Source organism: Dendropsophus ebraccatus, chromosome 9 (assembly GCF_027789765.1).
Source record: "Dendropsophus ebraccatus isolate aDenEbr1 chromosome 9, aDenEbr1.pat, whole genome shotgun sequence".
NCBI lineage: Eukaryota > Metazoa > Chordata > Amphibia > Anura > Hylidae > Dendropsophus > Dendropsophus ebraccatus.
In genome coordinates, this window is record NC_091462.1 from 48,507,042 (window position 1) to 48,579,130 (window position 72,089).

Genomic DNA, 72,089 nt, shown 5'->3' on the forward strand with positions numbered 1-72,089 from the left:
ATTACCCTTGGCTGACCTGGATGTAAGCCATGACCCTTCTTTTCGTGGATTCTGTTTGTCAAGTCTCCCATGGACTAGTAGATCTTTAATGTTCTGAGTGCGTCTAAATGTCACTGTGGGGCGCTCAGCAATGTGTCCTCTTAGGTGTTCGTCCTGTTCTACAATGTGCCAGTTTTTGTAAATAGCGTTCTTAATGGTTCTCTCCAGGGGTGAATAATCAAATGTGAATACCACTCTTTTTTTATCTGCCTTGTGTTTTTTATTTACATGTATATTACGCTGTTTTGTTGTTGTGAGCAATTGGAGTCTGTTCACACTTGACGCCCTCTGGAGGCTCTCGCTAATTAGTTGTTGGGGATATCCTCTTTTTCTCAGTCGGTGGCTCAATTCCTCTGCCTGTTTAGGCAAGAAAGGAGGGGAAGAAAGTTTCCTGGAGTTTGTGGGATACATGAATGATAATAATTTCAACATGTTTTATACATCTGTGTATGGGGGACTGGAGCTGGACTTCTTAGATGTACACCTGGACATTAGCAGCGGCACACTTACCACATCATGCTATAGAAAAAAGACGGCTGTCAATTCACTGCTTAATCACTCTAGCTACCATCCACACCACACTAAGAGAGCGTTACCGTACAGTCAATTTATCAGATTGAGACGCATAAATAACAATGAAATTTTATTCACTAAACAGGCAGAGGAATTGAGCCACCGACTGAGAAAAAGAGGATATCCCCAACAACTAATTAGCGAGAGCCTCCAGAGGGCGTCAAGTGTGAACAGACTCCAATTGCTCACAACAACAAAACAGCGTAATATACATGTAAATAAAAAACACAAGGCAGATAAAAAAAGAGTGGTATTCACATTTGATTATTCACCCCTGGAGAGAACCATTAAGAACGCTATTTACAAAAACTGGCACATTGTAGAACAGGACGAACACCTAAGAGGACACATTGCTGAGCGCCCCACAGTGACATTTAGACGCACTCAGAACATTAAAGATCTACTAGTCCATAGGAGACTTGACAAACAGAATCCACAAAAAGAAGGGTCATGGCTTACATCCAGGTCAGCCAAGGGTAATTTTAAGTGTGGCCATTGCCACTACTGTAGATCATTAAATAATGGTAGATACATTAAATTAGGTGGCCATGAACATGTGGTTAATGACTTTATGACATGCAAAAGCCAGTATGTGGTATATGCTTTGATTTGTAACTGTGGCAAATATTATATAGGGAAGACCATCCGTCCCATGTGGAGGAGATTCTCAGAGCATGTCAGATCAGTGCAGACAGGGAAAGGTAGCCCCCGCATGATCAGACATATTCAGCAGGAACATGATGGGGATTCCTCACAGTTACATTTTGCTGGGTTATGTATTGTCCCTCCCCCAAAAGGTGGGGGTGATAGAAAGCGGTTGCTCCTTCAAAAAGAAACTGAACTTATTATTAAATATGATGCGCTTGGCGCCCTGGGTCTTAATACTCGTAGTGATGTGAATATTGCATGAATCCCTATATCCGAATATGCTAGCCAGTGTAATTTGTACTTTATTTTAATGGATGTTTGTTTGTTTGTCACTCACATTGTTTGATAAAGTTGCACACATAAAAGGAAGTGACGTACCAGTCACATGAGGGTTCGTCAAAGCGGCACTAAGCCGCGAAACTGCGGTCACCCACCTTGTCTCCCCCGCTCCCCCTGCGCACAGCAATAAAAGCCGGATGGTCTGAATACACTGCTGGTGAGTGCCTCCTTTTATCCTTTATTCATTGTTCATAATGCCCCTAAAGCAGATGCCTGAACCTTTAAAGTGGCTGGCTTAAGGCCCTTCTCTAGGCCCTTTTGAAGGAAGTCCAAGATTTGAGCAATATTAGGCTTATGAAGGTCTACTTTATCTGCCCCCAAAAAAAGAAAAAAAGGTCCTCCAAATTCTGAAGTAGATCTTAGAGGTTGCAGGCTTCCTACTCTTCTGTAAGGTTGAAATTACAGCGTCAGAGAGGCCATGACTTCTAAGGATTAGAATTTCAAAAGCCAGGCCGTCAGGTGCAGCTGCTTTGCTTCTTGATGAAAGATCGGACCCTGAGAAAGTAAATCCGGTTGTTCCAGTAGAACCCAGGGATCCGTCACAGACATGGATCTGAGACCTGAGAACCAAGCTCTGCGTGGCCAAAATGGGGCTATAAGAATCACTCGTGCTGAGTCCTGACGTATCTTCCTTAGTACTCAAGGGATCAAGGCCAGCGGAGGAAAAGCGTACATTAGACTCCAAGACCAAGTCTGACTTAGGGCATCTACGCCTAGGGGCCGGTCCGCTGGGGACAAGGAAAGAAACTGTCTCACCTGTCTGTTTGCTCTGGTTTGCGAACAGATCTATGACCGGCCTCCCCCAAAAGGTGAGTTATCATTTGAAAGATTGAGAGATTCAGGCGCCATTCCCCTTGTAGTAGCCGATATCTGCTGAGGTAGTCTGCTCTTGTATACAGTATTCCCTTGAGATGGACAGCTGATAGACTCAAAAGATTTTTCTCTGCAAAGGAAAAAATAAGATAAGACATGTCCAATAACAGGGGGCTCCTGATGGTACCCTGCCTATTGATAATGGAAACCGCTGTTAAATTATCTGAGAAGATTTTATTACAATTTTTATGTGAGACTTTGCCCTACACAGGGCAAAATAAATAGCTGCTAATTCTTTGAAGTTAGAAGATCTATTGCTGTATTCCTCATCCCAGGTACCCTGAAAATTAAGATGTCTGATGTGAGCGCCCCAGCCCGAAGGGCTGGCATCTGTGGTTATTATCTCAGGTGAGGAAAAAGTCCAGCTAAGACCTTTAGAGAGATTATTCCTGGAAAACCACAAGGCAAAACTCTCCAATGTAACCTGGGATAAGGTAACTTTTTTGTCCAAACCTGTCGGAGAAACATCCCATGCCTCAAGGGGCTGAGCCTGTAAGGGCCTTGAATGAATTTGGGCCCAAGGAACCGCTGGAATGGCTGCTGTAAATAGACCAAGAAGCGACATACCCCTCCTTATGGATGTTACTGGATTCTGAAGAAGATAGTTTGTTAAGTCTTGTAGCTTCTCTATCTTCTCCAAGGGCAGGAATGATTTTTGAGTCACCGAGGGCAGTGAAATTCCCAGGAACAGCTTTTCCCTTTCTGGAGTTAATGATGATTTTTTGTAATTTACTATCCAGCCGAGATTTTCTAGAATGGACAGGGTTCTCTTTAACATTGTTTGAAGTTTTTCTTCTGATTCTGCTATTAACAGAAAGTCGTCCAAGTATGGAATGAAACCGCCTTCCTGCTCCCTTACATGAGCTGCCATTTCCACCACTATCTTGGTGAAGATCCGTGGGGCACTGGAGATGCCGAAGGGCAGAGCTTCAAACTGTAGGTGAATCAGGGAGTTGTTGATCCAGATTGCTATTCTGAGATATTTTTGAAAATCCTTGTGGATTGGAACGTGTAAGTATGCGTCCTTTAGGTCTACTGACGCCATAAAACAATCTGGAAAGAGCAAGTTTATTGTTCTTTTGATGGTTTCCATCTTGAATCTTTGGTAGCGAAGATGTTGATTCAGAGGTTTAAGATTTATTATGACTCTGTAACTTTCGTCTGTTTTTTTTTACCAAAAACTATGTGGAATAGGACCCTTGACCTTTTTCTGATTCCGGAACTGGAACCAGGACTTCCTTCTCCAGTAATGTTAGAACTTCCAATTTTAGGAACTCTAGTTCCCTTGAGTCCTGATGGCCCTTTGTTATAACAAAACGAGTGGGAGGAAGGGATGCAAAATCTAAGCGTACTCCATCTTGAATAGACTGAAGTACCCATCTGCTTCCGCAGATCTTTTCCCATTCCTGTGCGAAGTGTTTTAAACTTCTCCCATCAAAACACAAGAAAATGAGTGCCTATAGGGATTCCACTAGGTGGACTATAAACCACACACCCAAAGGAGGGCCAAAAGCCCAAAGAAACACACCTACATGGTCCCTAAGTCTAAAATGTAACTTTTAATTAGCTTCTATTAAAATATTGACAATTGTATGTACCTGCACGTTAAAACCACACACACAACTGTCCCTAGTAAATGATAGATACGTCCCTAGTAGGGATAAAGTGAATCAGATAGCTGCAGACTATTGACTGTTCACTACTAGTTGTATATATATGTAAACACTGGGATCAGTTGAGGTAGTATTAAAACAAAAACCGCATAGCCCCTCAACTAGTTTCACCCAGTCATGGGCGTCATCAGGAGGAGGGCTTATGACAATGCGGCGCCGGAATTTGCCCGTATTTATAGGTCATGATTGACACCCTTAGGGGTCAGCCAAACGACCTACCAATCATATTTATGGAAAGGTCATCATCATCAATGTTTGATATAAACCGCCAATCCCCTACACCCACGTCAGACGCCAACATCGGTGACCGGAGGCAATGGGCGTAACAAAGTAAATCCACCATTGACGTCTCTTACCTTCATATTACCCCTCCTCTTGCTCCGCTCCAATCATAAGGAGGGGGATTCTCCGTACAACGTCACCTACGACAGTAGGACTTCCGGGTCATGTGCCGCTGTTAATGATACTAATGACTGTGACGTCATCCAGACTCCGATCACATGATCGGGCCAAATCCCCTTGTCGACAGTGTGCCATTGATGTGCTGAATTCTTATCTTACATCCTGTGCATGCGCACTTGTCTACATATCTCCCAACTCATACAATTATATTCATAACTATGGTATCACAAAGTGATTTAACCATAGTCCCTCAGTATAAAATGATCACATCGTATTACATAGAGGTAAGTATATTTAGTAACGTAGCAATTACACATATTTCTTAGAAAAAACTGATCTCTCTTAGAAAAAAACAGATTATTTAAATCAATCAAGAATGATATAATGATAAAAAGGATGAGGTCGTAGTTGGTAGGTAAGAGTCCATTGTGTTCATATCATATAAAACTATATACATATCATTTAGCACTAGTACTTAGGTGGAGGGAGAGAACCAAAATATTAAAGAAAACTATTAGAAACAAATTCAAGGCTGAAAAGCAGATCAGAATATAAAAATTACAAAAAAAACATAAAGGAAAAACCTTCATTAAGCCCCTGAGGGCTCATACTGGAGAGGCGGTGTATCCACCTAGCCTCTTCTCTTAGCAATAATTTGTCCAAGCATCCCTTACGTGGTCCCAGTTTTGGATGGGAGATCCCTATAAAGTGTAGGGCTTCACATTTCCCAGCATGATGGGTACGTATATGTCTCGAGATTGGTGTATCTTCTGCATTTCTAATCGTGCTTAGATGTTTAGAAATTCTCCTCCGAAACTCCTTTATCGTCTTACCCACATAAACTTTTGGGCATTCACATATTGCAATATAAATAATGCCCTTCGTTCTGCAATTGATGAATTGTCTTATGTCATATGTCTTGGAATCCACTGGATTTTGAAATTCCTTGGTTGTGGTCACAAAACTACAGAATTGGCACCTTCCACATGGATGGGACCCTACCAGGTTCGATTTCAACCAGGTTTCCTTCTTTTCCCCCTCATAATGGCTATGGACCAGAAGGTCTCGGAGGTTAGGACCTCTCCTGTATGTCACACTAGGTCTTGGGCCCACCACCTCCTTCAGATCTCCATCACCCAATAGGATCTTCCAATGTCTTCGCAAAATAGCCATTATTGAGGATGCGTTAGCATCATATGTCCCTATACATCTAATTTTCTTTGACTCCAACTGTGATGTATTAGTTGCAGTATCTTCCAAAAGGGTGGTTCTATTCTCACATAGAGCCCTTTGAAAGGCTCTCTTAATGGGCTTACGAGGGTAACCCCTCTCCTTGAACCTCTGAGATAAATTAGTACATTCTCTCAAAAAAGAAGACTGTTCAGAGCAATTCCTCCTGGCTCTGAGAAATTGGCCAATGGGAATCCCCCTCCTCAAGGGCTCAGGATGCCAACTTGACCAGTGTAATAAATTGTTTGTAGATGTGGTTTTGCGGTATATGTCCATCTGTATATTCAGAGTCTCATCGATGGAAATTGTTAGATCTAAAAAATGTATTTCTCGATCTTGAAATTCATGAGTGAAATACATTCCAATATTGTTGTTGTTGAGAATATCAACAAAATTCTCAAAAGTGGCCTTATCCCCGTCCCAAAAAATCAAAACGTCATCTATAAATCTCCCCCAGAAAAGAATGTGACTGGTGAAAAAAAGTAAGTCCTCACAAAAAACGTGCTCAGCCTCCCACCACCCTAAAAATAAATTAGCATAAGTGGGTGCACAAGTGCTCCCCATTGCTGTCCCTTTTATTTGGTGATAAAATTTGTGGTCAAATAAGAAATAATTGTGAGTGAGGACATATTCCAATATTGACAAAGTGAATTGGTTGTGATCTCGTAAGTGGCAACTCCTTGAGTCCAAAAAATAAGAAACCGCCTGTAAACCTAGGTCGTGTCTAATGTTCGTGTATAAGGACTCAACGTCCAAACTCGCAAGATGTGTAGTAGGTGTCACCGTGATATCTGAAATTTTTCGAACCGTGTCTTTAGTATCCTTAAGAAAAGAAGGTAGTGAGAAAACAAAAGAATTGAAAATTTTATCCACATAGGTGCTAGTCCCCTGTGTCAGGCAATCATTGCCTGACACAATGGGGCGGCCCTTAAGGGGGGAAAGTGATTTATGCACTTTGGGAAGTGCATAAAAGGTCGCAACAGTAGGGGTGGGGTTCCAGATGTATTGGTATTCACTCTTACTAATCAATTTCCGAGTTTTAGCGTCTTCTAAGAGAATTTTAAACTCACTGAGGAAGGAATTAGTTGGATCATTGTATAGGATATAATAGGTGGTTCTATCATCAAGAAGTGATTTCACCATTTGGACATATTGTATCTTGTCCAAAAGGACGATGTTCCCGCCTTTATCTGAAGGCTTAACTACCAGTTCCGTATTTCTACGTAGTTCTTCTAACGCTGTCTGTTCTAAATGTGTCAAATTAGACTGAATTTTGTCCCTTCTAGTCCTCAAGGAGTTAATGTCTGCAGATACAAGAGATACAAAGGTATCAATGTGAGAATATTGTGTTATACTTGGTGTAAACGTAGATTTCGGACCAAGTCCAGTTTCGGGAATGGGTGTTCGTTCATTCTCAACTAAGAGCTCTTCCAGTGTCCTTATAGCCTGGTCTTCCCTCTGACTGTCAACACTCACGTTTCTCTCTCTATTCAGATGCCATTTATGGAGGGCTAGCTTTCTACCGAAAAGGTTGATGTCTTTAATCCAATTAACCCCTTAGTGACCGCCGATACGGCTTTCTACGGCGGTCACTAATGGGCCTTATTCTGCTGCCATCAGCTTTTTACGGCGATGGCAGAGAATAAGGCTGCGGGGCCGGGACGGCCCCCACCCCATCCCCCCGGCTACCGGAGGTAGCTGAGGGGTTGGGGCAGTGTGTGGGGTCCGTCCCGGCCCCCCCCCTTACCGACGATCGCCGCTATTAACGTTATAGCGGCGGCCGTCGGTAAAGAGGATTACCGGTGCTGCCGCCGCCTTTCATCTCCCCCCGCCGTGAATCTACGGCGGGGGGAGATGAAATAAGTGTATATCAGACCCCAGATCAGACCCCCCTAGTGCCCCAATAACTAACCCCCCTCCCCCGGCGGCCATCATTTCCAAGATGGCCGCCGCCATCGCTGTGAACCGACTAACGTCGGTTCACAGCGATGAAAAAGTTAAAATGAATGAAAGCCCCATGCTCTCCGCCACCGGAGGTAGCGGAGAGCATGGGGCAGTCATCGGGGACCCCCTGTTGGGTCCCGGTACAAGCGATCAGCGGTATATACTATATACCGCTGATCGCTTGTACCATGTGCTCCCGGCACTTTTTATCCCCTGTCACCATGAATGATTGGTGACAGGGGATAAAAAGTGATGTCCCCCCACCCCCCAAGTCGCCCCCCACCCCCCCTGTCACCCCCGTCCCCCAGTCACCCCCCCCTTCCCCATATACGTTACCTGATCCTGGAGCTCCTTCCTCCTCGACGTCCTGGCTGGTAATGAAGTGCGCATGCGCTTCACAACCAGCCAACTCTGAAAATTTAAAGTGACAGAGACCAATTTGGTCTCTGTCACTGAACTATGATTACTGTGATAGAAAATATCACAGTAATCATAGTAATACAGTGAAAATGAATATGTAAAGTACAAAAAGTGACAAACATACAAAAAAATAAAACACACACTTTTTATTATAGTAATAATTGCAGTTTACTCCCAAATTACCCCTAACCCCTCCCCAGATCACCCATAACCACCGCACGTTGCCCGTAACCACCGCACGTTGCCCGTAACCACCGCACGTTGCCCGTAACCACCGCACGTTGCCCGTAACCACCGCATGTTGTCCGTAACCACCGCACGTTGCCCGTAACCACCGCACGTTGCCCGTAACCACCGCACGTTGCCCGTAACCACCGCAAATTGCCAGTGACCCCCTCCAGATTGCCCGTAACCACCCCAAATTACATGTACCCACCCCAGATTACCTATAAGCACTTCAGTTTATCAGTAACAATCCCAGATTGTCTGTAACCCTTCCAGGTTGCACATAACCCCCCCAGGTTCCCCGTAATCATGCCAGATTACATGTAACCCCCCCAGATTGCACGTAACCACTGCGCGTTGCCTCTGACCACGCCACGATGCCGCTGCCCACGCCACGATGCCTCTGACCACGCCACGATGCCTCTGACCACGCCACGATGCCTCTGACCACCGCACGTCGCCTCTGACCACCACACGTCGCCTCTGACCACCACACGTCGCCTCTGACCACCCCAAATTGCCAATGACACCCTCCAGATTGCGGTGCCCATGTCAGATTACAGGTACCCACCCCAGATTGCCTATAAGAACTTCAGTTTATCCGTAACCACCCCACATTGCCCGTAACCACCCCACGTTGCCCGTAACCACCCCAGATTGTCAGTAAGCACTGCAGGTTGCGCGTAACCACCCCACGTTGCCCGTATCCACCTCAGATTGTCTGTAAGCACTGCAGGTTGCCCGTAACCAGCCCACGTTGCCTGTAACCACCCCAGATTGTCTGTAAGCATTGCAGGTTGCCCGTAACCACCCCACGTTGCCCGTATCCACCCCAGATTGTCTGTAAGCACTGCAGGTTGCCCGTAACCACCCCACGTTTCACGTAACCATCCCAGATTGTCTGTAAGCACAGCAGGTTGCCTGTAACCAGCCCACGTTGCCTGTAACCAGCCCACGTTGCCTGTAACCAGCCCACGTTGCCTGTAACCAGCCCACGTTGCCGTAACCACAGCAGGTTGCCCGTGACCACCACACGTTGCCCATAACCACCCCGTGTTGCCTGTAACCACCCCACGTTGCCTGTAACCACAGCAGGTTGCCCGTGACCACCCCAGATTACCTGTAACCACCTCAGGTTGCCTATAACCACCCCTGGTTGCCCGTAACCACCCCACATTACCTGTAATCTCATTTTTTTAATTTTATTTTAGTAACTGCGCTATTCTAATAACCATTACTAGCTGCGGTTTTGCTCCTGTAAATTGGCGCTCCTTCCCTTCTGAGCCCTGCTGTGTGCCCATACAGTGGTTTATGCCCACATATGAGGTACCGTTTTACTCAGGAGAACCTGCGTTACAGATTTTGGGGTACGTTTTCTCTCCTGTTCCTCGTCAAATTGAGAAATTTCAAACTAAACCAACATATTATTGGAAAAATTCGAGTTTTTCATTTTTACTGGCCAATTTTGAATACTTTCCTCTAATACCTGTGGGGTAAAAATGGTCACCACACCCCAAGATGAATTCTTTGAGGGGTGCTCTTTCCAAAATGTGGTGACTTTTGGGGGGGTTCTCTTCTGCGGACACTACAGGGGCTCAGCAAACGCACCTGGCGCTCAGAAACTTCTTCAGAAAAATCTGCACTGAAAATGCTAATTGGCGCTCCTTCCCTTCTGAGCCCGGCTGTGTGCCCATGCAGTGGTTTACGCCCACATATGGGGTACTGTTCTACTCAGGAGAACCTGCTTTACATATATTGGGGTGACATTTCTCTCCTGTTCCTCGTGAAATTGAGAAATTTCAAACTAAAGGAACATATTATTGGAAAAATTCGAGTTTTTCATTTTTACTGTCTACTTTTGAATACTTTCCTCAAATACCTGTGGGGTCAAAATGCTCACCACACCCCAAAATAAATTCTATGAGGGGTGCACTTTCCAAAATGGAGTGATTTATTGGGAGATTTTACTCTGCGGACACTACAGGGGCTCTGCAAACGCACCTGGCACTCGGAAACTTCTTCAGCAAAATCTGCATTGAAAAAGCTAATTGGCGCTCCTTCCCTTTTGAGCCCTCCTGTGTGCCCATACAGTGGTTTACGCCCACATATGGAGTACCATTGTACTCAGGAGAACCTGTGTTACAAATTTTGTGGTACTTTTTTCCTCTTGTTCCTCGTGAAATTGAGAAATTTCAAACTAAAAGAACATAATATTGGAAAAATTTGAGTTTTTCATTTTTACTGTCTACTTTTGAATACTTTCCTCTAATACCTGTGGGGTCAAAGTGGTCACCACACACCAAGATGAATACTTTGAGGGGTGCACTTTCCAAAATGGAGTGACTTATGGCGAGATTTTACTCCGCTGGCACTACAGGGGCACTGCAAACGCACCTGGCGCTCGGAAACTTCTTCAGCAAAATCTGCATTGAAAAAGCTAATTGGCGCTCCTTCCCTTCTGAGCCCTCCTGTGTGCCCATGCAGTGGTTTATGCCCACATATGGGGTACCATTGTACTCAGGAGAACCTGCGTTACAAATTTTGGGGTACTTTTTTCCTCTTGTTCCTCGTGAAATTGAGAAATTTCAAACTAAACAAATATATTATTGGAAGAATTCGAGTTTTTCATTTTTACTGTCTTCTTTTGAATACTTTCCTGTAATACCTGTGGGGTCAAAATGGTCACCACACACCAAGATGAATTCTTTGAGGGGTGTACTTTCCAAAATGGGGTGACTTATGGGGGGTTTTCTCTCTGCTGACACTACAGGGGCTCTGCAAACGCACCTGGCGCTCAGAAACTTCTTCAGCAAAATTTGCATTGGAAAAGCTAATTGGCGCTCCCTTCCTTCTGAGCCCTGCTGTGTGCCCATACAGTGGTTTACGCCCACATATGGGGTACCGTTGTACTCAAGAGAACCTGCATTACAAATTTTGGGGTGCTTTTTGTCTCATATTCCTTTTGAAAATGAGAAACTTTAATCTAAACGTATATATTATTGGAAAATTTAAATTTTCAATTTTTTTACTGCCTAATTGTGAATACTTTCCTCCAGCCCCTGAAGGGTTAAAATGCTCATTATACCCCTAGATTAATTCTTTAAGGTGTGTAGTTTCCAAAATGGGGTCACTTATGGGGGTTTTCAGGATACCAGACTTCTAAATCCATTTAAAAAAAGAACTGGTCCCTAAAAAAATCAGTTTCACGAAAATGTGATAATTTGCTGATAAATTTCTAAGCCCCATAACACCCTAAAAAAGTAAAATATGTTTACCAAATTATGCCAGAATAAAGAAGACATATTGGTAATGTGACTTAGTAACTAATTTATGTGCTACGACTTTCTTTTTTTAGAAGCAGAGAATTTCAAAGTTCATAAAATGCAAATTTTTTTAAATTTTTCATGATATTTTGATGTTTTTCACAAAAAAACACACAAAGTAGTGACCAAATTTTGCCACTAACATAAAGTGCCATATGTCACGAAAAAACAATCTCAGAATCGCTAGCATACGTTAAAGCATCACTGAGCTATAAGAGCATAAAGTGAGACAGGTCAGATTTTAAAAATTAGCCTGGTCATTAAGGCCCAAACTAGCTGCAGCACGAAGGGGTTAAAATTGTCACTCTTCGGTACTGGCGTGAATGATAGACCTCTCTTAGGTAAGGATTCCTGTTTAGCTGTTAATGTGAATGAAGAGAGATTGAAAATACGGAGAGTATCATTCCTCTCACTAGAGGAGATAAGTGTGTCATTCTCAGCTAGCCCTGTCGCCCCAACTGCATGTGGGCAGCTGGGCCTAAAAAAGGGGTCCCAGGGAGAGGAAACATCACTGGTGGCGGAGCTTGTGACAAGGAGGGAATCTGTGGCAGTCTGGTAGTGGGAACCTGAGTATTGTGTAAACCTGATTGCATGCCTGTATTTGTTGATGCCGTATGTACATTGGTGGTTAGATCTGATACAGAAGGTAAGGAGGAGGAATATAAAGTAGTAGACACTCCCTCTCTGGTTGGATTTTGTCGTGTCCATGTGTTTTGTGGCCCTGAATTACTCGCTGGTGCAGATGTTTGTGCAGGGACTCGTCTCTTATTTCTATTTTGTGGGAATTGTTTCCTTTTTTGCTTTCTCTTTCCTCTCAATCTATTTGGCCCACTATACTCTGAACCCGACTCTTCTTGTCCTGAGGTGTCAGAATTGAAATGGTAGCGTGCAGCTACAGGGGTGGTATTCCTTTTGTATGTATAAACTTGATTAGTTGCAAAATCTTGCCAATCACGGACAAATTTCTTATGTTTTTTCTCTTTAATTTCACCTTTATATATATCTAGAAGTTTCTGTAGCTGTTGCTCCAAATTGGAGAATTCAGGGTAAGTGGAAAAGTTGCGTATTTCTACTAGTTCTCTCTCCAGTTGTTCACTAATCTTTTTATAGTGTATTTTTTCGTATTCAAGGAGGTATCTGATTAAGCGTATAGAGTTTTCAGTGAGCAACTTCTCCCAGCCTTCAAGGATGGCTGTGTCTTCCTTATGAGAGTTAGGAAAAATAAAGATATGTAAACCTCGATATACAATATTTTTTTGTAGATAGCTCTCAAAACTGGCTATCTCCCACCACGCTCTTATCTGGGATTTGAATGTCTTGGTAATATTGCGAAAGGTAATATTTTCTTGTGTTTTGATGTTTAGTTGGGGCATAACCCCTGTTTGTTCTGGTAGTGCCGTATACTAGAATGGCAGGATTCCTGTCAAAAAACTTTAATGTGGAAAGCTATTTAGCTGAAGCCACACAAGTATTCACTACTGAGAATTTACCACTTCAACAGTACGATGTCCAAGCAGCTTTTCGCAATATTACCAAGACATTCAAATCCCAGATAAGAGCATGGTGGGAGATAGCCAGTTTTGAGAGCTATCTACAAAAAAATATTGTATATCGAGGTTTACGTACCTTTATTTTTCCTAACTCTCATAAGGAAGACACAGCCTTCCTTGAAGGCTGGGAGAAGTTGCTCACTGAAAACTCTATACGCTTAATCAGATACCTCCTTGAATACGAAAAAATACACTATAAAAAGATTAGTGAACAACTGGAGAGAGAACTAGTAGAAATACGCAACTTTTCCACTTACCCTGAATTCTCCAATTTGGAGCAACAGCTACAGAAACTTCTAGATATATATAAAGGTGAAATTAAGGAGAAAAAACATAAGAAATTTGTCCGTGATTGGCAAGATTTTGCAACTAATCAAGTTTATACATACAAAAGGAATACCACCCCTGTAGCTGCACGCTACCATTTCAATTCTGACACCTCAGGACAAGAACAGTCGGGTTCAGAGTATAGTGGGCCAAATAGATTGAGAGGAAAGAGAAAGCAAAAAAGGAAACAATTCCCACAAAATAGGAATAAGAGACGAGTCCCTGCACAAACATCTGCACCAGCGAGTAATTCAGGGCCACAAAACACATGGACACGACAAAATCCAACCAGAGAGGGAGTGTCTACAACTTTATATTCCTCCTCCTTACCTTCTGTATCAGATCTAACCACCAATGTACATACGGCATCAACAAATACAGGCATACAATCAGGTTTACACAATACTCAGGTTCCCACTACCAGACTGCCACAGATTCCCTCCTTGTCACAAGCTCCGCCACCAGTGATGTTTCCTCTCCCTGGGACCCCTTTTTTAGGCCCAGCTGCCCACATGCAGTTGGGGCGACAGGGCTAGCTGAGAATGACACACTTATCTCCTCTAGTTAGAGGAATGATACTCTCCGTATTTTCAATCTCTCTTCATTCACATTAACAGCTGAACAGAAATCCTTACTTAAGAGAGGTCTATCATTCACGCCAGTACCGAAGAGTGACAATTTTAATTGGATTAAAGACATCAACCTTTTCGGTAGAAAGCTAGCCCTCCATAAATGGCATCTGAATAGAGAGAGAAATGTGAGTGTTGACAGTCAGAGGGAAGACCAGGCTATAAGGACACTGGAAGAGCTCTTAGTTGAGAATGAACGAACACCCATTCCCGAAACTGGACTTGGTCCGAAATCTACGTTTACACCAAGTATAACACAATATTCTCACATTGATACCTTTGTATCTCTTGTATCTGCAGACATTAACTCCTTGAGGACTAGAAGGGACAAAATTCAGTCTAATTTGACACATTTAGAACAGGCAGCATTAGAAGAACTACGTAGAAATACGGAACTGGTAGTTAAGCCTTCAGATAAAGGCGGGAACATCGTCCTTTTGGACAAGATACAATATGTCCAAATGGTGAAATCACTTCTTGATGATAGAACCACCTATCATATCCTAGACAATGATCCAACTAATTCCTTCCTCAGTGAGTTTAAAATTCTCTTAGAAGACGCTAAAACTCGGAAATTGATTAGTAAGAGTGAATACCAATACATCTGGAACCCCACCCCTACTGTTGCGACCTTTTATGCACTTCCCAAAGTGCATAAATCACTTTCAACCCTGAAGGGCCGCCCCATTGTGTCAGGCAATGATTGCCTGACACAGGGGACTAGCACCTATGTGGATAAAATTTTGAATTCTTTTGTTTTCTCACTACCTTCTTTTCTTAAGGATACTAAAGACACGGTTCGAAAAATTTCAGATATCACGGTGACACCTACTACACATCTTGCGAGTTTGGGCGTTGAGTCCTTATACACGAACATTAGACACGACCTAGGTTTACAGGCGGTTTCTTATTTTTTGGACTCAAGGAGTTGCCACTTACGAGATCACAACCAATTCACTTTGTCAATATTGGAATATGTCCTCACTCACAATTATTTCTTATTTGACCACAAATTTTATCACCAAATAAAAGGGACAGCAATGGGGAGCACTTGTGCACCCACTTATGCTAATTTATTTTTAGGGTGGTGGGAGGCTGAGCACGTTTTTTGTGAGGACTTACTTTTTTTCACCAGTCACATTCTTTTCTGGGGGAGATTTATAGATGACGTTTTGATTTTTTGGGACGGGGATAAGGCCACTTTTGAGAATTTTGTTGATATTCTCAACAACAACAATATTGGAATGTATTTCACTCATGAATTTCAAGATCGAGAAATACATTTTTTAGATCTAACAATTTCCATCGATGAGACTCTGAATATACAGACGGACATATACCGCAAAACCACATCTACAAACAATTTATTACACTGGTCAAGTTGGCATCCTGAGCCCTTGAGGAGGGGGATTCCCATTGGCCAATTTCTCAGAGCCAGGAGGAATTGCTCTGAACAGTCTTCTTTTTTGAGAGAATGTACTAATTTATCTCAGAGGTTCAAGGAGAGGGGTTACCCTCGTAAGCCCATTAAGAGAGCCTTTCAAAGGGCTCTATGTGAGAATAGAACCACCCTTTTGGAAGATACTGCAACTAATACATCACAGTTGGAGTCAAAGAAAATTAGATGTATAGGGACATATGATGCTAACGCATCCTCAATAATGGCTATTTTGCAAAGACATTGGAAGATCCTATTGGGTGATGGAGATCTGAAGGAGGTGGTGGGCCCAAGACCTAGTGTGACATACAGGAGAGGTCCTAACCTCCGAGACCTTCTGGTCCATAGCCATTATGAGGGGGAAAAGAAGGAAACCTGGTTGAAATCGAACCTGGTAGGGTCCTATCCATGTGGAAGGTGCCAATTCTGTAGTTTTGTGACCACAACCAAGGAATTTCAAAATCCAGTGGATTCCAAGACATATGACATAAGACAATTCATCAATTGCAGAACGAAGGGCATTATTTACATTGCAATATGTGAATGCCCAAAAATTTATGTGGGTAAGACGATACAGGAGTTTCGGAGGAGAATTTCTAAACATCTAAGCACGATTAGAAATGCAGAAGATACACCAATCTCGAGACATATACGTACCCATCATGCTGGGAAATGTGAAGCCCTACACTTTATAGGGATCTCCCATCCAAAACTGGGACCACGTAAGGGATGCTTGGACAAATTATTGCTAAGAGAAGAGGCTAGGTGGATACACCGCCTCTCCAGTATGAGCCCTCAGGGGCTTAATGAAGGTTTTTCCTTTATGGCTTTTTTGTAATTTTTATATTCTGATCTGCTTTTCAGCCTTGAATTTGTTTCTAATAGTTTTCTTTAATATTTTGGTTCTCTCGCTCCACCTAAGTACTAGTGCTAAATGATATGTATATAGTTTTATATGATATGAACACAATGGACTCTTACCTACCAACTACGACCTCATCCTTTTTATCATTATATCATTCTTGATTGATTTAACCCCTTAAGGACCGGGCCTGAAATGGCCTTAAGGACTGGAGCAAATTTTATGAATTTGACCAGTGTCACTTTATTCATTAATAACTTCGGGATGCTTTTACCTATCCGGCTGATTCTGAGATTGTTTTCTCGTGACATATTGTACTTCGCATTTCTTGTAAATTGGAGTCGATACTTATAACGAATCTTTATGAAAAAAAACAAAATAGCGTGAAAAATTGTGAAAAAATGCATTTTTCCAACTTTAAAACTTTTCTGCTTATACAGAAAATGGTTATACCACATAAATTATATATTAAATAGCATTAGCAACATGTCTACTTTATGTTGGCGGCATTTATTAAACTATATTTCTTTTTTTAGATAATAGAAAGCTTAAAACATTATCAGCAAATTTCCAAATTTTCAGTAAAATTTCAAAATCAGATATTTTTAGGGAACTGTTCAGGTTTAAAGTGTATTTGAGGGGACTGTGTGTTAGAAAGCCCCACGAAGCACCCCATTTCAGAAACTGCACCCCCTAAACTCTGCAAAAGCACATCCAGAAAGTTTTTTAACCCTTTAGGGGAGTCACAGAAATAAAAGCTAATTGTGTAAGAAATTTGAAAATTTTAATTTTCTGTGCAGAGATTTTATTGTAATCCAATATTTTTCATAATTATAAACTTATTACCAGAGAAATGCACCCCAATATTGATTGCCCCGTTTCTGCAGTTTATAGAAATACCCCATATGTGGCCCTATTGCGCTATTTGTCGCAACCACAAGCCTCAGATATAAAGGAGCGCCTAGTGCATTTCAATGGCTCCGTTATATTTGGTCATTTTTGACTGTACCACTTCAGGTTGGCAGAGGCTCTGGGGTGCCAAAACCTAAAAAACACCCCTAAAGGGACACCATTTAGAAAACTACACCCCTCAAGGAATGTAACAAGGGGTGCGGTGAGCATCTGGACCCCACAGGTGCTTCACAGATTTTCAGAACAATGTGGTGTAAAAAAGACTTAAGTATTTTTTACACTAAAACGTTGTTCTAGCCTTCAATTTTTCATTTTCACAAAGGGATAAAAGGAAAAAAAAAAAACACAAAACATGTAGCGCAGTTTCTCCCGAGTACAGAAATACCCCACATGTGGACATAAAGTGCCAAGCGGGCGCAGGACGAGCCTCCAAAGGGAAGGAGCGCCAATTGGCTTTTGGAAGCTGGATTTCACTGGAATCGATTTCAAGGGCCATGTCGCATTTACAGAGCCCTCGTGCTGCCAAGACACTGGAAACCCCCCACAAGTGACCCCATTCTGGAAACTACACCCCTCAAGGAATCTAACAAGGGGTGCAGTGAGCATATGGACCCCACTGGTGACGGGAACAAATGTGGAAAAATGTGACGTGAAAGTGAAAATTTTCATTTTTTCACTTTCACGGCACAAATGTATCCTCATTGCATATCATCATTGCACCCCTTGTTAGATTCCTTGAGGGGTGTAGTTTCCAGAATGGGGTCACTTGTGGGGGGTTTCCAGTGTTTTGGCAGCAAGAGGGCTCTGTAAATGCGACATGGCGTTCATCATCCATTCTAGCCAAATCCAACCTCTAAAATCCAAATGGCGCTCCTTCCCTTCGGAGGCTTGCCCTGCGCCCACATGGCGCTTTATGTCCACATGTGGGGTATTTACGGAATCGGAGGAAATTGCTCTACACATTTTATGGTTTTTTTTCTCTTTTAACCCCTTGTGAAAATGATAAATTCAAGGTTAGACCGACATTATAGTGTAAAAAATGTAATATTTCATTTTCACGTCACATTGTTCCACATTTGTGCCCGTCACCAGTGGGGTCCATATGCTCACTACACCCCTTGTTACATTCCTTGAGGGGTGTAGTTTCCATAATGGGGTCACTTGTGGGGGTTGTTAACTGACTTGGCAACACAGGGGCCTTTTGAATGCAACATGGCCCCTCGAAATCCATTCCATCCTTCAAAAACCAAATGGCGCTCCTTCCCTTTGGAGGCTTACCCTGCACCCGCATGGCGCTTTATGTCCACATGTGGGGTATTTCCGTACTCAGGGGAAATTGCTCTACACATTGTGTTTTTTTTTATCTTTTAGCCCCTTGTGAAAATGAAAAAATCAAGACAAGATCAATGATTTAGAGTAAAAATTAAAAAAAAAATTACACTAAATGTTGGTCTAGCCTTGATTTTTTTCCATTTCCACAAGGGGTTAAAAAAGAAAATAAAAGCAAAACGTGTAGGGTAAATACCCCTACACGAAAATACCCCACGTGTGGACATAATGTGCCATATGGGCACAGGGCAAGCCACCAAAGGGACAGAGCGCCATTTAGAGGCTGGAATGGAGGATGGAGGCCATGTCGCAATTACAAAGCTCCTGTGCTGCCAGAACAGTAGAAACCCCCCACAAGTGACCCCATTCTAGAAACTACACCCCATAAGGAATCTAATAAATGGTGCAGTGAGCATATGGACCCCACTGGTGATGGGCACATGTGTAGAACATGTGCCGTGAAAATAAAAAATACAATTTTTTTCATTTTCACGTCCCAAATGTGGCCGTCACTAGGGGGCCATATACCCGCTGCCCCACTTGTTAGATTCCTTATGGGGTGTAGTTTCCAGAATGGGGTCACTTGTGGGGGGTTTCTACTGTCCTGGCCGCACAGAGGCTTTGTAATTGCATCGTGGCATCCTCTAATTGGAATGGCGGCCATACCTATTTAGCTGGGGAAAAGGGACAATTCTAATTTATTTGGGGGTATTAGGCCAATTATTGGTTTATAAGGTTGAAAACGACAGGTGTCCATCAAATTCAACCTCTGTTGATCCAGAGGAAGGCAAAAAACCCTTGTGAGGCAGACGACAGTAGCCTCATCACTGGGAAAAATTCCTTCCCGACTCCATAATGGCGATCAGAATAATCCCTGGATCAACGTGACCCCTGAAATAGGAATAAGGGACAGAATTTAGAAAATGTAGAAATCCGATGACGTGTGGTGCGCCTTGAAGCGATCCAGTATGCAGAGGTTGGGGTGATCAGGACAGGTGTCACACTGGAAAATGGTGTCCTTCCTCATCCCCCTGTTACGCCACACTCTGCACTTCTTCTCGGGTCTCCCGTTCTCCAGTGTGGGGGACGTCACCTGGAAAATGTTGCCCTGGTGCGATACGGGGTCCTTCATATCCAGAAGCGCTGGGTCCGCTCCATGGCTGCTAAATATTAGGGCTCTATTACTGCTTCTGATATTTTCGGATCGTGCCGCAAGCTACAGTAGCTCGGGCAGCGAGGGACCGGAAGAGGGGGTGCTGGTATAAAAGTTATCCCCGTACAGGTGGTGACCTTTATCCAGCAGTGGGAAGATCAGTTCCCGGACGATTTTCCCACTAACTCCGAGGATGGCGGGGGGCATCTGGGGGCTGGATTTGGGTGTCCCTTCCTTCATACACTCTAAGGGTACATGCACACTGCGGAATGGCGAAGGATAACCCTTCGTGCATTCCGCAGCTGGCACCCACCGGCGGACTGATGGAGGCGCGCCTCTCCGTCCGTGTCATAGACTCCATTCTATGCACGGGCGGATTCCGCTCTCCGTCCAACGTGTTCATTCTTTGGACGGACGATGGAATCCGCCCGTGCATAACATGGAGCCTATGACACGGGTGGAGACACGCGCCCGCATCAGTCCGCCGGCGGGTGCCAGCTGCGGAATGCACAAAGGGTTATCCTTCGCCATTGCGCAGTGTGCACGTACCCTGGATCTGTAAGTGTACCCTGAGGTACTCTCACAGAGTTTGTAGAATTTCACGCCATACCGTGATCTCTTATTGGGACGTGTCTGGGGGGCAGTGTACGCTACGCTACCCCCAGACACGTCACAGGATGATGAGGATGAATGGAGGAATGAAGGATCCCCCACATACATCCTCACTGGCCACTTTTATATAGGGATTGGTATATGGGGTATGTAGTGGTGTAGTGTAAAACTTTATTCAATGTAGTGTAGTGTGGTGTAATGTAGTGTTTTTTACGTGTTTTTTTACAGTAAGTATAAAAAAAAACCTACGCCAAAAATGGTGTTGCTGAGAAATGCTGCACTTATGTGCGGCCCTTATCAGCAGACCGTGGCAGTAGGATATAGAAAAAAACACTCTCTGCCAAAAAGTAGGAGTTGCTGATTAGCAGCGCACTTTCGTGCGATGCTGATCAACACTCAGCGGCGATAGGGTGCGGAAAATAGAAGAAAAAAAATTGGAAAAAAAAAAAAAACTTTTACTACATTCTGAACATCCCTATAGTGGCTGATACGTGTATTACACTTATCAGCCGATAGGGGGCAGCAGAGCGCAAGATCCGAAAAAAGACGACGCTGGAGCCGGAAAAATACTTAAAAAGACGACGCTGGAGCCGAAACAAGCCGATCGGGACGTCACGGAAGAAGCCGAAGACCAGACAAGAAGAAGAGGACGCCGGGAACCCGGAAGACGCCGATCAGGACCCTGGGACACGTGAGTAATGTACAAATACCTGCTCCGGATTCCTCAGCTACCTAGCTGAGGGGTCCGGAGCAGGTATTACTTGGGACTGTGATCGCCGTGAACGGCCGGCCGGTACCGGCCGGCCGTTCACGGCGATCGGGACGGTGGTACTGTGACCACCATTATTTTTTACAGTAATGGCGGTCGGTGCAGTCCTCGGACAGCACCGACCGCCATTTTCTTCTGGGTCATCGGGCCACCGATGGCCCGGAAAGGTTCCGATCGCCGCTATGGGCTGATCAGCCAATAGCGGCGATCGTCGGCATGGGGGGGTTAACAACCCTCCATGCCGACAGGGAGAGATGGCCTGCTATGTATTATAGCAGGCTATCTCCCCCGATCGGGACCCGTCCGTCCGCGGCGCCCTCTTAAAGGACCCGCGTACCGGTACGTCATGGGTCCTTAAGTGACAGTGATCCATGACGTACCGGTACGACATGGGTCCTTAAGAAGTTAAATAATCTGTTTTTTTCAAAGAGAGATCAGTTTTTTCTAAGAAATATGTGTAATTGCTACGTTACTAAATATACTTACCTCTATGTAATACGATGTGATCATTTTATACTGAGGGACTATGGTTAAATCACTTTGTGATACCATAGTTATGAATAGAATTGTATGAGTTGGGAGATATGTAGACAAGTGCGCATGCACGGGATGTAAGATAAGAATTCAGCACATCAATGGCACACTGTCAACAAGGGGATTTGGCCCGATCATGTGATCGGAGTCTGGATGACATCACAGTCATGTGACGATCGCGTCAGAGACACGTGACGTAGTGTCATTAACAGCGGCACATGACCCGGAAGTCCTACTGTCGTAGGTGACGACGTACGGAGAATCCCCCTCCTTATGATTGGAGCGGAGCAAGAGGAGGGGTAATATGAAGGTAAGAGACGTCAATGGTGGATTTACTTTGTTACGCCCATTGCCTCCGGTCACCGATGTTGGCGTCTGACGTGGGTGTAGGGGATTGGCGGTTTATATCAAACATTGATGATGATGACCTTTCCATAAATATGATTGGTAGGTCGTTTGGCTGACCCCTAAGGGTCATAAGCCCTCCTCCTGATGACGCCCATGACTGGGTGAAACTAGTTGAGGGGCTATGCGGTTTTTGTTTTAATACTACCTCAACTGATCCCAGTGTTTACATATATATACAACTAGTAGTGAACAGTCAATAGTCTGCAGCTATCTGATTCACTTTATCCCTACTAGGGACATATCTATCATTTACTAGGGACAGTTGTGTGTGTGGTTTTAACGTGCAGGTACATACAATTGTCAATATTTTAATAGAAGCTAATTAAAAGTTACATTTTAGACTTAGGGACCATGTAGGTGTGTTTCTTTGGGCTTTTGGCCCTCCTTTGGGTGTGTGGTTAAACTTCTCCCCACTCGAAATCTGGCGTCATTGCGAGGAGGACTTCTTTGTTGAGTCAGATTTTTGGGAGAACATATAGCCTCTTGACTTGTTGTAGGCTCTTCCTCTACTGGACTTGTCCGTATTCTTTCTGTGAAACTTTTCCTTTCCTTGACCTCGAAAGGACTGGAATCGTTTCCCTTGAAAAGTAGCTGGAAAATTTCTCTTTTTGTCTGCGGCCTTATCCAGTAGATCATCTAGCACAGTCCCAAATATATATTCTCCTTCTCAGGGTATGGTGCACAATTTTGCCTTAGCTGCCGCATCCCCTGACAAGTTCTTTAACCACAGGGCTCGACGGGCCGAGTTGAACTGTGCAGCTGAACGAGCAGAAAACCTGAGTGCATCAGTGGATGAATCAGCTAGAAAGGAGGCAGATTTTTTAAGCAGAGGTAAAGCTGTAGTGAATTTTTCCTTAAAATCATCAGCCTGAAAATCTCTCTCTAGCTGGGAAAGCCAAACCATCATTGACCTAGCCACGCAAGTGCCTGCAATGTTTGGTTTGAAACTTCCTGTGGCGGCTTCCCAAGTTTTCTGTAGAAACCCCTCCGCCTTCTTATCCATGGGGTCCTTGAGTACCCCTAGATGATTAAAAGGTAAGGACCCTTTACGTGACATCTTAGAGATAGACACATCTATCTTTGGAGCTCTATCCCACGATGGATTATCAGTTTCCTCAAAAGGGTGTTTCCTCTTGGCTGCCCTAGGAATGAAGCCTTTTTTCCCCGGCTTACTCCATTCTTTATTAATAAGAGCTGATATGCTCCTGTGCACTGGAAAAACCTTCTTTCTTTTCCTCTAAACTTCCAAACATAATGTCCTGAATGGACTTAGGTTCTTTAGGATCTTCAATTTCCATTGTGGAGCGAACTTCTTTAACCTCTTAACGACGCATGACGGGTATACCCGTCATGCGGCCGTTAAGAGTAAACAGAGAGGGCTCCCGGCGTGAGCCCTCTCTGCAGCGCGCGGTCCCCGGTTGCTAAGTGCAGCCAGGGACCGCGTGTATTAGCCGGCGCGGCCGATCGCCGTGGCCGGCTAATTAACCATTCAAATGCCGCTGTCAAAGCTGACAGCTGCATTTGAACAGTGAATGTGGCCCCTCTCCCTGGTGTCTAGTGGGGGATCTCCCCCCCGCGATGCGATCGCGGCGGGAAGATCCATTGTACTCAGCCGGCCGGGGCTCAGCGTCGCTCCGACGCTGTTCCCGACTCGGCAATCTATTTAGATGGTCTGTAGCAGACCATTATAATAGAGCCATGATCTGATGGATCATTGCTCTATTATATACACAGGATTGATCTCAATGAGAGATCAGTTCTGTGTATATAGAAGTCCCCCAGGGGGCTTTATATTACTGTAAGTGAAAGTAAAAAAAAGTGTTTTTATTAATAAAAAATCCCCTCCCCTAATAAAAGTCTGAATCACCCCCCTTTTCCCATTTTACAAATAAAAAAAAATAAATAAATAAACCAACATGTTTGGTATCGCCGCGTGCGTAATCGCCCGAAATATTAATCACATTACTGATCTCGCACGGTAAATGGTGTAAGCGCGAAAAAATCCCAAAGTGCAAAATTGCGCATTTTCAGTCGCATCAAATCCAGAAAAATTGTAATAAAAAGCGATCAAAAAGTCGCATATGCGCAATCAAGGTACCGATAGAAAGTTAACATCATGGCGCAAAAAATGACACCTCACTCAGCCCCATAGACCAAAGGATAAAAGCGCTATAAGCCTGGGAATAGAGTGATTTTAAGGAACGTATATTTGTTAACAATGGTTTTAATATTTTACAGGCCATCAGATACAATAAAAGTTATACATGTTCTATATTGTTTTAATCGTAATGACTTGAGGAACATATATAACAACTAAGTTTTTCCATAGGACACACGGTGTAAAAATGAAGCCCCCCCAAAGAAAAATAATTGGTTTTTTTTTTCAATTTCACTGCGCATATAATTTTTTTCTGGTTTCGCAGCATATTTTATGGAAAAATTCAGCCTGTCATTGCGAAGTACAATTAGTGACACAAAAAATAAGGGCTCGTGGGTTTGTAGGTTAAAAAATGCAAGTGCTATGGCCTTTTAAGCACATGGAGGAAAAAACGAAAACGCAAAAACGAAAGTTAGCACGGCCCTTAAAGGGTTAACTAAGGTACACACATCTAATGAAAATATGGCCTTAACTCCTGTCTCAGTGTCAAAATCTTCGAATCCTGCTGCGTCTGCCTCTTCTTCTCTAGTTTCCCCTTCCTCATGGTCAGGTATAGATACCGTAGTAATCCTCTGGGAGGGTCCCGGAACACTAACCGGAGTTGTAGCAGCACTTTTAAGGAAATTTTGAATTTCATCTCTTATTACATTTTTTACAGAGGACAGAATAGAGTCCATGGCTGGAACCTCCGCAGCTACCAATCTTCCAATACATTGTTCACAAGCTGGCTTATCATAGCTGGAGCTAAGTCTGACTTTGCACACTCTGCATTCTTTATGTCTGGAGGATTTAGATTTTCTAGACTAATACTAATATATGATTTGTAGAAAAATAAGAAAAGAAAAATATACTATTAGGGAAAATAAAAGTTGATCATCTTACCACCCCAACCAGGGGAGAAGTGATTCAATACCCGGGAAGAGGCCTGAGCCCCAGAGGAATCCTTCCTAGCCTCGCTGCTGGAACTCATTGTAGCTTGTGAGTATGCTGGCCGAGCTCACCACCGCGCACCCCACACTGTTTCTAGGATCTTCCAGCGTCTGACGTCACTTCTTGTGCGCCGCGTGACTCCCACACCACGTCACCGCGCAGCGTCAAACCGGAAGTCGCCGCACTGTGGAAAGCACGCTCCGTACGGACGTGACTTACTGCCTCGGCCCACAACTGCCTCTGAATACCCCGCGGCTGCCACTAGCAGATCCCGGGGCTTCCAATCCGGCTCCTCTGCCGTTCTGGAAATACGGCTGGTCATGGTGAGTCGGGCTTATAGCACTACACCGGCGCTATGCAGAGCCATCCCCCCGGTCATTCCACTAGAATAGGCCCCAGCAAATGGGGAAGCTCCGGCTTCTTTTTTAATCCTTTAGGACAGTGATTTTCAACCAGTGTGCCGCGACACATGGTCGGGTGTGCCGCGGGGAAAGTTCCCCAAACTATGGTGCCCCTGTGAAACAGGAGACAACAATGGGGAAGAGAAACCTAGGGATGGGGGAGAGAAACAGCGGAGAGAAGCAGGGGGGAGAGAAGTTTGGTGGAGAGAAGCAAGGGGGAGAGAAGTATAGTGGAGAGAAGCACAGGAGAGAAGCAGGGGGGAGAAGTATGGTGGAGAGAAGCACAGGAGAAAAGCAGGGGGAGAAGTATGGTGGAGAGAAGCACAGGAGAGAAGCACAGGGGGGAGAAGTATGGTGGAGAGAAGCACAGGAGAGAAGCACAGGGGGGAGAAGTATGATGGAGAGAAGCACAGGAGAGAAGCATGGGGGAGAGAAGCACAAGAGAGAAGCATGGGGGAGAGAAGCACAGGAGAGAAGCAGGGGGGAGAAGTATGGTGGAGAGAAGCACAGGGGGGAGAAGAAAACAGGCCCAGTGAGTATAAATACACATTTAGAATCTATATTATTAACTATATGTATAATATGTACTGTTTTAGTGTCATTTTGTGCCATTTTGGTTGGTGGTGTGCCCCGGGATTTTTTAAGTATAAAAAGTGTGCTGCGGCTCAAAAAAGGTTGAAAATCACTGCTTTAGGAGACTCACAGAGCCTCCATACTCCAGGCTTCCCGCAGGGACAGGGAACCACACTGAGGTTGAGAGGAGGGCCTAATCCTTTTATGCTTCAGGTTTCCTTTCCCTGGGGGCGGGGTCCCTCTCTCCGTGGTGCTGTCATGTCGAAGGGGAAAAGGTGATCGTGCCACTGCAGGTCCTGCAGCTGAACAGCGGGATTGCGGGGTTCAGTGCAGACCCCCGTACTGCTGTACAGCTCCAGGACCCGCAGCGACGTGATCACCTTCTCCTGTGGTCCCTGCGGCTGCTTCCAGAGACTGGGGAGCTCCATGTCTGGCCGGGAGGGGAATGTGTGTGTGTGGAGGTGAGAGGAGGAGGAGGTGGTATATGTGCCCTTTTGCTCCAATCACCCCCAGCTGCCCCAGTCCCCCTCAGTGTCCCCCCATTCCCCTAATTCCCCCTAGTCCCCTTCAGTGTCCCCCCTCAGTCCCTTAATTCCCCCTCAGTCACCCCAGTCCTCCTTAGTGTCCCCCCAGTCACCCCATTCCCCCTCAGTCACCCCAGTGCCCCCCCATTCCCCTAATTCCCCCCAGTCCCCACAGTCCCCTTCAGTGTCACCCCAGTCCCCTTAGTTTTACCCCATTCCCCTTCAGTGTCCCCCCTCAGTGTCACCCCAGTCCCCTTATTCCCCCTCAGTCACCCCATTCCCCCTCAGTCACCCCAGTCCCCTTCAGTGTCCCCCAGTCCCATTCAGTTTCCCCCCAGTCACCCACTACTACACCCCATATCCACTACTACACCCCACATCCACTATACCTCCACTACTACACCCCATATCCACTATACCTCCACTACCACACCCCATATCCACTATACCTCCACTACTACACCCCTTATCAAGTAGCGTAGCTACCATAAAAGGTAGAGCACGCAGCAGCGGACCCCCCCCCATGGCAAAGCGTAGCCTGCCTTAATGACACTACAACATCGGCATCTCAGGACACGCCCCACCCCCCACCCCCGTGAGCCGACACCCCGCTTCGCCCGTCATGGCCGTAGGAGCAGCACATCTCTGACACCCGCCCCCCTCCGCGTCCCACAAATGAGAGCTCCCCCCCCCTTCCCCGGCGCAGCATGTCGGCGCGGCCCCAGCGCCCGTTGCCACAGATCCCCGTGCCTGACGTCCCTCTGCCACCTCACTAATACTTGAGCAGTGCCCTGGAGCCCCCCAGATGGTGTTTCTGGGCCGCCTGTGACCCCCGTTCTCCCCCTCCTCCTGGACGAGAGCTCTCCCCACCAGACAGGACAGGACCAGAAGAGGAGGCCAGAGCAGAAACCAGGTCAGGTAGGATTACCCACAGAGAACAATAACCCTCACCATGCACTGCTACAAGAGCTTCCCAACCCCCCCCCCCCCCCCCCCCATTAACATACTCACTTTGCCAGACGCAGCATTCCTTTATTCTCCCAGCTCCATGGTGCATGACTGTCGCGTCGGGGAACTGCGCTAGGACAGGTGAGTGTGTGTCTGGGAGGGGAGGGGGGGGGGCATACAGTTCTTTGTTATGGGGCCCCATGAATCCTAGTTACGCCCCTGATATAGGCCAATATTACCACGATAGAGTGACCACCGCATAATGACTCTATATACACTATATATACAGGCCAATATTAGCACCACACCATGACCGCCACATAATGACTCTATACACAGACCAATATTACTGCCATAGATTGATCACTGTATAGTGATACTATATACAGAACAATATTACCGCCATAGACTGACCACCACATAATGACTATATATACACACACTATATACAGACCAATATTACTGCCATAGACTGACCACTGAATAATGACTTCATATACAATATATACAGACCAATATTATGTGGTGGTCAGTCTATGGCGGTAATATTGGTCTGTATACGGCGCATAGAGTCATTATGTGGTGGACATGCTATGGCGGTAATATTGTTCTGTATATAGTGTATATATAGAGTCATTATGTTACCACCATAGACTGACCACTGCACAATGATACCATACACAGACCAATATTACTGCCAAAGACTGACCACCACAAAATAACTCTATATACAGACCAATATTACCGCCATAGACTGACCACTGCATAATGAAACTATACACACTATATACAGACCAATATTACCGCCATAGAGCGACCACCACTTTAGGACAGAATACCACATTTTTTTCTCAATAAAATACACTGTATTGCCTTAGTGACATCATCATACACTATACATAGGAGCTGTAGCCAATCACCGGCCTCAGTGGTCACCTGCAGCAATTACATAGAACTGATGAGGCCAGAGAATGGCTGCAGCTCCTATATACAGTCTATTCACCTCAACACTGCTGCTGGACAGTGGAGTCAGCAGTGCTGATACACACACTAATAATTATAAATTATATATATATATATATATATACACACACACACACACACACTAAGACATGCATGAAAACACATTATACAAATCCAAACCATCCAGTACACACCTGACATGTAACACACACTACATTCATCCATTATACACTGCATATACAGCATACTTACTCCCTCTAGCAGCTTGCTGGGAGTAGTGGTGCATCCCTCTCATGTTCTTGCAGCAGCAGGCTGGGATCCTCATACTGCAGCCCTCTCCTCGTCCCGACTGCTGTAACAATACACCAGTGGCAGCAGGACGATGGAGTAGGTCACATGATGTAGGAGGGAGGTCACATGGATAGGAAGAAAAGCTGGAGGGAGGAAGAGTGAGCACACACGGGGAGCAGAGCGTCCTGCAGCCTCAATGTGACCCCTAGCATCTACCCTAATAGCAGCCAATAGCTGTGACCAGGGATCACTCCCAGAGGCTGCTGGATGCTATCTGTGCGCTCCTGCCCCCTAACACTCAGGGCCGCTTTAACCAGAGGGCCCATGGTGCACGTGCAACGGGCCCACTGGTTACAGGGGCCCCCCCGAGCAGGCCTGCCGTTGCTATGTGCGACCAACGCGGTCGCACAGGGCTCCGGCCACCAGCCTGTCAGGGGGGAGCGCCATGGATGGGTAATCTACTTACCCCTCCATGGCGCCCCCTGCAGGGCCCCGGCGTTCGCCGCTGCCGCCGCCCGCTGCTGCTGCGGCGCTTCAGCGCTGCAGCGACACTGACAGAGAGAGAGCCATTGGCTCCCTCCCTGTCAGTCACTCTTGTGGCCGCACTTCCTGCGGTCACAAAAGGCCCCACTCTCCCTCTAGCGCCCGACGTCACTGGAGCGTCGGCGCGAGGGTAAGGGGAGTGCAGCCTCTTGTGACCGCAGAAAGTGCGGCCACAAGAGGGAAGAAAAGAGGAACGCGTGGACCTAGGTGAGTAAAAGTGTTTGTTTTTTTCAATGTTATATGGGAGGGGGAGCGCATATACTATTGGGGAGCACAGGGGGCTATATACTATGGGGGGGCACAGGGGGCTATATACTATGGGGGGAGGACAGGGGGCTATATACTATGGAGGAGCACAGGGGGCTATATACTATGGGGGAGCACAGGGGGCTATATACTACTGGGGAGCACAGGGGAGCTATATACTATGGGGGAGCACAGGGGAGCTATATACTATGGAGGTGCACAGGGGAGCTATATACTATGGAGGTGCACAGGGGAGCTATATACTATGGGGAGCACAGGGGGCTATATACTATGGAGGTGCACAGGGGAGCTATATACTATGGGGGAGCACAGGGGAGCTATATACTATGGGGGAGCACAGGGGAGCTATATACTATGGGGGAGCACAGGGGAGCTATATACTATGGGGGAGCACAGGGGAGCTATATACTATGGGGGAGCACAGGGGAGCTATATACTATGGGGGAGCACAGGGGAGCTATATACTATGGGGGAGCACAGGGGAGCTATATACTATGGGGGAGCACAGGGGAGCTATATACTATGGGGGGCACAGGGGAGCCATATACTATGGTGGAGCACAGGGGAGCCATATACTATGGGGGAGCACAGGGGAGCTATATACTATCGGGGAGCACAGGGGAGCTATATACTATGGGGAGCTATATACTATGGGAGAGCACAGGGGAGCTATATACTATGGGGAAGCACAGGGGGGCTATATACTATGGGGGAGCACAGGGGGCTATATACTATGGGGGAGCACAGAGGAGCTATATACTATGGGGGAGCACAGGGGAGTTATATACTATGGGGGAGCACAGGGGAGCTATATACTATGGGGGAGCACAGGGGACTATATACTACTGGGGAGCACAGGGGTCTATATACTATGGGGAGCACAGGGGTCTATATACTATGGGGAGCTATATAATATGGGGGAGCTATATACTATGGGGGAGCACAGGGGACTATATACTACTGGGGAGCACAGGGGTCTATATACTATGGGGAGCACAGGGAAGCTATATACTATGGGGAGCACAGGGGAGCTATATACTACTGGGGAGCACAGGGGAGCTATATACTACTGGGGAGCACAGGGGGCTATATACTATGGGGGAGCACAGGGGGCTATATACTATGGGGGAGCACAGGGGCTATATACTACAGGGGAGCACAGGGGAGCTATATACTATTGGGGAGCACAGGGGGCTATATACTATTGGGGAGCACAGTGGGTCTATATACTATTGGGGAGCACAGGGGTCTATATACTATTGGGGAGCACAGGGGCTATATACTATTGGGGAGCACAGGGGTCTATATACTATGGGGGAGAGCACAGGGGGGGCTATTATGGAGAGCACAGGGGGGCTATATACTATTGTGGGAGAGCACAGGGGGGCTATATACTATTTTGGGAGAGCACAGGGGGGGGCTATATACTACTGGGGAGAGTGCACAGGGGGGCTATATACTAATGGGGGAGCGCACAGGAGGGCTGTATATAACTGGAGGAGCACATGAGGGGCTATATACTACAGGGACACCTTAAAACTATGGAGGCACAGAGGGGTGTAACTATGTAGGGGTACAGAGGGGTGTAACTACTGTATAGGGGTACAAGGGACCTAACTACTGTATGTGTTGGAGCCTAAAATATTTGTCTGGCAAATTCTGGAGAGAAGATTCACAGCCAGGGGAAGACTTCAAGGTGGCCCAGGCTGGATGGAGAGAAAAAGAAAAGGTGACAGACTCTGATCAGAGAAGACGCCCCCGGTGAGTCACTGGATGTAACTGCACTCTGTTATAGGGTTGTAGTGTTAGGGGTCATGATGTGGCGGTATTATGTAATGGTATCATTGGCGATATCTTTGTTTTGTTTAGTGCAGTTTTTATGTAATATGTAATCACTGTATGGTGGAAATAGTGTTATTAGGTAACTACTGTATGTATTGGGGCTCTTGATACAGGTGTGGGGGCAAATTCAGTACATTATACAATGTGCCAAAAGGGAAGGGGGGGGCCCACTCTTGAGGGCTGTGCACTGGGCCCACCAATGTATTAAAACGGCCCTGCTAACACTTACTGTAACTGCAGTAGGGGGCCCCGGGCAATTGCCCTGTTTGCCCCCCCCCCTCCTAACGCCAGCCCTGCCTATTTGTCTGTTACAGGTTATGCCCAGCATGTATCCCCTGAGAACCCCTGAGGAAACCATCACTATAGCTGATGAAAACATGTAGGGAGGCAGCAACGGACTGAGGTAATTAAGGGAGGAGGTCGTCTTGTACAGTACCAACAATCCGTATGGTGAGTTGATAAAGTGGTACGGGAGGTACATAGACGATCTCCTTATGTGGACGGGAAATGAAAAGCAAGCAAAGGACTTTCTGGATTACATCAACGGTAACACGTTGAATTTACAGTTCACATATCAATATGATAAAACATCCATAGTGTTCCTAGACACAGAACTAACACTGAGAGAAGGGATGGTATTCTCTAAACTATATAGGAAATCTTGCTCAGGCAACGGTATACTACACGCGGATAGTGAACATCCCATACACGTAATAAAAAATTTGCCTATTGGAGAATTTATCCGTACTTGCCGAAACTGCTCAGAAGAAAACACATACATACAAGCAGCCATTCAACTTACAAATAGATTGAAAGCCAGAGGTACAAAGAACAACACATAACAAGAGCGAGAAATATTGCAGAAAATAGGGATAGAAATTATCACTTAGGCCCCATTCACACGTCCGTGTCAGTTTTTACTGTGAGGATACCTGATCAGGAGGCCTTAAATGTCATCAGGATAGTATCAGGATTTCCTGACAGTAATCCGTTTTTACCATCAGGAAACCATCAGGAAAAACCTTCAGGATTTCCTGATGAGAAAAAAAATAGGACATGTATTTCTGCAAACTGGATGGTCATAGCTTGCAGAATTACAACTCCCATCATGCTTGGCTGACAGGTCATGATGGAAGTTGTACTTCTGCAGTCTGTGGTCACCCAGGTTGCAGTACATGATGGGAGTTGTACCTCTGCAGCCTGTGGCCATCCAGGTTGCAGAAGTACAACTCCCATCATGATCTGTCAGCAAGGCATGGTGGGAGTTGTACTTCTGCCACCTGGATGGCCACAGGCTGCAGAAGTACAACTCCCATCATGATCTGTCAGCAGGGGCATGGTGGGAGTTGTACTTCTGCCACCTGGATGGCCACAGGCTGCAGAAGTACAACTCCCATCATGGCCTGTCAGCAGGGCGTGGGTGCCGCGAGTGGCTGCCGGGGGTACCTGCGGATGAAGAGGCAGCGAAGAGGCAGCAGGAGCAGAGGCGGAAGGTGAGTGGAACTCCGGACGCTTTCCTGATGTGCATCAGGAAAGCGTCCGGGGCCCGGGCACTCCCATAGACTCCTATGGGGGCGTCCGGGCCGGATTTCCGGACAGAAATAGGACCGGTTCTAAAAAATCTGGTCCTATTTTCCGGAACGGACAGCCCTCCGGAAAATTCCGGAAGGGTGTCCGTGTCCAATGAAAGTCTATGCGTCCGGAAATCCGTCCGGATTTCCTGATAGGAAATCCGGGTGGTTTTTCCGGACGTGTGAAGGGGGCCTTACAAGATAGAAAAAAAATACAACAACAAGAATAAACAAATGCCCCTTACATTCTCAACACCATACAGTCCACAATTCCAACAAATACAACACATAATAAAAAAAATACGTACCTATACTTTACCAAGATAAGCAGTGTGAACGGGTTCTTGCGGCTGGGGTCAGATGTGTAGCGAAAAGAGTAAAGACTATAGGCAATATACTTTCACCCAGTACACAGAAGTACGAATGACACTGGAAAACAAACATGGTTGTATACTTCAGGTTTCCACAGATGTGCAGCTCCAAGATGTCCCCTATGCCCATTTGTGAAAAAAAAAAAAAAAATACTTCACTTCAACGACAACAGGTAGCTCTTTTAAAATGAAAAATTTAATTAATTGCGACACTACCCACATAATCTACCTAGCAGAATGCACCACTTGTGCAGTGCAGTATGTTGGTTCCACCATAAGGAAATTTAAAAACCGCTTTGCAGAGCATCTTAATGACATTCGCAGACACAGCAGTCTTGAGATGAGAGGGAAATCCATGTCAGGTCTTTCCAGACATTTTCGGGAAGTTCATGACGGTGGGACAGATACCCTGTCCATGACTGCCATAGAAAAAGTACTAAAACCCAGGAGAGGAGGGGATTGGACACACTTAGTAAGAAAAAGAGAGGCATATTGGATTTTAAATCTAGCTACAAGGTCCCCTATGGGAATGAATCTAAAAACTGATTTATTTTATATTCATTAAGCTTATGTGTCTGCCCATGTCTGGTTTTAGCTGTTACTGTGATGTGAGTCATGTGGTTCCCTGCTGGCACCAGCCCACGGCTGTGGGAGTGTCCAGCAAGGGGAGGTACACTGCACACAATAAAATGGATTGTAACCCATATTATTACTGCCATGATTAAGGAGGGGAGCCTCCGCAACGCGTCGGCGCTTTTTTAACAAGTGTGAAGGTCTTAAATGTACCGCCAATAAAGTTTACAAATTTTAGGAGCTGTGGAACCAACGTCTATTTCCTACAGGGAATCTGTCAGCTGTAATTCATGTTCCAAATTGCTGACACTGTTAGATAATGTTAAGTCAAGAAGACACATAGTACCTTAAATATATTTGTCTGTGCTTCCATAGCTTAGAAAATGCTTTTATTCTCTGATACAAAGAGTCAAAGAGGCTTCTTTTAAAGGGGTTATCCAGTGCTACAAAAACATGGCCACTTTCTTCCAGAGACAGCCCCACTCTGGTCTCCAGTTTGGGCAGGGTTTTGCTGCTCAGTTCCATTGAAATGAATGGAGCTTAATTGCAAACCCCACCTGAACTGGAGACAAGAGTCGCGTTGTCTGTGAAAGAAAGTGGCCATGTTTTTTGTAGCACTGGATAACCCCTTTAACTCCTGAATAGCTACAACTGGAATATCTCCTCCCTGCCTAATTGACACCTGGAAGCTAAGGTTTAGGTATGGAAGGGGGTGTTCTAAATGAGTGCACATAAGGTGTACATATATATTATATAAAATACTTCTGCATATCATGCACAGATATAAAGAATGCACATTACCTATATATGCATGCATAGTACACACACACACACACACACACACACAATGCGTCCTTACACACATCACATATATGCATAGATAATACATACACACAGACTCACATACACAGTAAGATGCCAGCATTGACACAGTGGCAGGCCAGCAGAGTCGAGGGATTCTCCGGCAGCCAAGTCAGACGCTGGGGCCCAGTCAGAGTTGATAGGAGCTGTATCACTGTCTGGGGGTCCAGCCACCAAGTGCGCGGGAGGGGGCCTGCTGGAGTATCCTCTGTGGCCCAGTCCGACACTGGTTGTCTCTAGCTGTGAGCTGGCATCGCTCTTCACATACACAGAAAGTCGCTAGAGTATTGTTAAATGTAATGTGGTTAAACCTGGTGTACGCAGGGTGCGCTACTAGAATCAAATTCCCTGGTGGGCCTACATCACCTCAGTCTGTTGCAGCCTCCCTACGTGTTTTTATCAGCTATAGTGACAGTTTCCTCAGGGGATACATGCTGGCCATAACCTGTAGCAGTCAAATAGAATCAATGGCGCCCTATTTTATATGGTAGCAGAGGACACATCATTTCCTGATTACAGAAAGTGTTCTAACCCAAAGGGTGTGATAGAAAAAAAAGTAGTAAGAAGTCATCAGGATTTACATGTATTAGGTTTATTTGATGGTATATACATGTATCATGCATAGGATAAGACCATGGCTGGTGTACAGGTCTTAGCAGCACAGCAAGGACCTCCTCCTACGCATCTTGAGGCTTTTCTCATGCGTCTTTCTAATCCGCTCTCTCCTCCTGTTAAGCCACTGACTGACATTATTCGTTTTTTCCTCCCGTTCTCTTTTGATTTTACTTCTGGTCCTTGACTTCTCTCTCCTCGTTTTCAGCCAGTAGCGGAACCTCCAGAGTGGTTTTTTCCGTAATATTTCTTCCTTTTTCTCCTTGAGGGTAATGGGCACAGGGTCCTGAATCCTCCCTTGAGCATCAACGATTTTACTTTTTTTAGTGAAGTGCTCGGTCGTCTTTTTCAGGATGGTTATGATGTTAATATGAGGGATTTCTCCCTTGCCCATGGTCTCCTCCTCCTCCTCATGTGGTTTGTCCTTTGGAATATCTATCATCTCTGGAACATCTGCAATGTAAAAGGGAAGACATTAGAATCCGCATATGTTATGATAAGCTATACCTGCTAGAGAGAATACAGGCCGCCATACACAGCACCCAGTATTCTAGTTACAGATTTAAAGGGTGAAGGTAGGGACCCTCCATTGTCCAATTCCAAACATAACAGTATATGAGGTAAATGACAGCTATACACCTCTCTATAATACAAGTGTATGGCCACCATTTAGAATCTAGATCCTAGACCCCCCTCCCCCTTTATGATATAGTAATTATTACCTGGTATAAGGACGACCACTTCCTCTAGATCAGCCTGTTCTGTCTGTCGGCGGCGACGTCTGCGCCGACACCAATATATAGCACTGAGACAAAGTAAAATCCTTAGAATAACTTATATAGATATTACAATTCATTTACCTATTCATATATCACCCCTCCCCCTATTATCTGTATATAGCCTGGGCCTGGCTACAATAGTTGCTGCGCCCCCTATAGTTCTGATCGTAATTTACATGTCAGCTGTGTTCCACAGAATATAGAGCAAGAAAATCTATATCATATCTATATTACGCTGGAATTACCACAATTCCTAAATCTTTCCTTTCCCACCCCCCTCAAGGCTTCATGTATGGCTTTGTAGTAGAGACCCCATAATCCCAGAGCCCCCTATAACTATAACAGAAGGTAACCAGCAGGAACTTACCAGAAAATAACGAAAACAACGGCCGCAATCAGCCCAACAATTCCACCGATGAGACCGCCACCTGGTAATAAGCAAAGGCAGGTATTATTATATGTTATTTATTACTATTAGGAATATATATATATTTTACACACACACACACACACACACACACACACACACACACACACACACACACACACACACACACACACACACACACACACACACACACACACACACACACACACACACACACACACACACACACACACACACACACACACACACACACACACACACACACACACACACACACACACACACACACACACACACACACACACACACACACACACACACACACACACACACACACACACACACACACACACACACACACACACACACACACACACACACACACACACACACACACACACACACACACACACACACACACACACACACACACACACACACACACACACACGCGTATATAGTGGACGTCATTGTGACTACTCACTGTTATGGCCTCCGTCATAGTTGATGGGAATCTTCATCCCCGAATCCCCCATAACTGTCAAGTAAGGAAAATACAGACATTAAATACATTTCCCAGCTACAGAAATACAGTGTCCATTTAGAAAAATAAAGCTCGTTCAATATGAAGCCATTACCTGAAGACTCTGCCATCTCTTTTCCCAAGCACCAGCTATATAGCAATAAACGCACAAGTCTCTGTAGTCCTACCCACTCTCATCGACTGCAAACTACAGAGTGACTCCAATGCATCCTCTCACATAGGTTCATCAGGTTCTATGATGACATCACAATGCTTTCTCATAGCATTGTGATGTCATCAGTCACCTGATCTGTACTGTGAAGTTGTATCAGTGTTGTCATAGTAACATGGAGGGAAGAATGAGCAATGTATGTAGAGAATGAGATTGTTTTCCATCTACTGAGCGGTATGATGGGATTTTTTTAAATATTTGTTTTAAGTATTAAACGCAGCATATACAATGTTACGATCACTGCAACATAACATCACACAGTCATACTGGGGACTTGTTCTCTGCTGGGACAATTGTAGTTCATAATGATAACCTTTATTGTAACAAAAATAAAGGACACTTTATACATAGGTTCCATGTTATGCTGCCAAAAAAAGAAAAGAAACTAAAAACAAAAATAAAAATTCTTTATATAATATATATATTATATATAAATATAATGGGACACTAAAAGTCCCAGTCTTTCCTTGAAATAAATGAATATACACTGCACCAGTAATATACAACAAGCCTTAGCACAGGTGACAGGTTACAGTTGTTTCCCAGTATTGTTCTTGTTGATGGACTCCATTTCCCATTAGCAGCTGCACCTGACATTGTAGCTTATACCAGTGGAGTGAGAGGAGCTGCAATACCAGGTACAGCCACTACCTATTGTATGGCACTGTGCCTGGGAGAAGAAAAAAAATCCCAGATATCCATTTAATAAATGCATTATGGAAGTACTACAAGTCCCAGAATAGCCACATGAGGAAGTACCACAAGTCCCAAGATATCCTGTAAAATACAATGGGGGAGATCTATCAACAGGGTATTTTTCTAGATGTGGTCTATTTCTGCTTTGGCAAGAATAGAAAGGTCTATTTAAAGTGCAATTTACTATCAGGGAAAAGGGTCCATTCACACAGAAAGATTATCTGACAGATTATATGCCAAAGATTTGAAGTCAAAGCCAGAAACAGACTATAAACAGAAATTAGGTTATAAAGGAAAGCCTGAGATTTCTCCTCTTTTCAAATCCATTCCTGGCTTTGGCTTCAAATCTTTGGCAGATAATCTTTCTGTGTAAATGGACCCTATGCCTGATCTATTTTCTGTGGTGCTGATTTGTTTGGCTCAGAATTGTCTCTAAATAGTCTCATTTGCCCTGGTTTGTCTTCTAGGTAATCAGCATTTTCTTCTCCCTTTTTCAGATACCTGTATGCAGAGGATTACGTCGGACTCGTTTGGACCACGTCGATGACCGGCGGACTTTACTGTTAAATAAATGATCAACGAGGGGTGTGGGGATATTTTTAATTTGAATTAAACAAAAATTCTAGGTGTGTTGTGTTTCCTTTCATTACTCTACAGACTTAGTTGTGGGAGCTGTCTGATAGTAGGAATCCATTACGAAGTCAGGGCTTAGTGTTATCTGGTATAAAATGGCTAACACTAACCCCCCCCCCCCCCCCATTATTACCCGAGTACCCAATGCCACCAGGGGTACTGGGAAGAGCCGGGTGCCAGTGGTCCCAGAGTGTCAAAATTGGCGCTCCTGGACTGGGCGGCAGCAGGCTGGTAATATTAGGCTGGGGAGGGCCAAAAACATTGGCCCTTCCCACCCTGGTGTTACTAGGCTGCTGCTGTTTGGTTTTTAACCCGGCTGGTTATGGAAAGAGGGGGGGATCCTAGGAGTTGTTTTTTTTTTTTTTTATTAAAAAAAAAAACGCATAGGATCCCCCCCCCCCTTTCCATAACCAGCCGGGTTAAAAACCAAACAGCAGCAGCCTAGTAACACCAGGGTGGGAAGGGCCATTGTTTTTGGCCCTCCCCAGCCTTAATATTACCAGCCTGCTGCCGCCCAGTCCAGGAGCGCCAATTTTGACGCTCTGGGACCACTGGCACCCGGCTCTTCCCAGTACCCCTGGTGGCATTGGGTACTGGGGTAATGGGGAGGTTAGTGTTAGCCATTTCATACCAGCTAACACTAAGCCCTGACTTAGTAATGGATTTAGTCTATCAGATGGCTTCCACTACTTAGTCTGTAAAGGATTGAAAGAAAAAACACAACACCCTAGAATTTTTTATTCAAATAAAACACCCCACACCCCTTGTTGACCATTTTATTGAACAGTTAATTCCAACGGTCATCGACGTGGTCCAAACGAATCCGACGGAATCCTCTGGATGCGGGTATCTATAAAAACTAAAAGCAAAAGCAAACAGCAAGTAAGGGGTAAAGTCCCTGGGAGCCAGACTGTAACTCCCATGCTGGAGGTTACCCAGCATCAGGTAAGGGTAACCCTTACAGGATCCTGGGAAAGCTGGGTAACCTTCAGCATGGGCATGGGAGTTACAGTCTGGTTCCCAGGGACTTAACTCCCTGGGGACCAGACTGTTCTGGCACTGCACCTGCACTACGGAGCATACCGGCTCCACATTATAGGTGGTTAAATACACTACCTCTAGTGTGGAGTGAGTTTGCAACACATGTGCGACTATTTTAGATCGTCGTACATGATAAATGATGCCTACTTTGATAAATCATGCCTACTTTCAGCGTAAACTGAAGTAGGCATGATCAGTGCGTGTCTGGGAAAAGTCACAAAATTTTGAGCAGCTAGCGGCTGCTCAAAATTTGGCTACTTTTCTATTACAAAAAATGGCTTAAATTGTTAATAAATCTCCCCAATATGTAACAGCTACTAAAATCCCAACATAGTCAACAAGTAAATTACCAGTGCAGTGCAGTGGTAGTACAGGTGCAATGTTGGTGTGTGTGTGTGTGTGAGGGGGGAAAAAAAAAATTATATATAAAAAAAAATTTTTTTTTTCCTCACACACACCAACATTGCACCTGTACTACCTCTGCGCTGCACTGCACTGTAATTTACTTGTTGACTATGTTGGGATTTTAGAAGCTGAAAGTTACACATTGTATTTACAGGGTATCCTGGGACTTGTGGAACTTTTTCATGCAGGCTATTCTGGGACTTGCAGTACTTCCATAATGCGTTTATTAAATTGACATCTGGGATTTTTCTTCTTCTCCCAGGCACAGTGCCATAGAATGGGTAGTGGCTGTACCTGGTATTGCAGCTCCCCTCACTCACTTCAATGGTATAAGCTACAAGATCAGGTGCAGCTGCTAATACTATATACTGGGAAACAACTGTAACCTGTCACATGTGCCCAGGCTTGTATATTACTGGTGCAGTGTATATTCATTTCTTTCAAGGAAAGACTGTGACTTGTAGTGTCCCATTACGATAGAATAGAAGCATCTAAGTATTTTTATTTCTGTTTTTTTTTCTTTAAGCAGCATAACATGGAACCCATGGTTTTTTGTTTTTTTTTTGTTAAAATGAAGGTTGTGATTATAAACTACAATTGGTCCAGCAGAGAACAAGTCCCCAGTATGACTGTGCAATGTTATGTTGCAGTGATAGTAACATTGTATATGGTGCATTTAATACTTAAAAAAATTCATCATACTGCTCAGTAGATGGAAAACAATCTCCTTCCTTACATACATTGCTCATCCTTCCCTCCATGTTACTATGACATCAACGCTGATACAACTTCACAGTACAGATCAGGTGAGTGATGACATCACAATGCTATGAGAAAGCATTGTGATGTCATCATAGAACCTATGTGAGAGGATGCATTGGAGTCACTCTGTAGTTTGCAGTCGATGAGAGAGGATAGGACTACAGACTTCTGGTGCGTTTATTGCTATATAGCTGGTGCTTGGGAAAAGAGATGGCAGAGTCTTCAGGTAATGGCTTCATATTGAGGGAGCTTTATCTTTCTTAATGGACATTGTATTTCTGTAGCTAGGAAATGTATTTAAATATTTGTATTTTCCTTTCTTGACAGTGATCGGGGATTTGGGGTTGGAGATTCCTATGAAATATGATGGATTCCATAACAGTGAGTAGTTACTATCACAATGACATTCATCCTATACAAATATATATTCCTAATAGTAATAAATAACATATAATACCTGTCTTTGCTTATTTCCAGGCGGCAGTCTCATCGGTGGGATTATTGGGCTGATTGCGGCCGTTGTGGTCGTCATTTTCTGGTAAGTTCCTGCTGGTTACCTTCTGTTATAGTTATAGGGGGCTCTGGGATTATGAGGTCTCTACTACAAAGCCGTACATGAAGCCTTGAGGGGGATGGGAAAGGAAAGATTTAGGAATTGTGGTAATTCCAGCATAATATAGATTTTCTTGCTCTATATTCTGGGGAACAGAGATAACATGTGGTTTACTATCAGAACTATAGGGGGCGCAGCAACTATTGTAGCCAGGCCCAGGCTATATACAGATAATAGGGGGAGGGGTGATATATGAATAGGTAAATTAATTGTAATGTCTATATAAGTTATTCTAAGGATTTTACTTTGTCTCACAGTGCTATATATTGGTGTCGGCGCAGACGTCGCCGCCAACAGCCAGAACAGGCTGATCTAGAGGAAGTGGTCGTCCTTATACCAGGTAATAATTACTATATCAGAAAGGGGGAGGGGGGTCTAGGATCTAGATTCTAAATGGTGGCCATACACTTGTATTATAGAGAGGTGTATAGCTGTCATTTACCTCATATACTGTTATGTTTGGAATTGGACAATGGAGGGTCCCTACCTTCACCCTTTATATCTGTAACTAGAATACTGGGTGCTGTGTATGGCGGTCTGTATTCTGTCTATGGAGCAGCAGGTATAGCTTATCATAACATATGCGGATTCTGAGTCTTTCATTTTACTTTGGAATATTAATAATCTCTGGAACATCTGCAAAGGACAAACCACATGAGGAGGAGGAGGAGGAGGAGACCATGGGCAAGGGAGAAATCCCTCATATTAACATCCTAACCATCCTGAAAAAGACAACCGAGCACTTCACTAAAAAAGTAAAATCGTTGATGCTCAAGGAAGAATTCGGGACCCTGTGCCCATTACCCTCAAGGAGAAAAAGGAAGAAATATTAAGAAAAAAAAACCACTCTGGAGGTTCCGCTACTGGCTAAAAACAATGAGAGAGAAGTCAAGGACCAGAAGTAAAATAAAAAGAACGGGAGGAAAAAACGAAGAATGTCAGTCTGTGGCTTAACAGGAGGCGAGAGCGGATCAGGAAAACCCAGGCGAAAAGCCTCAAGATGCGTAGGAGGAGGTCCTTGCTGTGCTGCTAATAAGACCTGTACACCAGCCATGGTCTTATCCTATGCATGATACATTTATATACCATCAAATAAACCTAAAACATGTAAATCCTGATGACTTCTTGCCACTTCTTTTCCTATCACACCCTTTGGGTTAGATCACTGACATACCTACATTACTGTTGTACTATTCTAGAGTGATCAGCATGTGTCGTCTGCTACCATATAAAATAGGGCGCCAATGATCCCATTTGCAGGGCTGGTTTTAGACTAAATGTGGCCCTGGGAAAAGTTGAAGGCAGGGCCCCAAAAGCTGAAATATTGTAGCAAGAATTTAAGGTCCCCATACATTTTACACTTTTGTTGGTGGTACCTGCTGCTCGTGGTGGGTTTGACCATCAGTGTAAGGTGTCTCTTGACAGTCCTCTGACAGATGATATCAGTGGACAAGACCAAATATTACCTCCATCCTGTTATTAGAAAAAACACACTATATATAGGCCAATATAACCACCATAGAGTGACCACCGCACAATGACTCTATATACAGGCCAATATTAGCACCACACCATGACCGCCACATATTGACTCTATATATACACAGACCAATATTACCGCCATAGACTGACCACCACATAATGACACATATATATATATATATATATATATATATATATTATATAGTATATATATATATATACAACACACACACACACACACACACACCCACACACACTATATACAGACCAATATTACCGCCATAGACTGACCACTATATAATGATTTCATATACAATATACACAGACCAATATTATGTGGTGGTCATGCTATGGCGGTAATATTGGTCTGTATATAGCGTATATATAGAGTCATTATGTGGCAGTCACTCTATGGCGGTAATAAATACAGACCAATATTACCTTTATAGACTGACCACTGCACCTTATTTTTTCCTCAATAAAATACACTGTATTGCCTTAGTGACATCATCATACACTATACATAGGAGCTGCAGCCAATCACCCGCCTCAGTGGTCACCTGCAGCAATTACATAGGACTGATGAGGCCAGAGAATGGCTGCAGCTCCTATACACAGTACATTCACTGCTACACCTCTGCTGGACAGTGCAGTCAGCAGTGCTGATACACACACATATATATATACACACATATACATATACACACATTATATATATATATATATATTATATATATATATATATATATATATATATATATATATATATATATATATATATATATATATATATATAATTATATATTACACACACAAAACCAAACCATCCAGTACACACCTGACATGTAACACACACTACATTCATCCATAATACACTACATATACAGCATACTATATACAGCATACTTACTCCCTCTAGCAGCTTGCTGGGAGTAGTGGTGCATCCCTCTCATGTTCTTGCAGCAGCAGGCTGGGATCCTCATACTGCAGCCCTCTCCTCGTCCCGACTGCTGTAACATTACACCAGTGGCAGCAGGACGATGGAGTAGGTCACATGATGCAGGATGGAGGTCACATGGATAGGAAGAAAAGCTGGAGGGAGCATACACGGGGAGCAGAGCGTCCTGCAGCCTCTGTGTGACCCCTAGCATCTACGCTGATAGTAGCCAATAGCTGTGACCAGGGATCACTCCCAGAGGCTGCTGGATGCTATCTGTGCGCTCCTGCCCCCTAACACTTACTGTAACTGCAGTAGGGGGCCCTGGGGGGATGGGGGCCCGGGGCAATTGCCCTGTTTGCCCCACCCCTAATGCCGGCCCCATCTTTAATTTATCACAACTAGCAATTTAATGATTATTGTAACCCTTCTTTGCTTGTTTCTATTATTTTGTTTCTACACCTTGCAAAGCCAGTGCATCAGTAACCCTCTCTACCTTCACATGGCATCTATAGTACAATCTATGTCATGGCATAGTGAAAAGGAGTGTGTGCTTTGATTGCCAACAGGGGTAAGGGAAAGGAGGCCGTGTGTGTGTGTAATACAGGCAAACAGCTCAGCTCTGGGCCATCCTAAGGATAGGCCACCAGTTATAAAAGACCAGATAATTTCTTTGAGAGAGCAATGAACAGAAGTTGATACACACATAGCCCATTTAATTTTTTGTGCCTTCTTTATGATGCTTCATGTGGATCCATAGGTTAAATATGCTGTATTATAGAAGTGTTCCGATAAAGTATCCCACCACGTGCTCTTTTTCATGTACACCTGTCGCAACAGCTCCTTACTCCAGGTTAAATGGTGATGAAGGTATTTTAGAGTTTTACCACAAGATGTCAGTGTTTCATATGCATGCTCTTATGTATTGCACAGCTGAAGCTAACAAAGGTTTAAGGTGTTATGTGTACCATATGCTTTACCAGCCTATGGGAGATGTTCTTTACTTCTAGCCCATCACTCTCTTTCTTTTGAACACATTCCTTTCCACCACTCACAGGGTCCCTTACATAGTCCCTGTAGGAAGTTAATCGGTGGGAGGAGGACACACAGAGCAGATGTCCCTGCTGTAGCCAAGCCAGGGTACACGGGTACAAGTACTTCTCACTCTCAAGAATTCTCTTACGTTCCTGCAGAGCACAGTACTACATTGGGTTAGGACTCCCTTGACAAACTCCTCCCCTCTAAACTCTTTAAGCACCACTACAACTATCTCTACTCTTTCAAGTATTTCCTCAGCACAAACGAGTTTAAGCACTAAAGTCTGTACAAAGATTTATCTATTTGCTGCCAAAGTGTTTTGTACCATCAAGAGACTGTACAGTAAAGCTGTTACATTTTACATTACTGGGGCTCAGTCATCTTTTCCTCCTCACCAGCACCTATACACACTAGCCACACACTTTTATTTTTCCCCTTTCTGTGGGTGGTGGTACCGCTAGTCCGGTTGGGTCACTTGCCACTCAGGACTACCATGACAAGATCCCAAGGGACCCACTACAACCAGGCAGGTCACCGACCATTTCTGGGGAATACAGACAGCCACTATACAAAGCAGGTGCCAACATTACACCCGTGTGCTGGACTAGCTCTGGCAGCACGACAATTCCATCTTTGGCTGAGCTGCACAACAAAACCGACCAATCACCACAAAAGTGGCATCACCAGTAAGAGGCTTCTAGGGTATGTTCACACTGAGTACTAGGCGAGGAATTGAAAGAGGAAGTTTTTCTGCTTGATATGTCCTCTTCTTCAGCTCTGGCAGAATAGGCATGGAATTTGAGCAGAATTCAAGAGGAGATTCGATGACTTGTATGGGTTTTCTCTAGGGGAATCTGCCCAGAGAATAGACATGCCAATTCTTTGGCCCCGTGCACAGAGCAAGAACGGCGGAATTTCTGCGGAATTGTCCGCCGCAGAATGCCGCCAGCCTTCGTGTCATAATGACACTATGGGAGGTACGCGCGGCTCCTCTCTCCCGTGCTGTAGAATAACCATGTTCATTCTTCAGCGCCAAGAGATGCAGCGCGCGAGCCTCCCATAGAGTGTCATTATGACACGGAGGCTGGCTGCATTGCACGGCGGACAAATACGCCGCTCTGTGTGCACAGGGCCTTTAGGCGGAAATCTGATCCCCAATGGAAAATTCTGTGCATAAATTCCACCATGTGAACAACATAGCAAAGGTCCCACCGAAGCATTTCATGATTTATGAGGCACTAGGGTATGTTCCCCCAGAATATACACAGTAATTTCAAACGGAGGATGCACGGCGGACTCCTCTTGAAGTTCCGCCTGTCTCATTGACTCAATGATATTCTCAAGCTCAATTTGTCGTCAGCCCAAAGAACTGACATCCATCTTAACAGGGAAATTACATTTCCTAATGTAATTTGATCATTGGTAAAGCTTTATTTAGTCATGTCATAGTCAAATAAATATCCTTGAGCAAATAAATATCCTTGAGCCTATAGAATAAGTTCTGTCTTAGAGAAATTAAGTCCAGTGCTCACTCTACAAAAGGCATCTTCTTACAAACATAATTCTAGACTTTGGAAGTGCTAAAAAAAGTGTGTGTGTAGGGCAGCACTGTAATAACTTGCAGAATGGCGACTGATAACCTGTCACGCATTCCGCCGCTCACAACCGCCGGTGGACTGATGCAGGTGCACGCGCCTCCACCCATGTCATAGACTAAAGTCTATGCACGGGCGGATTCCTTCATTCGTCCAAAGAATGAACGTGCCACTATTTTATATATTGCACAGCTGTAGTCATTCAAGAGTTACTGTATTAGATGTCAGGATTCTGTACAGCAATGAGAGAAGGCGTTCTTTCTCTACCTCTCTCTACTCTTTTCTTCTCACACTCTTCACCACTCACAGAGGTTGTTACATACACCCTGTAGGAAGTAGTCACATGGGGAGAGGAAGTGTAGTTAAGTTCTTCTCTGAGGAGTAGCACACACAGATCTGGCATCCCTGCTGAATTTAGCCAGGAGCCTGGTTCTGCAAGGTTCTCTGTCCTGGACAGACCAGCTATAGTGTACAGACATGTATGGAGAACACAGACTCTTTCTTAAAGCAACTCTTATACTCACTATGCAGTGCTAAACACCAAAGAGAGGAAAAGTCAGAAACCCCCAACCTACGTCGTGAACATATCTACACAGTGCATGACAGCATCCTAGAGCAGAGGAACGGATCTGGATAGAGCAATGGGCCACAGGGCTATGTACGCTAATCAGAAAATTTCTGACACTTAGCTCAACTCAGGTAACCAAGACTGGGGCGTGTGTCAACCTTGTAGGACGGGTAACTCGACACTACAGGGCAAAAAGGTGGTATAGCGACAAGGTAGAAACACGGGCACAAAGTATTCACTTCTCAAGTATCTCTTCTAATGTTCCAGCAGAGCACAGTACTACATTGGGTTGGGACTAGGGATGGTCCAAACAAAGTTCGGTTTCGTACGAACCCGAACCCTCGGTAATGATTCCCGATGTCTGCCCACTCCGTGCAGCGGGCAGATCCAGCGGGAGGACCGCATGGAAAAATGGGATATAGCCATAGGCTGTATCCCATTTTTCCAGGCGGTCCTCCAGCTGTATCCGCCTGCTGCATGGAGCGGGCAGACAGCGGGAATCCGATGCACTGCTATTTTACTCTACACCAGCAACTCTTAGTACAGATCCAGTGAAAGCAAATCTTTATCAGTCATGTATTATTCACCTGTATTACCAGAGACTTGCCAATAAAGAACAGCTTTATTTATTCTACTTGGACTCAGCAATCATTGCACCAGCACCTACACAAGCTGCACCATCCTTGGTTCATCTCCTCTTTCTGTGCGTGGTGGTCCCGACAGTCTGGGTGGGTCATATCTCCACTCCGGACCACCATGATAAGGGCCCAAGGGACTAATCACAGCCCAGCAGGTCAACGAGCATTGTGGAGCAATATAGCCAGCCACACACTAAAAGCAAGTAAATCACCACACCGGTGTGCAGAGTAAGCATTGGTGTCACAACAACCTCCTAACCGACTACCACAATTGCTTTTCTCTCCGTCTCACCCTCCACCCCCCTCCCTTTTGAGACCGCTGATGTAACCAAGTCCCTGTCTGCAACTTTGTAATGCTGGGAGGATTAATCAGCGAGTTTATCAGCAACTTGACCTCAGAGAAGCTACAAAGTTGCAGATAAAGCCTGCCAAGGACTTGTTTACATCAGCCATGTGTCAGAAAACTCAAAGCTTTTTGTGTCTTCAACAGACAAGTGTGTGCAGATAAACATGTACACAATTAAAAGGAGTATTCTGCACAAACAAAACTTGTGTTTCTGGGGAAGGTGACTGAACAGATAATGTATATAATGAATTGTCAGTCTCACCATGGGCAGAAACACAAAAAAAAAAAAAAAAAGTTGTGTTTAAGCAGAATACCCCTTTAATTGTGTGCATGTTTATCTTTACACACTTGTCTGCCACCTGCTTGTTGGAGCTGGCCTATCAGGGCCTTAGCTCAGTCTCCAGATTGTCCAAAGCCAATTGGTGCCCTCTCTACCGCAGCAATGGTAAACTCTCCCTGTAGTACTCAAGGTTGGTTACTGAGGACCTGGGGTGGGGTTCCTTGGTTGTCTTTTGTCAGAGTGTCTCAGAGAATGTGCCAGATCCAGTAAGCCTTCATCCACGGGCCTGGCCACTGGCCAGTGCCTGCCCTATCTTGCTGCTGTTCCAGTTCCTTCCTTTCCTGTCTGCCAAAGCATGAAATGATAAACAGTAAGGGTTCAACTGTCCACGCAGTAAAGGTCATCAAGTCTTAAGTCTTCAGTTAAGTCCTGAATTCAGCAGTGTTTCCCAAGTCTAATCAGGGTTGGAGAAGTTGTGTTTCTTGACGATTGGGCCCCCCCCCCCCCTGCTTTTACAGAGTCTTGTTTCCCTTTAATGCTAAAGTCGGCTACCACCAACTATTATATTTGGTGCCAAAGTACTCCCGGATGTGGCTGAACTGTGTCACATTACACAAGGTTGGATCTTTAACACACAAGGTTGGATCTTTAACACAAGTGCTTGTTTCTTTCCTTCTGCTAAGTATCTGCAACCCAACCAAAACTTGTCAAGACCCTTTATAGCAGAGTCCAGTGTTTCTTGGACAATGACCCTCTAAGCATTCCACCTGGTCACCGCTATTTAAACTTTCTATGTTTTCAAAGTCAGAGACTGCCTGTGAAGAAGCTTCTAAAAGTCTCAATTTACCTGCACCAAAAGCAGCATCTCTAACTACCATAATAGGACCAGAGCAGCAGTACGCGGCCACCAGCGCTAGAGCGAGGGAGGTAAGAGCATGTTATTTATTTCTTTTAACCTGCCCCTTCCCAAGCACTTAACAAAAAAAAAAAAAAAAGGGGGGGGGGGGTGGGGGGTCTGGACAGACTTTCCCTTTAATAATGCCAATGAGCGTGAGCCTTTACATGTTTGTGACCTTGAACAGCAGAATGTACTTCTGAAGCCAAATTTCTTAATCACACGGCTATTTGAGTGTTGCCGGTCCAACATTTGCACTGGTGTGTGTTCACTGTCAGGTGATATGTCTAGGATTTCCTTATTTAGTGCTTTACTAAAAAAAGAGGACCTGGAATTTATCCCCCCCCCCCCCCCCAAAAAAAAAAAAGGGGTTACTCATTCAGGCATGATGGGAATTGTAGTTTTGTAACAGCTGGAGGGCCAGAGTTTGACAGGCCTGATCTAGAATTAGAAGCATCCGTGGGAGGAAGGAGTATCACTCAGTAGTATATTCTAGGTAGAAACGTGTAAATCTAGTATAGATAGTAATCCACCGTTCTCACCGTTCTTTTATAGAAAATTAAGGACAAGGTAGTCTCGAGTATTCAATTGCAAGTGCTTTTATGCATCATTTATTTTGTAACACTGGTAAACACAGACATTATCCGACGTTTCGGTGAAGGCACCTTTCTCTAGGAGTCTGTATAGTGGATATCAACAGGGACTGTGGATGTTGATGTGCTGGCAAGGCTGGCAAGTGTGGCTGGAGGTTCGGCGAGGCTGCGTCGCAGGGTGGTGACGTGACGTCACCACCCTGCGACGCAGCCTCGCCAAAACCTCCAGCCACGCTTCCTGGACCGCCACCTGGTCCTGCCATCCGGTGCCTCATCCCCCACATGTACTGTGTGGAAACCATCAGCACACCCGGATCCGCTATTCCAAGCAGGCGCAGCCTTGCCAGCACAACATCCACAGTCCCTGTTGATATCCACTATACAGACTCCTAGAGAAAGGTGCCTTCACCGAAACGTCGGATAATGTCTGTGTTTACCAGTGTTACAAAATAAATGCACAAAAGCACTTGCAATTGAATACTCGAGTCTACCTTGTCCTTAATTTTCTATAAGAGAACAGGTGGATTACTATCTATACTAGAATTAGAAGCATGACAGCACCACCCATGCCCCAGTTGGCTGTGGTATTACAATTCAGCTCCATTCACATCAATGGAACTACAAAAACCACACCCGAACTGAGGCCAAGAGCAGTGCTGTTTCTGGAAGAAAGCAGCCAAGTTTTTCAAATCCTGGATAAACCCTTTAAAAGGAATCTGTCAGCTCTAGATCATGTTCAGTGCTCAAATGTCAATGAGGCAGTTCTTTATTCTGTCAGCCTAGACAGGGAGGGAGGTGGCATGCAGGATTTGCCTCAGCACCACCCAACGTTTGCTAAAACTGTCAAAATGCAAACTTTGACTAGACAATCATAAATGCTCCAGGTTTATCAGGCTGTTTTACACATCTGTTGCACTTAGAGACTTTCTTTGGTGCAAAGTAGGTCGTAATTCAATTCAAGAAGTGACCTAATATATTCTATAGAGTCATTAAATACAGAATGAAGTTTTTCAAGCATTTCTGTTAAAGTTAATGATTATGGATTACAGCCAAGAAAAACCCAAAAGTCAGTATTTCAGAAAATTAGCATATTATATAAAACTGAAAAAAAAAAAAAGTTTTTAATACAGAAATGTCATCCAAATGAAAAGTCTGTACAGTAATGGCCCTCAATACTTGGTCGGGGCACCTTTTGCATGAATGACGGCATCAATGCGGCATGGCGGCGATCAGCTGATGGCACTGCAGACGTGTTATTGAAGCCCAGGTTGCTTTGATAATGGCCTTCAGCTCGTCTGCATTGTTGGCTCTGGTGTCTTTCCTCTTCCTCTTGACAACACCCCATAAATTCTCTATGCTGTTAAGGTCTGGCGAGTTTGCTGGTCAATCAAGCACAGTGATGCTGTGGTTAGTAAACCAGGTATTGGGACTTTTGGCAGTGTGGGCAGGTGCCAAATCCTGCTGGAAGATGAAAATTCCATCTCCAAAAATCTTTTCAGCAGAGGGAAGCATTAAGTGCTCTAAAATTTCCTGGTAGACGCCAGCGCTGACGAAACACAGTGAACCTACACCAGCAGATGACATGGCTCCCCAAACCATCACTGATTGAGGAAACTTCACACTAGACCTCAGACAGCTTGGAGTGTGCCTCTCCACTCTTCCTTCAGACTCTGGGACCTTGATTTCCAAATGAAATGCAAAATTTACATTAATCAGAAATCAGCACCATGGACCACTGATCAACAGTCCAGTTCTTCTTTTCCTTGGCCCAGATAAGACGCTTCTGGCATTGTTTATTGGTCAGGAGTGGCTTGACACATGAAGTGCAACACTTGTAGCCCATGTCCTGCAGACATCTGTATGTGGTGGCTTTTGAAGCACTGACTCCAGCAGCAGTCCACTCTGTGAATCTCTTCCAAATTTTTTAATGGCATTTTCATTACAATTATAACACTTAGGAAGCCACTGAAGGTGTTTTGGGTTAATTATTCTAATTTTATGCAATACTGATTTTTGGGTTTTTCTTGGCTGTAATCCATAATCATGAACTTTAACAAAAATAAATGCTAGAAAAAGTTCACTCTGTATGTAATGACTCTATAAAATATTTGAGGTCATGTTTTGAATTACTGATAAAAAAAATATATTGTTTATATTCTAATTTATTGCAAACCACTGTATAGTTCACATAGACTGAGGACATGTTATATAGCCTCCATCAGCCAGGTTATTTGGCTAGTGGGTGGGCAGTAGCGGCTGTAATGGGGCCCACGGACCCGATCTTATAATGGACCGGGCCCCCAGAGCTGTAATCCAAACAGGCCTCACGGGTGCTGCAAATATCTGGGATCCAGTACTTTCACTTCAAACACTCCTGATGAGTGCTCACAGCTAAACGCAGTGTTGTGATTGATAGGTTTAGGAGCCAATGGCTGCCAACCCTGCCAGCTACTCATGAACACAGGCAGCATTCTGCCTCTTGCTGCAAAACACTATTCCCTCCCTCAACACTCTGTCACACGAGTGACATCACTGGTGCGCTCAGAGAAGAGAAAAGGATGGAGACGTCGGACAGTGCAGCTTGGTGAACATTGTTCTTTAGTTTTTTTCTCCACACGGGAATGCTGCATAACAGGAGGATGTCTACATGGTGGCAGAGGGGTTAATTTACAGAATGATGCAAACATAGTAGTGGGAGGGTGGGGTAACTTACTGTGGTTGCCTTCATGGGGAGAGGGTTATTTTAAAGGGGGATGCCTACGAGGAGTGTGTTAATTTAGAAGGAGATGCCTACATGCTAACTACCAAGGGACATGCTTACATTAGGGAGTTATTACAGGATAAACTTATCTACCAGAAACACTACTTAGAGAGGAAATAGCAACATGGGGATACTACCTACTAGGGGGGCTACCTGCAAAGGGAGGCCTAACTTCTATACAGATGCACATAGAGGGGTCCTGACTACTATATTGGGGCACAGAAGGGTCTAACTACTATATGGATACAGATGGGACTAACCACTATATGAGGGCATAGATGGGGCAATATAGATGTGGAGGATGATGGTGCATGAGTAAGGAGCCTTAAATGATCTGCCAGACAAACCTGTAGGGATGACTTGTGACTAAGAGAAGTCCTCATGATATTCCATTTCCCAGAATCACATATAAAATCTAACTTTTATTAGATATGCATTAAGTAAAAAATGTATTAAAACAAGTGTTCTACACATATAAAATCGGCACTTCACAACAGATCTAGGGTGTTGACCCTCTGATAGGCTGGTATACTTAGGGATAGATTAGCCCAGATATATAAGGATAAAACCAGACTTCAGAAAAAATTGAGATAAACAAGTATCTCTGTCTCAATCCAAGTCTCTACGCGTTTCACCCAGATATATCCCTGGGATCATCAGGAGACCTTCACAAAACACAGTGGTTACTGTTTAGAGATTCTCTAAACAGTAACCACTGTGTTTTGTGAAGGTCTATGTATCCTCTCTCGCAGTGCAGGTACCGGGAAATCTTAGAAGCTTCGCTTCCCCAGACCAAGGCTGAGGCTTGTATCACCCTATTAGTACAAGTCCCTCGACATTGTAGGGCAGAAAGTGGTCAGACTAATCTGTACACAGGTACAAGTACTTCTCACTGTCAAGTATTCTCTCATGTTCAGTCAGAGCACAGTAATACAAACTCCTCTACGTTGCTCTACTCTCACTCTTCAAGCACCGCTACAACTACCTCTACTCTACTCCAATTATCCCCCCAGCACAAATGAGTTTAAGTACTAAAGCCTCTACAAAGACTTATGTTCTGCCAAAGTGTTTTGTACTATCAAGAGACTGTACAGTAAACCTGTTATATTTTCACATCACTGGGACTCCTTTCCTCCTTTCCTCCGCATCAGCACCTATACACACTAGCCAGACACCTTGGGTTATTTTTCCCCTTTCTGTGGGCGGCGGTACCACGAGTCCGAGTGGGTCAATTGCCACTCAGGACTACCGTGACAAGAGCCCAAGGGACCCACTATAACCCATCAGGTCACAGACCATTTTTAGGGGATACAGTCAGTCACTATACAAAGCAGGTACCAACATCACACCTGTGTGCTGGACTAGCACTGGCTTCACGACAATACCATCTCTGGCTGAGCTGTATCATACCACTTATACCCTCCATAAAACCGTGGCATCTATCTCTCTCTGGTACACCACACTAAGGTTCCTATCTCTGCATAGTATTGGAGGGACATACAAGCTGACATATTTTGGTAACAGGGAGAGTGTGGGCCCTTCATCAGTAATTTAGAATGATGTTGTGATGGGCCCCATTTTATGTATGTACTACCGGATCCATCTTTTCCCAGCACCCGCGGAGGAGCGTGAGGGAGCAGAGCAGACTTCAAAGCCCCACAGCCTGATGATCAGAATGCAGATAGGAACAAAGTTAAGCACTACTGTAATTTCGCTCATGTCTAGTAGTGGCCATAGGCTGCAATACCAGGCATAACCCACAAAAGAGTAAAGTTTATTCTTTATTGCTTAGGAGCAGGTTGTGGAAATTTTTCATCCCCCTCTGGCAGCTAACTAAATAGTCAGTGGCGTAGCTACCAGGGGCGCAGCAGTCGCCGCTGTGACCCGGCCCGCCACGAGGGGTGGCCCGCGAGGCCCCCCCCTCCTTGTCACTGCACTCTCTTGTAACCGCAAGCAATGCTTTGCTTGCGGTCACAAGAGGCCAGCTCGGCAGATTCTGTAGATTTTTAGCTCGGAGAAGTTCTCATAATGGCCCAGGGCAGATAGAGAAGACGAAAACGACTCTGATCAGAGAAGACGTCCCCTGTCAGTCACTTAATATAACTGCACTGTAATGCATATGGTGTACAAACCCTGTGTAGAGCTTTTTTTTAAGCCAAAGCCAGGAAAAGACTAACAGATAACAGGTCATAAAGGAAAGACTGAGATTTCTCCTCTTGTCAAATCCATTCCTGGCTTTAGCTTCAAAAATCTGTCAGATAAATCTATTTGTAAACACACCATTACAGCTGTTAATTCAGGTCATTAGACTTGGGCTAGCACATGTGGCCTCAATACGGATGTAAAGATATCCAGGTTAGGCTAGTGCAGAGTTACACAATCCAAACAAGCCAAGAAGGAAGAATCTTCTCTCAATACTGCAGTGTTCCAAAGGCTGTGCTCTTTTCCTCACAAGCAGAATTAGAAGCTATTTTTGCTGGTTCCTCTGGAGTAAATCAGGACATTACACAGAGACCTAGAAATCGGCACAGTGACTGAATTTGCCTTCCAACACTTCTATACACTGAACACTAGATGGCACCATACTATATCATACAGTGGCTCCAACTTTTAAAGAGTACCCATTTTGGGGGGGGGGGGGGGGGAATCTCTGAAGATCACATTGCATAGTAATATGTCCCACCATAAGCTATATTCTAATTCATACATATAATGAATTTCAAAAGCAAACAAGTTGGGCAAAAGAGTAAAATAAAAAAAATAAAAAATAAAATTTCTTTGTCTTACCACACTCTGACAACACCCCTACAAAGTTGCGCTTTTTACTAGCACCATTACTTGGGAACATAACTAATCTGACTAGAAAGTCACTTGGAGCCATTAAAAATTAAATAAAAAATTCAAAAGGGAGACACCTATGGGTCCATTTACACAGAAAGATTATCTGACAGATTATCTGCCAAAGATTGGAAGCCAAAGCCAGAATCAGACTATAAACAGAGATCAGGTCATGAAGGAAAGCCTGAGATTTCTCTTTTCAAATCCATTCCTGGCTTTGGCTTTAAATCCTTGGCAGATAACCTTTCTGTAAATGGACCCCAAGTGGCACACAACAAAAGAAAATCAGGCGTGAAGCCTGTGCACCAGAAAACAGGCTAGAAGTGTAGTATAGACACATTACTTGCTGGGCCACACTTTCTGCTTTTGGTTCATACTTTCATTTACAGATCAATAATCAGTGCATGATCTCAACCCAGGACAGTTTTTGGGCAGAGTTCTACTGCATTTGCAATAATAAACTTAGGTCTATGTATACAGGTGCAGTACAGCATAGTGACTGGTATACTGCCCCTAATGCCAGCCAGCTATAGAACCATTGTTGGCAGCTACACTGTTGATTCCCAGATATTCCTTTATTACGGCTAACCAATACGGTTATCGGTTCCATCAGACAGCACCCTGTTTAGCCATAGCAATTAAACTACCTACCTATTGAGGTGTAGGTTCCCGTCTTGCCACCAAAATAGCTCTAACCTTTCAAAGCATGGAATCTAGAGGATCTCTAAATGCATCCTGTGGTATCCAGCTCCAAGATTTTAGCACCAGATCCTGTAAGATGTGAGGTGGATGGGAAAAGATTCCAGAACATAATGCAGCCTCTTCACTCAAGACATCATAACAAGAAAGTTGCACAGAAAAGCCAATGCCAGGTGGATTGGGAGGTGGATCCCCCATGGATCAGACTTGTTTTTCCTGCACAATCCAGATACGCTCAATTGGATAGAGATCTGGGGAATTTGGTTCATGAGGATTGCAGAGCGCAGCCAGACCCTCCCTATGTATCTGCAGTATGGAGGGGGCTGCCTCATCTAAAGGAGACCATCTATGGCTGCCTTATCTCTGTGTTCAACATCTGGTGAACAACATGTGCCCAAAATCCTAAAACACAGCAGCAGTTACAGAGCAGCCTTTGTTTGTCTATTGTGCAGACACATTGAGAGACTGCTGGAAAACATGAAACTCATCCTTTCCCTACCATACCCCCTCAGACAGAAGGTGGCAGAACAATTAAAAAGACTGGGCCTCTGAGTACAAGTGGCAGGCAAAAAAAAAAAAATGTATGATCTTTCTGCCTCCTACTACAGGAAGGTAGAGTGGACACAGGATGATATTACAGTTGAACAGCAGGTGGCAGCAGCAATATGACCATCAGACTAGCCTAGCACTGTACAGCCTTGTCACAATCTAGGGTTTAGATAACACACAAATACACACGCGCCTATTCATACACGCGCCTATTCATGGAGACGTAACATAGGAGGTGTTCACATATTCCAGTTTTTACATTGCAATAGCCAGGAATTTAAAATCTCTGCACAAACCATATCTACAGAATGTGTGAACATGGCCTTAGGGTGCCTTCACACACACCGGATCTGCAGAAGATTTCACACTGCGGATTCGCAGCAAAATCTGCTGCAGATCCAGTGTCAGTGCATCCCTATGAGTATGTATTCTCATAGGGATGCACTGACACTGGGTCCGGTGTATGAAGGCACCCTTATACTAAACATAGATGACTAGAATACACATGTGCCACATTTCAAGGAGTACAGTATATTGCTAGGCAAGTTTTGCTTTGTAAATCTCTCACATTGGGTCAGTTAGCAACATTGCACTGAAAGTTTAAAACGTCCATTTTATTTTTTTATTTTGGTCATTTATAAGGCTGTAATATAATAATAATTTTTATTTATATAGCGCCTATAGCACTTTACAATTCTGGGGGTACATAGACAAAAAATAGACCGTATTGAATTTATTTATTTATTTTTTTACAGCCATATTTCAGGTTGTTATTGCAAGCAGTATTTCTGCTAGAGCTCCCCCTGGTGATCATCACTGGGAATTATGAAAAGTTATATTTTTTTATTTATTTTATTCTTTTTGGTAAGGAAAAATTAAGACAAATGCTCTTAAGAGTTAAAAAAAACACATGCGGTTCAGTTAACCCTGTTACATGCTTGCCTTGACATAAAGTGATTGTGTACACTAAACAGTTTGGAGAAGTGAACAGTTACATATTAAGTTTGCCAAATACTCCCTAATAATACCACTAAATACTCCATTAGGGTGCCTTCACACAACAGATTTCACGCTGCAAGTTTGCAGTGATATCAGCTATGGATCCTGTAGTGTGAAGCTGAAAGGGTCCCATACATGCAGCAGATCCGCTGCCTGTATGGGTCCCGACTCCTGTATGGGTCCCGGGGGGGGTGGGGGGTAAAGGGGCAGGGTCCCATACAGGCAACGGATCCGCTGCGTGTATGGGATCCATTGAGCTTCACACTACCTCTACTGTAAACTCGCAGCATGAAATCTGCTGCGGATCCGGTATGTGTGAACCTACCCTTACTGATAACTAAGCATTAATTCAATTGACTATATTTAGTTAAATTTAAAGCCACAGTTATGCAACACTATTGGTACAATCCTCATCCTATATGAGAGTTTGTTTGTTTTCAACCAGCCATATTTCAGAACAACAGCAGTTAGTTCTGAAACAACGGCAATTACTTGCACAGCAACAGCCATTGTTGTTAAATACAGCTGTTGCTTTTACATAGTGTAAACATAGCCTCATACTGTTTCTATGGCTATGTTCACACTATGTAAAAGAAACAGCTGTATTTCACAACTGTTGTTGCTGTTGTTTCAGAAATGACAGCTGTTGTTTACACCACAATGGCCATTGTTTTTACATAGTCTCATACTGTTTCTATGAGGCAACAGACTTGATGCTGCTTCATGACATTATAATTTACCAAACAATAGACACATGTCACTAGCACCAATAAATATTAAGTGATTATATAAACACACTCAGTTGTACTAAAATTCAATGTCACTTAGAATAACACAACAATACAACACAGAGGGAACACTTACCTGTGTCTGGAGTCTCAGCCTCCACAGTGAAAGCATGAAGACATAACTGGCTAATCCAAACCACCTGTGATAAATAGTCACCAGTGATGAAAGCAGTCACCACCTGTGTGCTTCCACATTTGTGGTTGAGAACTGCAGAGAAAACACATTGCTAAAAAAAAACATGCAATTTCTAAAAAACACGTGTTTATTAAATTGAGCTTTCTGAGCAGCAGCTGGGAGAACAGTCTAAGGGTATGTGCACACTGAGGAAAAGGCGAGGAATTCAGCTTGAAATTCAGCTCAAAATTCAGCTTGAAATTCCTCCCGTAAAAAATGTGCAGAGCAAAGTCCCATTGTGTTCAATGGGTTTTCTGCTCTGTTGTTCCCACTGCAGAATTTCCGAGCAGAATTTTCTGCTGTAGATCTGCTAGAGGAATCCTATAGTAGTCAATGGGGGGCTTAAATTCTGCTTGAATTCTGCCTGAAAACTTTCAGCTACAATTCCTCGAGAATTGCTCAGTGTGCAAGGGCCCTAAGGGTACAAACACACACAGCGTATACACAGCAGATACGCAGCAGATTTGATGCTGTGTTCAGTTATTTAGATCTAATCTGCTGCGTATCGCAGCAGTAAATACGCAGCGTATACGCCGGGTGTGTTTGTACTCTTATGGTTGGCTTATGCTGCGTTTACACGGAACGATTATCGTTCGAATTTTCGCATAAACGATCGGATTTGATCGATAATCGTACTGTGTAAACACAGCAAATGATCAAATGACGAGCGAGAATCGTTCATTTTGATCTTTCAACATGTTCTTAAATCGTTGTTCATCGTTCGCTGAAAATTCGTCTTTCACCGATTTACCCTATGTAAAAGATTGGCTTAGGGTGCATTCACACCTACAGGATCTGCAGCAGATATGCAGCAGATTTGATGCTGTGTTCAGTTATTTTAATGAAATCTGCTGCAGAAAATCAGCTGCAGATCCTGTAGGTGTGAACGCACCATTAAAGGGACTGTACCACCAGGCCCAGGCTGAAGCACTGGAGGCGGCCGACCCACCCTTAGTGGGAGGAAACCCCAGCCCCTCTATCATAGGGTTCCATTGATTCTAATGGAGTCACATCATGGAGGGGCTGGGGTTTCTTCCCACTGGGGGTGGGTCGGCGCGCCTCCAGTGCTTCAGCCTGGGCCTGGTGGTACAGTTACTTTAAGCAATCTTAAAAACGATCGCAAAAACGATTTTTCTTACGAATTTTCAAATGATTTTTCTAACGATTTATTCATCTAAACGCTGATTGTTATAAAAACCAAATTGTTGCTTCAAAATTGTTAAATGATTGATTGGGCGAATTATTGCTCAGTGTAAATGTAGCATTACACGGAACAATTATCGTTCTAATTTTCGCAATAACGATTGCATTTGAGCGATAATCGGCTCGCGTAAACACAGCGAACGATCAAGCGACAAACAAAAAATTGTTCATTGTGATCTTTCAACTTGTTCTCAAATCGTCGTTCGCTAAAAATTTGCAGATCGCTTCGTGTAAACAGTCTTTCAAATAGTCACTGTATGTGTGAGATGGGCTTAAGCGATCTTAAAAACGATCGCAATAACGATTTTTCTAACAAATTTTCTAACAATTTTTCTAACGATTTATTCATCTAAACGCTGATCGTTACAAAAACCAAATTGTTGCTTCAGAATCATTAAAAGATCAATTGGACAAATTATTGCTTCGTGTAAATGGACCATTTCTTTATTCTATACACGCCTGGCAATGCTGATCACATGGCAGAATAGACCGAAAGTTTAGGTTCTGATCATGCTACCAGTGTGGCAGAACCGCATAGATATGGTAATACATTGTATAGACACATCTATAATTTTTAATGTACTTTTAATAGAAAACTAGTTTTCCTTATGTGGAGTTCTCCTTTAAGTACCTGCACACACCCGCTAAAGGTGTTCCTATGTCTTCTCTGTAGTGTAGTGGTGCAATATAGGAACACACAGATTTCTGAGTATCTTAGGCCCTATTCACATGTCTGCAATTACGGACAGAAAATAGGATCAATGTATTTCAATGGCCCCATTCACACATCCAAAGTTGTGTACAGGGCTGTGATCCATGCAGCAAAAAAAAAAAAAAAAAGGACAGACCCTAGTGCGGACTAAAAGTCCTCCACAGACGCACCAATAGAACCCTATGGGACCCGTATTTTTGCGGATGCGAACCACAAAAATACGACCTTCAATCAACAAATAGTGACTAGATTAATATTAACCATACTTTTTCATTTTTACGGATCAGCAAAAAATATGGATGCAATACGGACAGAAATTTGCAGATTGCTATTAAAAAAAATTTGCGAAAAATAGTGAAAAATATACTGACGTGTGAATAGACCCTTAAACAGCAGAAATGTTTACTTGGAAGTCTCTTAAAGATACCATACAGTATTTTTTAATCACTGTGTTCACAAGTTGCTTGAGAGGTAGTTGTGGCAGTAAATTCTCCTTAAAGGACAACTCTGTCGCTGATAAAAAAAAAAAACTGAACTGAAGCTCCAGTTGGTGTCTTCATTTTTTCTTCACTTCCTGGTTTGGGCTTTCCCATGATGCACTTTGGGGGGGATTTACGAAGCATACGCCAGGCAGAGCTTGGGTGTGTGTGATAAGGCAAGGAGGAGGCGTGGCCTCCTCCTGCGCCTCATTTATCATGATTTACGCCTGCTCCCAGGCGTAAATCATGACGCAAATCTACACCTGCTGGAAGCAGGTGTAGATTTGATACACTGGGCGCAGATTTGTGCGCCCGGCTGGATTCACTAAGAGGTGTGCGCCTCTTAGCGAATCCTGCCTAGAAAAAGGGGTGGGGCTTAAAATAAGACCGGCGTACTTGTAAGCCGGTCTTTGTAAGTCCCCTTTTGTCTCCTGTGATTTCTAACTGACTCTGTAGAACTGTTAGATAGCTTACAGCTTGCTCAGCCAATCAGAGCTGAGCAACCTGAGTCATCTGACAAAGGGAGGCTGGCCTAACAGGGCTTAGACCAGTTTCCCTCTTGATGATGTCATTGTCACAAAATGGCTGCCACAGAATAGCCTGGGGTCAACAGTCATTAGGTAAGAATGAGTTTACTTTACTTCCTGGGGTTGAGGGGGGAATAGGGAAGGGGGGCAGATAGGTGATTGAAGCATATTACCAAGTTATATAGCGTTGAAATGGTGTGTTTACACAGAGAGATTTATCTGACCAATTTTGGAAGCCAGGAATGGATTTGATAAGAGGAGAAATATCAGTCTTTCCTCTATGACCTGTTCTCTGTTTATAGTCTGTTCCTGGCTTTGGCTTAAAAAATCGGTCAGATAAATCTGTCTGTGTAAACGCACCATAATGTGTTTCAATTACTGGGGGAAAGATTTTCACAGGAGTATCCCTTTAAGAGGTTTCTTGTGTGAACCCTACTTTAAAAGACAGACTGGGCTTAAATAATACTTGGAATTTTGCAGAAAGACTTGTACTTGTTGTAAAGGGGGCTACCTCGTGGGGACATGTACATTTAGGCACAGCACTCTGGAGGCAATTCTGTAAACCTTGGCTACCATTGCAATTTACTTGAAATATGAGGAAATCGGTACTCACAACTATGGCTGATTCATCAATGCTGGCTAAGTACACAAGTGGCACAAGCTGAGTGGCAAGTCCAGTAGCACGGGCCACAAGGTTGCACTACTGGGTGTATCTGGTCCCTTAGCATTAGCCAAAGAGACTAAGCAGGGAATAGAGGGGCACTTTGGCTTATAGCACTTCTCCAACTGCTTTTAGATAAGTCCTTGTTCAGAGCAGTAGGGCTTTATCATAAAAATGGAGTGTGACAATACCCCACAATGTGAATATGTGTGATCCCCTAACCAGTGATAGTTACCCCTTTCTGGCTATAGCAGGCCATTGCCTGGCTTTCAGGAACTTGAAGAAATAGGTAACTCAGCATACACTAGCTAACTGCTCTCCTCTCCACACTAGCTAAACTCTGAACACATGGCCCCCTACACCAGACTTATAAGTAAGGGCGGGGACTTGTTTCCTATTGGTGGAGCAGACTCTGTGGTACCTCGACACTTGATAGGGTAAAACTGGAGGGAAACTTTGGAAGGCCTTTGATAGGCACAGAGGCAGGGTGGCAGCTGGCAAACTTCCTCTCCTTTCAAGCACTTACAGTTTTTCACATACATTTAACCCCCGCAGTATCCTTCAGCTTGTAATTCCTATATGAAGAAACAGTCCATCTAGTGGCCAAAATGCAGCAAAAACCTTTACGCACAAAGTACACTGAAATATACATAACATCAGTGCCAACCTACATACATGTGCGGAAGGTCAGGGCCGCTTATGCAGTGTTGTGGCAGCTCTGTGGATGTAGGGTCACTTGGGCACTTGACACGGTAGCCTGGAATGGTTTTGAACCCACCCCCGGAAAGATGCTGCACTGAGCTGAGCAGACTTTCCAGGAGTTCTCAGACTAGCCGTACGTTACAGCAGGATACGTAGGCATAATCTGCAGCTTTGTCCTGGTGGGGTGAGTACCTAGCTCAGGTATGCTGCCCTGTCTAGTGTAGACTGTATCCCTGGCATGGACAAGGTGATCCTCAGAAGACGTCCTTCCTTCTGAGGGGTTCTAGCACTGCATATTAGTGATGTTTAACACCAAACAAGAAAACTCTCTGTCTCCATTTGTGTCTCTCCACTGACTAAACTAGAGAACTAGAAGACTAAAGGCTCTCCCACAAGGAACAAACCTCTTTTTATAGTGGTGAACTAAACCTCCTTGTGATTGGTGGGACTGTGTGTGTAAGAAAGAGAAGAGGTGATAGGCAGAAAAAAAGGCAAAACAGACCTGCACCTGTGACAGGATAACACATGACATGTGACATAAAACAATAAACCCATTGCTCTCTTCCGCTGTACTCCACATAATACATACAAAGAATACAGTAGTAAAACCTAGTGGGTTACTTTGCCCAGGTGCATGGGATCTTAGTGGCACGCCTGTTCTGGGACACTTCACATGTAAACCCAGCAGGGGTTCTTGCAAGCTATTGAATGCTTATGTATTACATGGTTTTTCAAATGGGCCCTGTCTTTGCCAATCAATAATGTTAAATAAGCAGGGGGTGATGTAAAATATCTTTGCAATTTACTTTATTTTTTTTATTTTTTATTCATTTTTGTCTGTTTTCTGTATGAAATACATTGCTATAAAAGTGACCACTAGGTGTCGCACATACTGGAAATCTGCAGTTGATGCTCCAACGCTACCGGGTAGATTTATTAAACGGTGTAAAATTTAGACTGGTGCAAACTGCCCACAGCAACCAATCACAGCTCAGCTTCCAACTGAAATACAGACATGGAAGCCCTGCAGTACTTATTTCCCCACCCGGCATGATGTATCAATGTCGTGCCAGCAGCAGAGAAAGTGTTTGAATATTCGGGGCACTGTAATGACACGGCTGTGCAGAACGACAGCCATCCAAAAAGATTATTATAAAATGAAAAAAAAGATGGTGTGAAATCACAAATATACCTAGAACTGGGTTCACATGTAGTATTTGTCCCTTATTGTGTTCAATATTTTCTACCCACCCCAGAAGTGAAACCAACAAAGAGAAAATTTGTAAAAATATGCATCTTTTTCTTTGTTTTGGACACGTTCCGGGCACCTGGCCGGTCCCTGAAAAAATCATCCCAGCCTGTACTGCAGTGACGGCTGGATGATCTTTAACCCCGCAGAGTTCTGATGTGGGTACATCCATGCACGCCTGCATCAGAACTCTCCACTGCACACTATGGAGAGAGCTGCCAAATCCGCTCGCTCCATAGTGTGCACTAACATGGTTTTCTGGGGACGCTATTCACTGAATAACGACTGCAGAAAACTGACATGTCAGTTCTTTGCGGCGCTGCGAGATATCCCGGCCGGAGCGTATACTATGTGTATACACTCCGGCGGGGATTCCTAGGCAGCAATGGCACGTATATTTCCGTAAAAATCTAGGCCGTTGTACAACATAGCCTAAACCTTTTTTTTATTTATTAATTCAATCATTGTTTTTCATGTATCATTTTCCCTGTCACATGTATTGTAAAAAAAAAAAAGGGGGGGGGGGATCGCAGTGACCTAATGCCATTGTCCTTTTTCATGTAAACTAAAAATTTCTTTCCCCTTAAATATACAGTAGAATGTAACTTTCTGTCTTAGGGTACAAACCCACTTGACGTATTTGCTGCGTGAATCAGTCTTAAAAATAAGCAGGCAAAACGCAGGTTGGCTTTATACAATTGTTCTGTGTTAAAATACGCAATTGCGTATTTTTGAAGCGTGAAGCTACATGCGTTTTCCGCACAGGTTGTTAACAACTGATGCTTTGCTAACAACAAGCTTCACGCTTCAAAAATACGCAATTGCGTATTTTAACACAGAACAATTGTATAAAGCCAACCTGCGTTTTGCCTGCTTATTTTTAAGACTGATTCACGCAGCAAATACGTCAAGTGGGTTTGTACCCTTAATAATATAAATGCAGCATATTTGGCCCCTGCTGATCTATTGCCTTACTTGTGGTACGCTCCGGTGCCTGTGCAGGCTGACATTGCCCTAGGCGTATCAGCGGTCAGTGATAGTATTCGCGGGATCGCTGGTTATGCCTAGTTCAGCAATGCGCATGCAGGCAACACTGAGCGTCGGCGTCTGCGTGGTCCTTCCCTTTGCGGCCATATTGGTTGGGGAACATTGGGGCGTAGTGGTGCAGTTGGCGTCATCACGCCCTGCGTCGTCGTGCTATTATTCCCCAAGGCATCATGGAGTCCACTACCAGACTAGGATTGTGGCCTGCACTACAGTAACTCCATTAACTAGTATATGTAATGCTCTCCACCTGTTTGTAGTGCACTCCTATTGGCTATTCATCCCTTAAATACCCGTCTCACCTCCCATCATGCACCTCCTGACAAAAGGCGTGACGGAAACGTACGTTGGGGTTTCTTTGGGGTGAGAGAGATCTGCACGGAATCCTTGATCCTACTAGTCCAACGCCATCTTTGCTTCTTTAGGCTATGTTCACACTACGTATGAGTCTGGCCGTAGGAAAAAACGACGAGCCGCCGGATGCGTACGAACCGCGAACATACGCCCGCAGTACAGTTATGCTTCCCAAGCTTGTTTCGAAGCGATCTGAAGCAGGTCATTTACCTGGAAATCTTTGCCCAGCCCAATAAAACTCACAGAACCTTTTGGATCGAAAAATCAAGTTCAATTTGGCTGAAATAAGTACTTCGTACGGGACTGCATGGAAATCCACGCAGTTGGAACAGTTACGTCCTCAAACAATGGTCTTGTTCATTTTTCACGGCGCCATATACGATCCGGTCGTAAGTTCATACATAGTGTGAACTGTGCGGGCGTATATCGTATACTTTCAAGCGAACACATCAACCTCAAAACTACGTGCGTATATTCGCGGTTCGCACTACAACCGGAAAGATACGTAGTGTGAACATAGCCGAAAACATATATGTTGTATGTTCATCAGCCTCTAGGGATTCCCCCTGTACATTTTTTCTTTATATACCTGGATTACTGTTTATACACTTTTTCTATTTATACCCTCAATGGATTTCTGGACATGAATTGTGCACACACACTTTGCTATTGAAACTTTTTATTGTAGCACAGAGCACATAGCACTTTCATATACATTAATTTCGCTGGTCAACGTGTGTGTTGTATACATTTTATTTTTGAACCATGCAGTCTCTCCTCCCATGCTGTTGTTGTTTGTCTTGACTCCATATCCTTACACAATCATGTTTTTATGATATTTTTGTTGTAAATTTTTTTTTACTTGTATTTAATAAAACTATATGAAATATTTTCTCTAAAAAACAGTTTTTGTGGCTCATTTGTTATATTTTTGGGGGCTTTACCTGTTAAACCAGCCTAGCCATTATGTCTGCATTTTTGTGCACGCATTATGGTCACATGTCCCAACCTGTATGGGCAGTTGACACTGAGACTAAAGGCCCTATTACACAAAACAATTATCGGCCATATTCGGCCAATATTGGCTGTTACAGCCAATAAACGTCTCATGTAATAGAAGACAACGATCAGTCGTCATGAATGATGTCGGCTGATCGATGCAGTCGTTTGTCTTTCAACATGTTGAAAGACAACTAGGATAGCAACAATCGACTGTCATCGCTCCGTGTAATAGGAGCGTTGGTAAGGCTGGGTTAACACTGCGTTTTTGCAATCAGTTTTTGCAATCCGTTTTTTACAAAAAAACGGATGAAAAAAACTGATGCATTTGTGTGCATCCGTTTTGATCCGTTTTTCCATTGACTTCCATTGTAAAAAAAATGGATCAAAATGGATCCGTTTTTTTTTACGGACGCAAAAACGTAGCTGACACTATTTTTTGTGTCCGTTAAAAAAAAACGGATCCGTTTTGATCCGTTTTTTTTACAATGGAAGTCAATGGAAAAACGGATCAAAACGGATGCACACAAATGCATGCGTTTTTTCCATCCATTTTTCATCCGTTTTTTGCAAAAAAAACAGATGAAAAAAATGCAGTGTGAACCCAGCCTAACACATCGCCGCTACCTTCTATGGGCTACCTGGACAATCAAGCGATCACCTGGGCAGCCCCCCCACGGCTCCCCAAGGCCCCTCCTGCACTCACCGGCTAGCTGCCGACGCGTGTAACAACGCCGGCAGCAAGCGGGGAACGAGGAGAAAATGAGCACTAACAGGGCTTGTTTGCTCCTCAACATCACCCCGTGTAATTGGGGCTTTAGGGTGCCTTGAAACTTACCTTGAAATAAAGTCAACTTTATTAAGTTTGGTTGACTCTCTAAAGTGCATGGCGACAAATGGTGTTGGATTATTGTCACCTGACTCTTGTTCTAGAAGGGAGAAGGTGGCGGCAGAGCAGTCTTGCTAAGGTAATACCCCTCCCCATGGTGGAAACATGAATGTTCAGCCATAGTAAACATTCATGTGTATGGGGGGAGTGAGATATATAATTGTCAGTTGAACAAATGTTTCACAGTTCCCACAATGTCTTTTCTTTGTGACAAACATGCCAGATGTTGTGGGAACATAGTCATTTAAAGTGTGTGGTGAGCTTTAGGCTACATGGCTCAGCTGCATGCAACTTTGAGACTATAGCATAAAGTTCAGCATTACTGTAAATTCTGTAATTCCGGGAGTCCTGGAAAACATGGATACAGCCTATGGCTATGTTCACACAGTCAAAAATCGAGAAAAGGTGGCCAATTTTGATATTTAAAATAACGGCCGTTATTGCATCGATTTAAATGACTGCAATGCAATGCACTGAAGTCAAAGGGAAGATGGGCATCCAATGCAATCAATGTATTGAATAACGGAAGTTTTTACCAAAATAATAAACATGATCATTATTTCGGACGTATTTTGCAAACAGTGACAAGGTATAGCTGAACAATTAGAAATAACACAAAATTAAAGAAAATGAACTGATCATTAGTCCATTTTCTCTATTTTGTGTTATTTTTTATTTTGTGAGGGATTGTTGAGATACACCTTTTGACCCTGTTGCTGACCTGGGGGACCCTGGATATTGCTTGGGTCTCAATTGATTTCCCTCTTTGGGAATTTTAATTGTTTTTAAGGTGTGTAGGGATCTTTTTGTCCCTTGACATTATTGTCTTTTTGTATATGCTTTGCTACATTTAATAAATGTACAATTTTTGCATTATATTATTTTTGGTGTGCTCCTTTTATATGGCATACCCCTGTTCTTTTTGCTAGTAGTGTACACATATTGGTTTGTCTTAGGAAGCACCCTTCTTTGCAGTGTCATATATATTTACTGTTTGGTAGTGCAGCCCCCCCCCCCTTTTTTTTTTGTTTGCTTGTTTTTTTATTAGTTGTTCACACACAGTTTCTTCTTTTTTCACCGTTCTTTCTCTTTTTTTTACTATTAAATTCAATGGACTTTTCAATTAAAGACACAGCCAAAGGCCAATTTGCCCATAGCAGATAGCAGATAGCCACTGTGTGCTGCTGCAGCCTTTGCTACACAGAGCGACAGCCAACATACTGTCGTTATCATTCTATTTTTTTGCCAACATGTTAAAAGACAAGGATCAGCCGACATTGTGCATGTTGGCCATACCTCCCAACTTTTGCAAAAAGCAAAGAGGGACATGTGCGCCGCGGTCCCCATAGCCACGCCCCCATAGCAACCCTCCATAACCACGCCCCCCATAGCAACCCTCCATAGCCACTCCCCTACAGTCACCACATGCTGCTGACTGAATAGTGCCCTATACAGTATCCAATCCTCCCAAAAATGCCCTATATAGTATCCAATCCCCCATTATAGTGCCCCACATAGTAGCCTATGCCCCCATATAGTGCCCCACATAGTAGCCTATGCCCCCATATAGTGCCCCACATAGTAGCCAATCCCCATATAGTGCCCCACATAGTAGCCAATGCCCCCATATAGTGCCCCACATAGTAGCCAATCCCCCCCATATATGCCCCACATAGTAGCCTATGCCCCCATATAGTGCCCCACATAGTAGCCAATCCCCATATAGTGCCCCACATAGTAGCCAATCCCCATATAGTACCCCATATAGTAGCCAATCCCCCCATACAGTGCCCCACATAGTAGAAAATCCCCATATAGTGCCCCACATAGTAGCCAATCCCCATATAGTACCCCACATAGTAGCCAATCCCCCCATATAGTGCCCCACATAGTAGCCAATCCCCATATAGTGCCCACATAGTAGCCAATCTCCATATAGTGCCCCACATAGTAGCCAATCCCCATATAGTGCCCCACATAGTAGCCAATCCCCATATAGTGCCCCACATAGTAGTCAATCCCCCATATAGTGCCCCACATAGTAGCCAATGCCCCCATAGAGTGCCCCACATAGTAGCCAATGCCCCCATATAGTGCCCCACATAGTAGCCAATGCCCCATATAGTGCCCACATAGTAGCCAATGCCCCCATATATGCCCCACAAAGTAGCCAATCCCCCATATAGTTCCCACATAGTAGCCAATGCCCCACATAGTAGCCAATGCCCCATATAGTGACCCACATAGTAGCCAATGCCCCCAAATATGCCCCACATAGTAGCCAATGCCCCTCATAGTAGCCAATGCCCCCATATATGCCCCACAGAGTAGCCAATGCCCCCATATAGCTCCCCACAGAGTAGCCAATCCCCCATATATGCCCCACAGAGTAGCCAATCCCCCATATAGCGCCCCACAGAGTAGCCAATGCCCCCATATATGCCCCACAGAGTAGCCAATCCCCCATTAGTGTGGCCCCAGCTAAAAAAACAATAAACCAGAAACTCACCTGTCCGCCGGCCCCAGCAGCTCCTCTCCCGGCAGAGCGCGCACTCCCGTCATCCTCCGGGGCGGGCAGTGGAGTACAGAGACACTGACTGTGCCGGAAGTGAGTCATGACAGAGGCTGCAGGTCACTTCCGGTACAGTCAGTGTCTGTATACCCCGCTGGCCGCCCCGGAGGATGACGGGAGTGCGCGCTCTGCCGGGAGAGGAGCTGCTGGGACCGGCGGACAGGTGAGTTACTGGTTTATTGTTTTTTTCGCTGGGGCCACATATAATGCGGGACAAGGGGGGGCGTTCCGGGACCGCGGGACAGCACCCCAAAAACGGGACTGTCCCGCGGAATCCGGGACAGTTGGGAGGTATGATGTTGGCTGATCATTGCCTTTTAACAGGAGCTATCACACTAAGCGATTATTGGCCGTAATGCCGGATAATCGGCCAAATACAGACGATAATTCTTAGTGTAATAGGGCCTTAAGACAGGGGGAAAAACTGATATACATGCCAAAAGGTCAAAATATAGAAAGTCACATGTGAAAGACAGGTCAGGCAGGTTAGACCAATACCAAAAGGTCATGTCAGGACCAAACGATCAGGTAAAGACTGGCACAGTGTGAGAGAAATGGTTAAATCTGAGAAGCTTTCTCTGGTATTTCTCAGTTCTGGGAATTGTTCTCAACTTCCATGAACATCATCACTTCATCCTCCTTCTTGCACTAAAAGAGGATGTGAACATATGTGGGAGTCAGGCTTAGGCCTATTCAGACAAAGATTATGGCTGAGTGAGAGACGCAGGTGCAGGTGGATACTCTCACTGGGACATGACTCTGTATAAATCAGCGACCTCTAACTTTATGTATCTTTATATGAGATTCACAATGTTTGGCATAGATCCAAGGAATTATAGAATACCGAGAATATGTCAAGGTTGGTTGATAGAATTGTTTAGCATTTCCCTTCTCTTTTCCCCCAGATATCTAATTGTGGAAACCAAAAGCTGTCATGGGAACGGTCATAGTCAGGATTTTGTTACTGATTGATTGGTCTTTTTACCTTGTGGTATAAAATAAAGTGACACATAGTATTATGATGAGATTATATCTATATATCACACTGGTCTGTGTGTGTCTTTCTCCCAGCCATACTAAGGACTAAGGAAAAAGTCAGAGTCAATCTATACTGGTTAATCAATATATTCTCTGACAACAGCATCCCAGTCTCCTGATAGGTCATCATCCCCTGTCTATCTCAGGGTTGTCCAACACCCCTGACTACCAGGGAACGCTTCAGGGAGGGCACAGCTGAGGACAGGCATGGTGCAGGAACCGGCAGGGGCGCCGCAATCATGAGGCGACCTGAATCGTCTGCCTCAGGCGGCGCCACTAGCTGTCACCATGGGGGCGGCATTCAGTGGCAGATTATAATATGAGCGGTTCGGCGGCCGCCCACATTATAATCCGCCACTGACTGTACCATGTACTGGAGCCCCCCCGCCCCCGGGCAGTATCTGTAATGAGATGCTGTGAGCGGGGGGGACTGTATTCATAAGCGCCGCGCTGTACTAAATCAGCCGCGCCGTGCTGATACTACAGTGCGGCGCTTATGAATACAGTCCCCCCCGCTCACAGCATCTCATTACAGATACTGCCCGGGGGCGGGGGGGCTCCAGTACATGCATTCCACGTCCGTGATCCGTCAGGATCACGGAACGTGGGAATGCAGCCTTTAGTCCCCCAGGTGATGCGCGGCTGCCGGAGGTGTCCCATCCTGTCCCCGGCAGCGCGCGCATCAGAGAGCTCCCCGTGCGCCGGAAGTCACAGCCGCAGGCGCATGGGGAGATCTGTGATGCGCGCGCTGCCGGGGACAGGACGGG

General features: G+C 44.5%; 1 protein-coding gene across 1 annotated transcript; it reads right to left on the reverse strand.

Moving 5' to 3' along the window:
- Positions 1-35,635: 35,635 nt before the first annotated feature.
- LOC138802080 (uncharacterized) lies at positions 35,636-37,528 on the reverse strand. The gene is made up of 5 exons (XM_069985221.1): positions 37,446-37,528; positions 37,292-37,345; positions 36,787-36,847; positions 36,363-36,445; positions 35,636-36,093 (listed from the first exon to the last, which is right to left on the reverse strand). Exons 1-5 carry the CDS (start codon positions 37,459-37,461, stop codon positions 35,681-35,683), a joined length of 627 nt encoding a protein of 208 aa, XP_069841322.1. The 5' UTR covers positions 37,462-37,528; the 3' UTR covers positions 35,636-35,680.
- Between the last annotated feature and the right edge of the window lie 34,561 nt (positions 37,529-72,089).

What these genes read in the sequence shown, in the direction of transcription:
- LOC138802080 (XM_069985221.1), bottom strand. An exon ending in CTATGACGGAGGCCATAACA is followed by an intron (nt 36,848 to 37,291) that starts GTGAGTAGTCAC and finishes GCTTATTACCAG; the next exon opens with GTGGCGGTCTCATCGGTGGA. An exon ending in GTTGTTTTCGTTATTTTCTG is followed by an intron (nt 36,446 to 36,786) that starts GTAAGTTCCTGC and finishes ACTTTGTCTCAG; the next exon opens with TGCTATATATTGGTGTCGGC.